This window comes from Phalangium opilio, unplaced genomic scaffold (assembly GCF_054372755.1).
Source record: "Phalangium opilio isolate 3A_F unplaced genomic scaffold, DU_Popi_V2 ptg000013l_1, whole genome shotgun sequence".
In the NCBI taxonomy this organism is placed as follows: domain Eukaryota; kingdom Metazoa; phylum Arthropoda; class Arachnida; order Opiliones; family Phalangiidae; genus Phalangium; species Phalangium opilio.
In genome coordinates this window covers 8715829-8770723 of record NW_028324148.1, presented here as the reverse complement: position 1 = coordinate 8770723, position 54895 = coordinate 8715829, and the positions used below count along the sequence as shown (strand labels likewise).

The window sequence follows — 54895 nt, the reverse complement described above, 5'->3', positions numbered from 1 at the left end:
TTAGGCCTATCTTTGTCAGAGAATTTGGTGTATCATGAACGCTGGAAATCTAAAGGGACTGGTAAACGAGGTGGATTCTTCTCTATAGCACGTTTGCTTTGAATAAAAAAAAATAAATAAAAAAAACGGGCACGGCCAAGGTCGTTTAAATATTTTTTTTCAATAGGTTTATGTAGAATCACAAAAGACCGAGTGGCCTTGAGTGTTCCCAATTTCACAGCCCCCATCCCGTCCCCCGATGCAATGATAGAGAGGACTCGGTTTGTACAGTGGAAGGCGGGCGTTATCCGGTCCCTTTTGAGATCCAGCGTTCATGGGTGTACGTTGATTGTTGATATTCGATTATCGCCTTAGTTTTCCGTTGAGACAATAGTATTTTTAAAACATGAAGAGGCTGGCGCCATCTACACTAAATTCCAACAACTAAGAAATCAAGTGTTACAGAGAGACAAAGTCTGTCTTATAAATTATATAATATTTTTACTTATCACTCCTACACATAAATGTTCATAAATAAATTCTACGAAAGTTAGATGGCGTCAAGGTCCTAATTTATACTTAAGAAAATTTAATCGTTAACGAATCTACTAATCAATTCTAGTCTATGAAATCCACTCTGCAGTCTTTCATCAAAACCATAATTCGTGTAAACGTTGTGCCTTTCACTGTACTAAACGCGTAATAGATAAAAAACTAAAGTTTAGCCTACATCGGCGTACATTGAATATGGGAGTGATTAGTCCCTCGCGAGAATTTCTCAATTATGAATTTTCAAAAAGATTATTTTATTATTATTTAGTTTTGGTTTGCACAAAATCTAAGACCCTGTATACTTATGAAAATGATAACCTTGTGACTCTAAAAGAGGTCATTATATCCGCTTTTATTGTATGTAATTCATCTTCAAGGCAACAGATATATCATTATATATACAAATAGAGATACATATACAGGGTGGGTTAGTTAATTCAGGACTATAGTTTTTAAAAGAAATCGTTTTTTATTTCCCCTGCTCATCTGAGGATATTCAAAATTTCTATCCTCATGAATATGATGAAAATTCTACACCTTCAAATCAGTTGTAATAGGGGAAATCACTACATATATATCATCTATTGGATCTCTTCAAATAGCTAGACCACCTTAAATATTGTAAGATGAAGGAAGCAATTTTTCTAATGATATATTACCTTAATGATAGCGCACAATTAAAGGCGTGTTTTCCCGTGCTTATACTTAACGCTTGCGCATGCGTAGAATTGTGCTTCCCAAGTCACTGAAGAATATCCAGGCGTTCGAATGATGGCCTTCGGAATTTGGCGAACTTAAAATTTTACTAAGCTATATTTATAAACTAATTTAAAAATACAAACATATTTATTAAGTTAAACCGTTCTGTTTTGTCTTTTATGAAATATTTTATATCCTGTGTTGTTTAAAGAAACGCTCCAACAACATATGCGACCACTCGCTTAGAGAGAATGCGATATTTGAACTTCAAGAGATAAATACGTGGGCATAAGCCTTTTGCCTAATGGAGTTTCTCACATTATTATTATAGTCTTACTGATTTTTTTCTATGTTTTTTATGTAGACCCAAAAGAAATTCAACCCTAGTCTTTAAAAATGAATTTAGAGATCAATATATAAGAAGGTTAAGCAGTTATGGTGTGTATTAAATTACAGATTCATGAGTGTGACATAACGTTATGATGGGAATTCTTGTCTTACGAGAGCTATTTTTAGACTCATCGAATGATGTACAGCTACTATGAGGCTATTAGTTTGACCTGGCCTGTAATAGGAGTTGTAGTAGTTTTATAGTAGTTATTGAAATGAAATGTGGCAGTAATGTTAAGCATTGAAATGAGATGTTGCAGTAAGGTTAATGCGTTAATACGCATTGAAATGAATTGCGGAAGGCTAGGCAACAAAGGTTACGTCTAGCGATGCTCAAAGTTTGCATCGAGGCTATTCCCTCTGACGTTGTTTTGTGTATGGAATTTACGAATTTGTCTATTTGCAGGATTCCAATCAGAACATGTGCCATCTTGACAGGCTTTCACTAGACTGCAATGAGTCGGACTGAATAGCTGACCTTTTTAATTGGAGTTCTATGACAATGTTTTCAATTCGTTTTTCCTCTTCAAAAGACCGGTGTTTTCTCTAAACGAAAATCTGACCGGTTTTAAAGCATAGCGCCACAAGACCAATCATTATTATATCAATAAAGCGCAATAACATTTAACAAGCATTGTGTCGACAAAGGTTTGATTCTCGATTATTAATTAACGCCATTTAAATCGTCACTATTATTACTCGTGACCTACTCATCCGAATGCGATTCGGTGAAAACTTTTCAATTATGAATCGACCCCAAGGAATCCGAAAATCGCATTTATGACCGCGAGAATTCAAAATTGTGAAAGTTGTTAATTTTGAAACTACCGGTTTGCAGTATAAGTTTGCAATGGACAACAGTGAAATGGATGAAATGTGAAAGAGAAATGCAAAACTAATATAACACACTTTATTTCAGGGCGCTAGCTTGCATAGTTTTCGACAAATCGTAAAATATGTGAGACAACTGCAACGCTCAAGCCTTTTTTAACAGACTGTCTAGCATACTTTGTTACAAAGCGTCCACGAAGCAGGGGCTAAACAAGAGAGAATACACCAAGAGGAACTTATGAAGTTAAATTAAATAAAAATATTTAGGAGTAACCGCTTCTACTCCTCTTGATATATTTTCACTTGGTGCAGTGTTTACTCTCTTCACTATATACTGACATTACTCTAAAAAATAATTAAAAATAATAGAAACATTTAAACAATGGTGAACTAAAATAACGTAAATTGTTTGCAAGAGTATTTGAAATATTTTATTCTCTAACATCTTTTTATTGCTTTGTTTTAAATTAAACTAGCTTAACATAAAGGACGAAACAAAATTTGTGAAATTGTACTGTGTAAAATCTCGCTAATACAACACCTGTATCATTATTTTACACATTAATCATTATTTTACACATTAAACTTATTTATTTATTTATTTTTTCAAATCTCGCCTTGATCTTAAAATGACTTACTTTATGTTGTTCCCAAGAATTTCAATGGGTTAAGATTTTGAAAGCAAGGCTTGTCTTTCCCGATGAATTGAAGAAATCGTACGCACACTATAACGCTTTCTAGTTTACCCTAACCAGAAGTGGTATGAGACTAGAAGTGAAGGGCTCTAGCATTGATAGTAGATCCTGGCACTAGTGAACAAATTTGAGGATTTTATGCCGCTTCCATCGCGGAGAGAAAAAAATTGGTCGAGTTCCAAAAACATTTCTTACCCCCTTCCCCTCAACCTAAAGCGGCGAAACACGGACCCGGCTTTTGAATCTAGTTCGGCCGTCTACCACCGCGAGCGTCTCACGTTTTGGAGGGGAAATTTCAGAAACCGCCACTAGAGGGCCAACCGTTTGTGTTTTATCAAGTCTTTTCACTAATGCCGAGTGAAGAATTTGGTTAGCTCAATACTTCTAGTATCATACCACTTCTGCCCTAACGTATATACAGGTATATTCGTTATCAATTATACTAATTTAATTCGTTATCACTCTCGAGAAAAACCATATTTTCCCATTGTTTGTATTTCAACACGTGCAAGTTTTCTAGGGCCTTTCCATCGCTTTTCAATGATTTGAGGTACACGTATGCGTAGGATTCGCCCTAGAAATCGTTAATACGTAGCTGTAAATGTTTTCAGAAATAGATAAAGCAAAGTAGTGGTGTACAATGAACAATATAAAAGTGAACACTCAGTGATTTCCACAACAAAACTATTTCGTTGAAGGTATACTACACTTTATAATCGCCAGTCCGATGGTGCTTAAAATGACTCTTTCCTAAGGTCAGAGTTAAGGACAAGTAACTTCACCCTTTTATAATAATAACTTCACTTAATAAACATCTAAAAGAGTATCGAATTTTATATTGATCAGTTATTTAATATGCCATTAACATTCAATCGAAAATAGATTTAGTAGACATATATGCAAATTTACCAGTCTTGTTCGTAAAGTATTGTTCAAATGGAAGAAAAATGAATTAAAGTTTCCTTGTATTTGTCATCTAAAAAGTTACCTAATAGGAATAAGTATGACCTTTCCCCTTAAAAGGTTTTTGGATAATAAAGGTAAAAGTAAGTTCCGGGAAACTTAAAACCGTACTATTCAACTTGTTTATATCTATTAAACTTACCTTAACTTTGTCAATGGTTACTGAGAGCTTGTCGTGAAGTGACGTTGTTGAAACGTCATAGATTCTCGTAAATTGAAGCCTTTTGAGGCGCTATAAAAGGCTAATTACAGACTAACTAGGAAAAAGCACTGCAAAACCGAGTGTAGTCAATTCTCTTGACGTTCTCGAATTATCTTATATATATATTGTTGATGAGGAGGGTACGCGCCCTAGCACCGATGCCAAAGGCATATTGTGCATCCTCGTAATCAGGCCTTGAATAGGCCTGTAGCTGCAGCGTAGCGAAGAATTCGCTCCACCGTGAGAGAGGAGACCCTCGAGGGTTCCAGGGTGTGTGAATCAAAATATTCTAATCTAAGCGAGGCGAAGTAGTCGCACTCGCAAAGTACGTGGGCGGATGTTTCTTCCATCTCCTGACACGACCTACAGAGAGGGTCGTCGGCAAAACCCATCAGATGGAGGTGCCTATTAAGCCGGCAATGCCCGGTCAAAAGACCGGTGGCCAGCCTAATATCCCATCTGCCGAGCGAAATTAGGTCCCTAGCACGAGACCTGCAGGGACCATTGACAAACAACTTTGTCTGTCTCTGGCCCTCCATGCTGTGCCAGAGCTGATTTTGTATGACAGTCAACCTGTCATGCAGACACCGTTTGACGTGCCTGTAGGGGATGGGGACGGCCGGCTCCGGCCCCAAGAGCTTGGCCTCCGCACCCCTTTTCGCAAATCTATCGGCTTGCTCATTGCCATAATATCCGCTATGCCCTGGCACCCAGTACAGCAGAACCCTGTTGCAGGATGCCAGTCGCGCTAGCAGGTCGAGGCAGCTACGCACCAGTTGAGAAGAAATCTGACACTGGTTCAGAGCGTTCAGGGCAGCCTGACTGTCAGAATAAATTCTCACAGTCCGTCCGGTATACCCTTTGTTAATACAGTAATCTGCGCAATAACAGATCGCGGCAATTTCAGCCTGGAACACACTAGCGAAGGTGCCCAGGCAAGCAGAAAAGCCGACCCTTGTGGTTTGACAGTAATAGCCGGCGCCAGCGCCGGAATCAGTCTTGGAGCCATCGGTGAACCAAATGGTTTCACCCCCAGTGCCAAGAGGCAGCAGGTTAGTCCACTCTGCCCGACTGGGGAAGTGGATGCTGAATGGCTTAGTGAAATCAAAACTGGTAACGGTTTTGTCAGAGCACATCGTAAGCGACGGCTCAAGTGCGGCGTACTCCCGAAAGAGCTTCGTATGGCTGTAATCCCAAAGTCTTGGAACCCAACAGCCACTAATGTTGAGCCTGTAGGCTCCCATGACAGCCTCCTCCTCAATGAAGAGATGAAGAGGAAGCATGTCAAGGAGCACCTCCAGGGAAGCAGTTGGGGTCGATCTCATGGCCCCCGTAACACCAATGCAGGCAAGCCTTTGAAGCTTGCGCAGGGCAGCCTGCACCGTCTTAAGCCGGACCCTTGTCCACCAGACAAGTGCCCCGTAAGATAGTATGGGTCTGATGATCCCAGTATAGAGCCAGTGTACAGCCTTGGGGTTGAGGCCCCAAGTCTGGCCGACAGAGCTCCTGGTCCTCCAGAAGAGCATCTTGGCCTTCTTAATACACCGATCAAGATGCGGCTTCCATGTGAGTCTACAATCAAAAGTCACCCCCAGGTATTTCACCTCGGAGGACTTTGTCAGGACCTGGCCAAAGAAAGAGATATCATTGAACAGATCCTTAGTATTCTTCCTCGTAAAAGGAACAAGGACAGTTTTATCAGGATTAACGGTGAGGTTAACCGCCTGACACCATTGCTCCACGCTAGAGAGAGCAGATCTCATAAGCGCGGTAACAGTATCCGGGAACTTCCCCGTAAAGACTATCGCTACATCGTCCGCATACCCGAAGCAGCAACAGCCCCCAGCACCCCCGAGCCTCCCCAGGAGCTCGTCCACCACCAGGCACCACAACAGGGGGGAGAGCACTCCACCCTGAGGGCAGCCCCTGCTGGTAGTCACCCCTAGAGAGTCCCCAAGGAGGGACGCCGCCACCTCGCGGTCGGTAAGCATGGACTTGATCCAGCGGCCAAGAGTGGCGCTGATACCAAATCTCTCAACAGCTTCAGTAATAACCGAGCTAGAGACCTTGTCAAAGGCCCCCTCGATATCGAGGAAGACAGCCAGTGAAATTTCCTGAAACTCGAATGCCCTATCCAGGCAATTCGTAAGGCCGTGAAGGGCCGTCTCAGTGGATTTGCCTTTTTGGTAGGCAAATTGTGAAGAAGAGAGAGGAGTTACCGAAAGTACCTCGTCTCTGATGTACCTGTCCACCAACTTCTCCAGAATTTTGAGGAAGAAGGAGGTCAGGCATATGGGTCTAAATGCTTTCGCCTCGAGATAGGAAGCCTTCCCGGGCTTGGGAATAAAGATGACCCTAGAGCGTTTCCAGTCACGAGGTATGTGACCGAGAGCAATGCAAAGTCTGTAGATCTTGCATAGCGGAGAGGCGATGTGGTCTAAGCCCTCCTGCAAAAGCAGAGGGAAGACCCCATCGGGTCCCGGAGACTTGTAGGGCTCAAAACAGTTGACAGCCCACCGAAGCTTGGGAATCGTGACAACCTGTCTGGCTACAAGCCAGTCTTCCCTCTTAGCCCTGTGCAGGACAGGGTAGAGAGAGTCAGGGTTTGTTGGATTAATAAAAGTAGAATCAGGAAAATGGACCTCCAGCATATGCTTGAGAGTCTCAGCCCCAGATTTAGTGTACACACCCTCCCGTAGCTTAATAGCATTAAGTCGATGTGTGCTGTCGTGCGCTAGAATCTTCATGACCCTAGCCGTGGCAGGGACATTGGAGATTTGCTCACAGAAGGTCCGCCAGGAGTCCTTCTTAGCAGCTCTAATGGCCCTGTTGTAGGCGTTAAGGGACTGCCTGTATCCAGCCCAGTCACCCGTGCGCTTGGCTTTGTTAAAGAGCCTGCGCGTGTATTTACGAAGCCGGCTGAGATCCGCGTTCCACCAAGGGACAAGCCTCGAGCGGTTGACGGTCTTGAGTGGGCAGTTCCGGTGGAACGACTCCATGATGGAGCACTGTAAATCACCAGCAGCCCGATCAAGATCCTTAGGTGAAGTAAGTTTAAGAGTGTGACCCCCTCCGTAGCGTAGGATTAGGTCTTCCCTATAGCCGGCCCAATTAGTCCGTTTTGGGTTGCGTATCTCCGTCCCCGCCGGGACAGAAGTAATCGCGACAGTAAAGCAGATGTGCCTATGATCCGACAGAGACGGTTCATTTGACACATGCCAGTTAGACACGGAAGACACGAGGTTTTCTGTGGCTAGCGTGAGGTCAATGACCTCCCTTCTATTAGAAGTAACAAAAGTAGGTTCATTGTTTTGATTAAGAATATAGAGTTTACAACCAACTAAATATTCTAGTAAATCATCACCCCTCTTGTTGCAGTCAGAGCTGCCCCACGTGATGTGATGAGCATTGGCATCGCAGCCAATGATTAGTTTGTCCCCTCTCTTTTCACATTGATTGACCAAATTGATCACCTCAATTGTCGGGAGAGAGTCCGCGTCGTGGGCAAAGTATGCGGAGGCAGCCGTGATAGTCAACTTGGCATGCCCAGTGGCCAGGACTAGATTCACGGCCGCCGTGTCCTGGGACGTGTACAGCGGTAGAGAGATACAACAAAGATCCCTCCGAACCAAAATACACGCCCTAGGTCTAGCAGCAGTTTGGTCATAGAATAGTGACCCCGCCGCGTCAAGACCGAGGATTTTGCCATGGCAAATCCACGGTTCTTGTATGAGGGCCAGATCAAGACCCTCTATAGCAAACCTCCTGCAGAGTACCGCAGAGGCCGCCTTACTATGGTGCAAGTTGATTTGAATTGCACGTAGCGTCCCCATGGTCCCTAAGAGAGGGGTTCAGAAGGGACCTAGCTACACCTCATCGGTCCCGAGAGGGCTAATGGCACCTCCCCCCCCGACAGGCGAGCTCCCAGTCCCAAGATCCTCCCCCTCACCAGGACCACTAGAACGCTCATCGGCTGAACCCCGAAGGGTCCCATCCGATTCTTCCAGTAGGGTGGACTCATCCATGGAAGAACAGACTTCCGAATGAGCCACCCCTCCCTCCCTCTCTGTGCCTAGAGCGACACCAGAGAGCTCCTCCGCGAGATCCCCCATCTCGCTAGTCCCACCCCCCGCCGCAGACTCGGCTACAGTGGTTTTAGTGGTTTCCGTGTTCTGAAGGAGTTTGAAGGAACCCTTGTCCACTCCAGTATAGCCCACGAAACCAGCATTCTTAATGGCTTCCAATGAGGAGCCATCAATTAGCAGTACCCAGTACCGTACGGCCCTGTCCACGTACGTCCGGATACATTTCCAGCGTTCAGTGGCAAAACCTGCATTAAGGACCTTTAGGCGCCGAAACAGCACCGCCGGCTCCTTGGTGATCTGGTCCTTGGTGCGGAACATTACCTTAAACGGCTTAGGGAGTTCGCTAGCTCTCATTACTGAGAGCACCGCATCCCCCACCACCGAGTAGGCTAAGTTGTCCTTCAACCATTGCCCAGTGAACGAATCCTCACAGGAGTATACTAGGGCCCCGGTCGTCAGGCTAAAGTTCGCAAGGCGCGGTAGAGGGCTCCCCGAAGGTATCCCATCCAGCGCCCTTAGAATTGCCTTCTGAATTGGGCCCACGTCTTCCTCCGTGATGACCGCCGTCGGATAGCCTTTTTTGACAATGGCCATCTTTTCTGAGCTGGCGGCGTCACTATAGGACTTAGCCTTTTTCGACGCCGCCTGCGAGGTACTTGGTGAGGGAGTCGAATCCTCCGCTCTGGGCCTCTTCATTGGGTTGTCACGAGCCATCGCACCCCCAGCGGCGGTGGAGACCGTTTCAGACCCCGATTTGACCTTTTGCCGAGCAATCCGTCGTTTGAGACGACGACGCAAGGTACTTTTCGAGGGCTTGCCAGACACACGCACCGATAAATCGGCACGAGTATCGCTGGATACAAGCCCTTGTGAAGTGGTATCAGTGTGGGTTCTGCCTTGAGCAGACCCCTGCACCGTAGGTTTGGTAGTGATAGAGTTGTTTTGAGTAAATTTATCCATGGGAATCCCACGAGTAAGGGGGCAAGTAAAAGGTCACCACCCGGTAGTCCCCCACCCGGGTGGAAGGCTAGATACAACGGGGTGTCGCCCGGTGCCCCGAGGGGATCGTTAGCGATACCGAAGTTTTACTTCCCCAGTACCATGCAGCCCTCGGCACGATGCCTCAACACCTTGGCTTGGGAAGGGCGCGTATCCGCTTAGCCCACACAACGTAGTGGTTAACCAGCTCTCACCACCGAGGAGGTGTGATACTCCGCATCGATGAGGACCCAAGCTAGCGTGTGTGAAGTTAAAAACGCGAGCGGGAAGCCAAAGCAAGGGGGGAAAAAGATACACCCCATCTAGCTTGCGTCCCCAACTTCGAGAGCCCTCGAATTATCTTACAATAAGTCTCTAGAATTATGAAGCATAAGTATTTTCATACTTAGGAAACATATCTTATAAACCTATGACTTAGCATAACCTAGAGTCACTACAACAATAGTTTTAACAAATATAAGTTGGTTTTTTTTGTGGACAACCCCCAATACTGCCAAAGGATGACGTCACTAAACTAAATTATAGGCCTCAAATACAGGAAATAAAAAGTTTCAACTTCATGTTTTATTGTATGCAAATGAGAAGGTACAAAGGGAATATTGGGGAATGAAACAAAATGCTTTAACGAACAGTCCTACGATTAGCCTTAGAACTTAGGCCTCAAATAACAACCTCTAATCTGTTTGGTATAAACACCTTAACGAATCTGATCGATGTGTTTACCATGGTGGTGGAGGCACTCTTCAAGACGACTGTCCAGGTCTTGCAATACATTTGCAAGCATTTGAGGAGTGATTCATCTAATTGCGGCTAAAATTCTGTCCTTGAAGTAGAGCTCGGCATTTTCGATCAATTATCCACTTTATTTTATCTTTATCCATACCCGAAAATTATCCACAGAACTTACATGTTAAATCGTATTATAATCCACAAATTTGTTTATAAATAATCGGTTATCCACCAACTTGTGGATAATTGATCGAAAATGCCGAGCTCTACCTTGAAGTCTCATCTAGTTATTGGCTCTGTTTTTTTAAACTTGGCCCTTAACATAACCCCATGTCGGTTTACGGTACCATCCCTGTGAAATGTAGCCTCGTCAGAAAATAGTACCTTTCTCAAAAATAATGTATCGGCTTCAATATATAGTTCACGCATGGTAATACAAGGGTCTTGTTGTCTTAGGTAATCCTCGTCCGTTAAGGCTTGATTGAGGTGGATATGAAAGGGCAGATAGTAATGCCCTTGTAAAATGGCAAGAGCTGTAGAATAGCTCAGTCCAACTTCTCGTGCAACCGCTTTTTTACAAGTATGGGTATTGTCATCAAAACGTCCTAGGATGTCCACTAATCTATCAAAACTACCGACTATACGGTCTCTTCTACGTTCACGGTTTTTCACTACGAAACTACCAAAATATCGAAGGTAGTCGCTATAATTCTGTAATGGTACTTCGCACCGGATGTAGTCGGTCTGGAAAGCGTTCGGCATAAAGCACTGTCACTTGTCGAACGTTACCGCGACATTCACTCAAAATAAGCATGTCCAATTTTACTTGGTGGGAATAAGCTGACATTTTGCTAAGACACAAGAAAAACTACTGTATTTTGATCTTAGCTTCTCTCATCATTATATGAGAACAGATGTGGAGTGGCGAGAGGATATTCATTGATATTCTCCGGCTTAATCAAAGCACCTGACATTCATCTAGCAGATACATCCCCATCTCTTTTATTCAAAACAATTATGCGTTTTGCTTGCTGCACTGTTGAGATTTGTTACTAAAATTTAAAACTTTTCTTAAGCATTTTGCTTTAAAACTTTTACAAGGAGTTGCTGAATTGGTAACTGCACTCATTGAAATCGTTACTTCATCGCACTATGCTTTAATTTCGAATCATATGGTCTCGCGTCACTTCATTTACTTGAATTAAAAACAAAGGCTTGTCCCTTACTATTATGTTATTTTAAAACAAATTCCGAAAACCATTGTATACTAAAAATTGTGTTCTAGATAAATATTCTTGGCGAAAAAATGGGGAGAAGCTTTGGTTTTAAAACGTACATATATCGAAGGAACATCAATTGAAAATTTGGTGAAATTATTTGTTGCAAGGTTGAAATAAGAATGTGTAAAAATTGGTAAAAGCATATGTATATTTATTGAAAATAAGTACAAGTTTGTATTGATTATAATGTGAACGATATCATATATATTTGAATATTTGCCAAAGCTATTTCTTTCAAAATTGATATAAGGTTTTGTATACACAAGTTGTAAATGTAACTGCATGCTTTTATTGTAAGCTCTATTGGGGTGCACCTGTAAAGTTTATTAACAAAATGTTAAAGCAATAAGAAATATTGAAAAGAGTATCAATTCTTCAGTAAGTTTTTTAGAATATATTACGAACACATAAGCATCATTTAGAAACTGATGATTTTATAACAATTCTACGTTTTGTTTATTATGTTACGAGAGGCTGTTCACTCGGATAAATTAAGTGCACCGTCCCAAATGATTACTTAATCTCGGCTAAATTCTTGCAATACTGTTGAAACCTCGACGTACTCAGCATAATCTAGTCCTACTATAGTCTGTCAAACGAAAGAAGAGCCCTGAGAAATTCATCCAAATTGATGTCGCCACCATCGACCCCATAGTACTTTATTAACTTGTTTTGTTTTGTCAATAGTCGGCTGTAATATAGTCTGCTATAAACAAACCAATGCATTTTGCAATACATCAATATTTAATATGTTTATGTTTCATGGCTTTTTACGATCATCGAGTATTAAAGAATATAAAACAAAATTAACGACAAGACACCAGTTTTATCTTTGTTGAACTAGCATTGCAATATATTTTAATGACATAATAGCAGACTATATTACAGACGACTATTGACAAAACAAAACAAGTTGATAAAGTACTATGGGGTCGATGGTGGCGACACCAATTTGGACAAATTTCTCAGGGCTCTTCTTTCGTTTGACAGACTATAGGCGTGGTCTGCCATGTAAACATCATAATTTCCGAATCATTTATTCCGCGTAATATTGACGAAATCCCAATATTCTTCTCATACGATTACGTAATAGGTGCGTACTCGATTAACGAGGTTACTTTCAGAACGCGAAGGCCGACTGGGAACGTCAGCCAATAACAAAAACACACGCCACTCACCGGTAGGTTGTGGTAGCGCCTATAGAAATATCTCTAGTATATTCTGTATAGGTAAACTTAAAAGTGATCAGCTCCTCGGGGTTTGTATATCTTGTGATAATTTTTAAGGCGAGAACAAAGAGTCTTCTCTAAATAATTAATAGTATAAAAATCTAATCTAATCTAATATAATATATATAATGGGGCAATTCTCTAATCTAATATAATATATATAATGGGGCAATTCTCTTAGCTAATATAATATATATATAATGGGGCAATTCTCTAATATAATATATATATAATGGGGCAATTCTCTAATATAATATATATATATAATGGGGCAATTCTCTAGTATAATATATATATAAAGCGGAAATTCTCTAATATAATATATATATAAAGCGGCAATTCTCTAATATAATATATATATATATATAATGGGGCAATTCTCTTATATAATATATATATATATATAAAGCGGCAATTCTCTAATATAATATATATATATATATATAATGGGGCAATTCTCTAAGCTAATATAACATATATATAATGGGGCAATTCTCTAAGCTAATATAATATATATAATGGGGCAGTTCTCTAATCTAATATAATATATAATGGGGCAATTCTCTTAGCTAATATAATATATATATAATGGGGCAATTCTCTAATATAATATATATATAATGGGGCAATTCTCTAATATAATATATATATATAATGGGGCAATTCTCTAATATAATATATATATATATAAAGCGGCAATTCTCTAATATAATATATATATATATATATAATGGGGCAATTCTCTAATATAATATATATATATATAAAGCGGCAATTCTCTAATATAATATATATATATATATAATGGGGCAATTCTCTAAGCTAATATAACATATATATAATGGGGCAATTCTCTAAGCTAATATAATATATATAATGGGGCAATTCTCTAATCTAATATAATATATATATAATGGGGCAATTCTCTTAGCTAATATAATATATATATAATGGGGCAATTCTCTAAGCTAATATAATATATATTATGGGGCAATTCTCTAAGCTAATATAATATATATAATGGGGCAATTCTCTAATCTAATATATATATATATGAGGCAATTCTCTAATCTAACGTATATATAATTCTAATTTTTTAATCGAGTTGTTGCAAGTGATGACTATCGTCTAAAGGGTTGGTGTCAACCTCCTACCGTCTATGAGAGCGCGATATCTAAATAGGTGATTAGTCTTAGGTGTCACCAAACCTTTATCGAAAGGCGGCGGAAGTCTCGCGAGTTCCTCTCGTGCTAATAAAAAAACAAGGTGGTAAAATTAAAATTTTACCATCTTTTGTTATGAAGAAAGCGGTAACTTATCGATCAGGTTAACCCCTTTGCTATATTATCGTCATAGATAATATTATATTGCAATTTGCATCGTCTTGTAATGCTACCAAGGGAAGTGTGAATTTTTGATTAACTTGAATGAAGCCAATCCTAACCCCTTGTTACTAAAGACAGTTCCATCCGAAAATCCTTCATTGAATATAATTATAGGTTTTGCGGGCTGCTTTGTTGAGAGTTGTTAATTAATTAAATTTTAACAAAAGATTTAGGGATTGTTAACTACACTTATTGAAATCGTTACTTCATTGCCCTATGGTTTAATTTCGCAACAAATGGTTTTGCTTCGCTTCTTTTACTTGAATTAAAAACCAAGGTTAGTCCCTTAGTATTGCGATATTATTATGCCAAAAAAAAAAACTCCGATAACATTTGTATACTAAAAATAAGGGCGTTTTTGTTTACGTTAATTGCCCAGGGTTACATTCTTTAAATTTTTTTTTAGAACTCGATAAATAGTTAGAACTATCTATTAATTGGGGTTTTAATCAAAAGCTTTTTTCGAAAAGATTTTACCAAAACTTGCCCAATTAAGGATTTAATTCAAGAAAAATACTTCAAAGCACTATGGTTTTCGATATCATTTGTGGTCAAAAAATAGTGCAGTTTTCATTTGAAATCCTTTTAGACCTATGGTTTATCAAGTAATTACCCATTAATTTTCATTACGTCATGACGGCTTTGTCGAACTTTGTGCTTAATAATACTATGATTCCAGCCGACAAGCGCAATATGAAGGGTGTCGTGTAGCTGCAGAATTTTCTTTGCAGACACCATCAAAGTTTCCAATGCAGAATATTCATCAACAACATGTAGTATCAAATGATAGAAACTAATGAATCTTCCTTTATGAATTTTAGGACGACATAGAGGGGTGTTTAATTAACTCGACGACCAGTGTAAGCGTTGAGAGTATTATTCCATAAAAGTGAATCAAGAAAACTGAAGAAAGAAATCCAAGACTCGTTGCTTTTGGTCCATTGATATAATTGTCTTTTTCCGTATGAAGTACTTTTCGAAGTGCAAACAAATATAACTTCTGTCTAAGTGCGTTTAGACGAGTTTCACTAAATCTACAGATGCTTTAATAAAACAGTGATATTTAAATTAAATTAGAGGTCATAAAAGCAATAAATGTTTAGCACTTTCTAGTAAACAATATCTCTGAATATTATTTATAATTGACATTATTAAACGAAATTCACGAACGCTTTTAAAGCACCCTTTGCGTTGACATTGTGCAATTTATTAAGGTGTACAGAGACTCTCATAGTGTTTAGTCTCTAAATCATTTGTTTATATGTGAGCGATGACAAAAGGGCTTTTTATGCCTCCTTCAAATTAATATACAGAGCACCTTATGACGTCACATGCCAAAAAAAGGTAAAGATCTTACAGATATTTAAGGTTTTCAAGGACATTTGAGGGTAGTTTCTTGTTGAAAAGGAAATGTGCTGCTGACGTTTCGAATTCCGTTGTTCCAATGTGAATTACCCTTTCTGATGTATTCAAGTGATTGTAAAGCATCTTAATGGCAAAGGCAATATATTTAATTTCGTTAATCAAAACGCCCTTTCCTTTAAGAATAATGTCAATGAGGTTCTTTTGGTTCCAATTTTCCAAATAATATCCATTTAAAGCCATTCTACTTCGAAGCTGCTTGTACGAGGTGTCAGATCTCTGCATTTAATTAAGATATAATTTGCTTATTAAATTGAAATATTAGATGATGCTTTGTTGATTTATGACCTGCACTTACTTTAACCATTTGCTGTAGCTTTCCACCATCTTGGATGATCGGCACAATATTAGGATTTCTTATTAAATCGTCAATAGTGTTGAGATACTCTCTTTTCGAAATCAAAGCTTCGCTTTTCACCGAACCATTGTGTGATTGTATGAGAATAAACGTAGCTAGAATCCACGATCCAACCAAAATCCTAGATGGTAGTCTTCGACCCAAAATAGCAAGATTGCCTGCAATTAGGATGTTACAGTTAAATGCCTTATGTGAATATCTTATCTTTGGACTTTGTTGGAAGGAGAGAGATTTAAGTGCATGAACAAAATGATAGGCATGTGTAGAGGAAGTTAACCGCATTTCTCATGTTACTTATAATTTCCTAAACGCACTTAATAGTCGGGGCCGAGTATACCAGGTTAAAGATTATCATCAACTATGTAGTTTGATTTGGACAACCTTTACAATTTATATTGAAAAAAAAAATTAAAACACTTAACAGTTTAATAAGAGACTCGATGAAAAGAGCCACATCATCCGAAACAAACTGCTACAACATATTCTCTCATTCTTCAAACGGGTGGTACTTGAGATGAAAAGTGAAGTGACGGATACAAAAACAAGAGCTAGTAAAGTATATATGTAAACAGTAGAATTCATTCCTAGTAGGCTGATAGATGTTGAAGACAAGTCGTTGTTGATACGAGATATTGTACTAATGATACTGTGTCCTGATATTGATATTGCTGGTGAGACGTCAAACGTCATGACGTCACTTGGATGGGGGAAATAGGATTGAATAAATGTATCCAATATCTGTAAGTTTAAAAAAATTATTTTCCCATTCTTTAAATCTCAAAATGTTTCACTTGACCAATCTCAACGTAATCAGACCATATTCTTCGTTCGTTTTGTCTATTTTATCCAGATTTAAAACAATGAATGCTAAATCCTAATATCCCATTCTGCAACATTTCAAAGAATAACGGCAACAGGCATAAGTATTTTGGGCAAGGTAATGTAAAAAAAATGTTCGCTGGTGCGGTGTTTCGTTTTGTGTATTCCATAGGCCTGTGCGAGTCCAGTTTTTTGGGCTTCGAGTCGAGTCTCGAGTCCTAAAAAAGCTCTTATAGAATCTCGAGTCGAGTCTTTTAACTGGTACCGAGTCCTCGAGTCCTAAAGTCAGCTTCAAAACTACGTCTCAAGCCCAGTGTCGAGTCCTGATAAATTATATCAAGTCCCAGTCGAGTCCTAATAAATTGTTTCATGTCAAAATCAATCCTAAATATTTTCATATCTTTTATTTTTAACTCTTCATTTGTTCAAATATCACAGCTTGGATATAAAAAATAACAAACTTCAATAAACATGTTCTAGCTGACTTCAAATTTTTGTCCAATCACCTGTCTTCACTAAAATCTAAATCGGTAAAACCCCCACTAGATACCGCGCTCTACTTGGAATTCCGAGTGACCGAGTTCAGGCGAAATACATGGATGAAGGATGAGCGTGAGGAAATTGGTTTTCACGCTAGAAGGTAGGCTACTCCCTATCTCCGAAGGCAGCTTATTCGATATATACTTTGTTGCAGCTTCGGTTGTCAACACGGGAAAGCTAGGCCTCTATGTAATGTATATTTGTGCGTGCTGACAAGAGACGAAAGAAGAATAAATTCTTTATTCAAAGTAAATATTTTTGGACTTGATATGGTGTTAAGCCTCGGTTCGAGTCCGCCTCGAGTCCAGTAGTGAGGATTTTTGAGGACTCTAAATTATTCTCAAGTCCTAAAATTTCGATTTTCAAGGCTCGAGTCGTGTACTCGCACAGGCCTGGTATTTCACGTGACTTTTTTCGCGACCGGGGTTTTTTGAAGAAGAAGAAGCAATTAAATCTTAATGATCTACGAGTTGAGGTTCGTATTGGCCCAAGTTTAGCTCCAAAACGCTAAAGATAAGCAAAACCTCGGAGGAGACTCTATTCCCCCTACTGAAATTACTTGACGTTTGGATCTGGTCTCTAAATCAATGATAAATCTGGAAAAGATTAGTTTGTAAATGCCACGGGACACCGAGATAAACGTCCAAGAAATCTAGCCTAATTCCATTTCATTTAGACGAAAACCCTGTAAAAATGCTTAACACTTCTCGCACCAATGTATTACGTATGATGGCTGAAAAATCCAAGCTCCCTCCTGGTAAAGCTCAGAGAGACAACGGTCGAAAAGACCGAGCCTTGAGCCGAACCGAACATCCCTTGCCCTTTACTTTTGTACATTAGTTGATTATAGTTGATTTTCAAGTAAACTCAGTTTTACTTTACTACTATTTCTCGTCATTTTTACCCTTGACAATACTGAAGACGCTTTGCAAATGTATATACCTAACTTCAAACGCCCATCTCAAGTATTTCACTTTCTTGAGCCAGGGCCGTCGAGAGACTACGCGGGCCCCGGGAAAGGTAATGGTTCGGGTCCTTGAAAAACTTCTCCAAATCATTGGGAGGGAAAATATCTGTGTGCACAGTGGCGGGTCCGCACACCGAACACTCTTATCTCGTAGCAACTTAAGCACTTTCAAGCTCAGGTGTCTTCGTTTTGGTTAAAGGTAAAAGTCTAAAATTTCATTAACTAACAGTACTTACTGGGCCTACCTTTACTGCCAAATTTCAAGTGTGTACCTAATATGTTTTACAAAATATCTCAACTCAAATTTTCATTATTACACTCACTGACCGATCATGAAAATTCTAAGGTACTTCCAGAAGTAGAGCTTCGCATTTTCTATTCATTATCCACAAATTGGTGGATAACCGATTATTTATAAACATAGTTGTGATTATAATACGATTTAACATGCAGCTTCTGTGGATAAATTTCAAGTATGGATACAGATGAGATAACGTGGATAATGGATAGATAATGCCTAGCTTTATCTGGATGAGGTGGAAACTTAAAATTTAGTTTTAATAAATACTGAAATTTCTTTGAAATGAATTTTAGTTCTCACTTTAAAACTACCTATGATAATAATAAAGTGAGATTCTAACAAAAACAGTAAGATTTAAAAAATATGCCAAGCTTCGCTGATCACCTGAACAGGATCTTCCCGATGGACCGAATTCCCATTCGACCAAAATGCGCCAAATAAGATACGAAACTAGCGGAATTTCTAATGAACTGTTTCGACGTACAGGTTATTTTGCATTACCCATAAAGTTATATAATAATAATAATATCACAAACTTTTTCTGCAAGATGTTAATTTACCCTTATTTTATTATAAATTTATCTTTTGTGCATCATTTATAATAATATAAATGAAAATGTTACGGATTATGGCTTATTTCACCGATTCCTTATATTAAGATAAGCCTTCAAATCGTTTGAAAATGTAACTCCTTGGTACTCCGTTATTATCAGAGAGAAGTTAGCAATGAACACTTTCGTTAAGTGCAGTCTTTTGTGGTTATTTTCCACTTTTCGAAAACTGCCCAAGGTGCAGGAGTTCGGTTGAATGGCACCTCCCAATTTAAATTATTTAAAACTTGGCTATAAAGGGGATCTCAGAACATTTTACATTGTAGCAGGTCCAAAGCAAAACTTATCATATTTTTAAATGTTAGTTATACAGGTAACTAGTTTAGAAGTTCATTTAACTGAAAATTATGATACTCTTTTGGGTTCTTTAATTTGAACTCATTAAATATATATATATGAAGTTACAAGCATCCCATTTATGAGCGACTGCGAGACGCTGTCTTCACTTTTTGTTGTGTTGTTAATTATTAAACTACTTGCCTAAACCCATATAATTTTGAAGTTGAATAAATCATAATACATGACTTTCACTTCTAATATACGTACGTCAAGCTTCATTGCATTATACATATTTCCTGGAACGTTATTGTAGATCGTCTGATTCAATCTTTTAAGACTACCATATACGTCTTCAATACTTAAAAATTTGCATCTGAAAAATCGGGAACGTTTAAACTTTCAGCAATTACCTTTCACCAGGTGTTCATAATAACCAGCCCTCGGGGGGGAGGGGAGTACGAAACTGGTTAAAAAGCCCGCAACAACAAATTTTCACCGTATAGCTCAGCGGATTTATACACCGCTTAACTCCCAAAGAATAAGTTACCCCAATTTTTAGCGCCCACGCGCATTAACTTCCACACTTTCGCTTAGCACTATTTTTATCTTGTGATTTTTGGAGCGAAATGGCCCGCATCTGTGTCTGTCGGTGGAAATTAAGCCTTGGCTAAGAAATTTTTCGATGGTTTCTATTTCCTACAAAACATTTAAACGATCGTCATTAATGTTTCGTTGTGATATGTGTGAGTGAGAATTCCGTGGTTAAATTGAAACGGTATGGACAAATTTATTCCCAGTATTGTTAATATAATAATTCCATCGTGTTTCTACGTCCACCATAGGCGCTATTTTTCTTAACGACGGAGATCCTAGGCAACGGAAGTTTTGGAACAAAAACCAAGGAGCATAGATACCACTACAATCTACTGTAAAGTTTTGGGTCCATCAACAGGCTAGTCCTTGCTATGCGCAACGACAAAATCTTGTTGTTCGCGATTTTTACCATTAGTTCTATGGCCAGTTTCGTACTCTCCCCCCCCCGAATGAACTCCTGCTTTCACGTATCTGGTAAATTCTTACGTTATGTTTTCCATATAATGAAAAAGCATTTTCGCCAACATAATCTCATCCGTATCGAGTACACTGTACCGCGGTTTTTTGAAAAGAGTATTGGCTTTATCCTATTAAGTTTGAATTATGAAAATCGTTTACAAGTCTCTTAGAACATGTACGCGTACAGCAAGACGGGGGAAAACCACTAAGAAAATTTTGTACACCCGATTTCAGATATCAAATGACTTCAGTTGAATTATCATAGGCTTCATTTGACTTCAAGAGATTTTTCAAGTTCTTCATTTGACTTCAAGAGATTCGTAACGGACTTCATCAACTTCAAAAGATTTCAAAGGGACTTCGTATGACTTCAAGAGACTTCCGAGAGACTTCAAGAGATTTCCAAGGGACTTCGCATGACTTCCGAGATTTCAACCAAATTTAGAGATTTATGGACTTCAATCGTGATTTCAAAAATTTTGTACACCTGATTTCACACGTGGTTTCCCCTCACATTAAGTGAATCACTAAGACATTATTCATCTCCAATGGGGCATTTACATTGTCTTATGAAAAAAGGTAGTTTCCAACCTACTTTTGGATAAAATTAAAAGCGCTAGGTGGCAAGGTCACACAATAGGTGTAGGCATGGATGCACTAATACAAAAACAAATATGGCCTTTACGTCTAGGAAAATACTTCTCTCGTTGCAGAAACAAATGGTTTTCATTCATCTTTACTACCATTGAATATTAAGTAATTGAAAGAAATATTAACGGAAGAAAACGAAACAATAATAATATTGAAGAAAACGAAATAGTGATAACTAGGGATGAACCGATACTCGGGGTTTCCCGATAGTATCGGATCCGTTGGTTTAATATGACACTAAACCGATACTCGTTTAAAATGCGTTAGTTGATGCTACATGACATTTTTAGTTCTTTCGGTAATGTATTGATGATGATAATACCTTATTACTATGAATGTCAATCGTGATGATTTCTCACACTTGCACGGGAGTCGGCTGACAACTCGTTTGCCCAACTAGTTTTGGAAAACTCTTTATTGCTAGTTCGAAGCGATTTCAACAGCCTCGGTTCACACCTTAAGACGCGTCTGCTTGCGCTGTCTGCTTATCTTTTCGTTGGTGCTGTCTGCTAAGGCCGGTGAAAATACACTTAATACTAGTCTCATCCCACGTGAAATACCCCTGAAAACGAGAAATTAGCTTCCAAAGCCGCTTTAAGTTGGTTCGCGAAGCAACTTCAAGAAACCGCGTTTGTAATTAGCTTCTCGAGTATCAGTTTTGTTCACACTTAACTTTGGAAGCGATTTGAATCGCTTCGAACCGGTTTCCCATGTAAGTGTGAACGTGGCTTAAGTTTAGCTTATCTAATAACTAATAAGCGAAAATAGCTATAAAACTGTTGATTAAAATAAAAAGAAATATTTTATATCACCATAGTTTGAAATGACAAAAAAAAAACTAAAAGTTTCGCAAATATTTTTTAAGTTTTGAATTAATTTAATTTTTTACTTCCAATACTTCAATGATAAATCACTAACAGTTACTAGAAGTATAAGGGTAAAAGGGCCTCTAAGCAAATACAAGTTAAAAAAGACAAGCCGTGATATTATTTTAGAAGCACCTCTAAACACTGTACTTAGTAGTATAATTCATGAAATTACTCTGCAATTATTTCCTAGTGTTTTTAATACATATGTAAATGGCACTGTCATCCTAAAAATATCGGTATCGGTTGAAGTATCGGGTTTTGGATCAAAGTGAGTAAATATCGGTATCGGTTCATGTTTACACCGGTATCGATCGGTAACGGTTCATGTTTGCACCGGTATCGATCGGTATCGGGTTAAGCCATGGTATAGAGCTATTTCAGTGTGTGTAGTGTTGAGTGTAGGGCGGACATTTTGTGAAGGTTTTCTCTATGGGCAAATAGCATTGGTGACGTAGCCATTACCCCGTCTGAAATTGCTCTATAGGCCATCTCTGTTTTTGTTGAGAGTTAAATCGTGTAATAATTGTGGGCTGTAACGAAAGTCTTGTTACCCTTTCATTACGTAGAAATTAAGTTTATGCTGAAATATAAAATCTTCTTGTTGGAATCTTTAAGAGACCATAGACCGGAAGTTCATGAGATATGTCCCGTGAGTTTGTCACTGGTTACTGAGAGCTTGCCATGACGTGACGTTGGTGAAACGTCATAGATTCTCATAAAACGACGCCTGGTGAGGCGCTGTCGCAGACTAAATAGGTAGGAGGACCGCAAAACCGAGTGTAGTCTTGAACTAGCTTTCAGTAAGTCTTTGGCATTACGAAGAATCGGTAGTGTTATACTTATGGAACATATCTTATAAACTTATGCCCATACTAATAATTAGGGAAGGGATTTTGTTAAACCGCCCGCTACTCCGCGATTCATTGGTTAATCACATATGTAGGACTACAGTCGACCCCTAGGTCTACTCGTTCAGACAACGCCGAGAGATCTTGTTTACATTTGGGGTACGTTCAGTAACCCTCTTTGATGACAGCGCTTACTAAGCGATGCCAGATTTTTCCCACTGTACGCTTTTTCGTGTTTCCGGTTTTGACGTCATGATGCTCAGCGCTTGCCCATCAAAAAAACCATCTAATCGATATGGTTTTTTTGATGGCGTGACGTAGCGCTTGACTGTTGAACATTTGACAGACGAAAAGTTGGCGCGAGATTTAAAAATTAAATTCCAATAATGCTATTGCTACAGTAATTGTATTAGTTTGCTTTACAAAACTACTTCTACCATTCAAATAGACATAATTTTCTAAAACAATTTCATTATTTGCGAGCTCGTTAATAATTCAATAGACCCATTTGCGCTTCGTAACGTTTTGAGGGCCGTAAGACGTTTCCCCAACTCCATTTTTGAAAACAGCGCTAACTTCAAAATGTTACTTTTCCGTACAACAACCTTTTACGTCACTGTGACGTCTTGAGCCCATCAACCAAACATCAAGAAAACAGCGATTTCCTTGAGATTTTCGTTACTGAACGTACCCTTGGGTTCGGCGCACATGGGTTACTAGCAACCTCAATGTCGCTTGGCTTCTAAGTTCAAATACATGATGTAGGATATCAGTAGTGACGGTTTTAATTCAAGCTCATAGATCCAGTAAACGACTTCTTAAAGGTCCCAAGAAGAATTATTATTATTATTGTATTATAAGAATTAAGATTATTTGAATAATGCTTTTGTTTTGGTTGGAAACCGGCGAGGACCAAATTAGAGGTTCCGCGAAATTTTACTGTAAAACTGACTCTTCAATTCCTTGGGTAGAAAATTCTCTCTGAAAGAAAGCCACGGGTTTGAACCCGGGCCACGTAACTTATGTGTTGCTGCTTTTGCAAACAAACCCTGCCAGACATAGACAAACGAAGCTAGGGTCCTTGTTAATTATTTATAATTATACCCCGGAAGACCCTATGCATTTTTCGGCACACGATATGCGAATTCCGCTGATCACTATAATGCATGCTGTACACATACGGATTTATAAGAGTTTTAAAAACTTTCAAACATAACTTTTTTTTTTGAGAGAGAGACTCACCCAGAACATTCTTATCCCCAATGAGGTAGAATTAACCAAGCTAGTTTGCCACATTTTCCAAAGATATCCAGTGATACGACCCAGAGAGTAAGAGCAAGTTGAGCGTAATTAAAATTATATTCTTGACTGGCTCCTTTTTGGAGGAAATATACTGTATAGATTAATCAATTTTGGCTGGGAAAAGTGTGACCTAGCCATATGGAAGCCTAGAATTCCGTAGGCATTACACGTAGAAGTGAAAGAACAAGACGGCCCAAGGGCTCGTATTAGTAGCCACATCGTACGAGTGAATAGCCCCTCTATAACCTACCCTAATGAGTGGATAACCGCTCTATACTTTACCCTAATGAGTGAATCTTTTACAATGCTTAAATGATTTACCGTGCATAAAATCAGAGTGAATAGCCCCTCGATGCCCTACTCTAAACAGTGATAAAATTTAATCGTATAAATTTACTTATGCCGTAATTCTAATATTCCGGCGAATCGATGAACAGATAGTTTTAGTGATAATCTCCTCGATTAGTTTACAACATAGACTTATGCCGATGCACACTTATCGCATCTTATAAATTTCTAACAAAGACTTATGCCCAGAAACTTTTGAAAGAGAAAGTTTAATTATAGTGATTGCCCATTTTAATGATTATCCCCTCGAATTACCATTAGCAATGCTAAAATGATCAATGTTTTATTCCATGCTGTATTAAAGTGGTTAGGTAATTGGCTAAGTATAGATCGGAATGGCATGTTACTTTCAATGCGTGCAGTGTCCTTGCCAGGGTTTTGGTAAAATTAGCGCTGAAAACGTTATTTTTATCCCTAGAGAGAATAACAGAAAAATGAAAGTGACTTAATTTCGAAATGGTTTGTTTGCGAAAGATATAAATTTTAAATGGAGCCTTATTTTCTCGAATCGATAGTCCATAAACTAACTTTATACACTGCAGGGCTAACACAAAGTTTTCAAAATGAAACTCCCAGACCATATTACAGGCTTTCCCTTACAATAAACTTCCCTGCCCATTTTGCTAAAAATTGCAAAACGCATATACATATCCATTTTTATATGAAAATTAATTGGAAAGCGTTACCATTATCTGAAAATCTTTCAAGGTTTAATATGACATATTCATTTGGACTAGGGTTCTTAATGTCGATAGAAAATAATTATGGGAATTGATAACGTTATATTGCTTTTGCGATTTCGATTTCCATTGAGTTTGATTCGAAAATATTTTGCCTTGATTATTCAGGCTCATTTTAGAATTTTTACGATTTTCCAGGTCGTGTAGGATTCCTGTATCGTGAGGTAAAATAAAACTAGGCAACCCTATACATGGCCAGCCATTATTATGATTGCTCTCTGGAGATACAAATTCACTCTAAAACTATCCAAAGCTCTTTTATGTGAAATAAAAGCCCAATAAATTTGGTAAGCTGTATTTGCAGCTGGTAAATGTACGCGAACCAGCGGCGCAACCATTTGCGGCGATACCGGCACGTGCACAAAATCTCAAGGGAAAATTACGTGGTTTTGGATAATGATATAACTAGGCCCGTGCGAGAACACGATAAATTTTCCGAGAATCGAGACCAAGGTTTAAGATTATCGACCTTAAAAATGTGGGCGGTGAGATTCTAGATTAGGTTAAAGGACAGGAATTACCATCTAACTGAATGTTGAAACGCTTCAGTAAATTATTAAGGATTTTTATTGGTAAGATTCGTATCCTTTTTGCAAGCACACATTTGATTGGCTCTTAAGATGTTTTAAATTTTACTTCCACTTTTGGGTAAAAGATTGAAACGAAAAATCATTCTTGATGTTTTTTTTTTTTTACTTTTACTTTTGGTCTGGTTTTATAAATGCGATTGCCAGTGTACTACCGATCCCTTAGAATAAAAACTTAAATTTAATATTTTTGTAGAAGTATTATAATATATACACTGCACACAAATAAAACTATCAGGTGCTGTACAATGGTCCTAAATAGTATTAAATACAAACTCAACTTATATATTTGGTCCAATAATTTGGGAAAAAGGCAGCAACTAATGATTAGGGAAAATATTTTGGAGAAGTTGAAAACTAATCATTAAGGATACTAGTTTTTGGAAAAGATAAAAACTAGTTATTTGGGCATTTTTCTTGGAAATGTGGCCACATATTAGTAAATAAGTTAGGCGAAGGCGTTTTGGCATATTTATTTTTCGTTCACTTTCCTCTCCTGTTCTAAAGTCTGTCAAACGAAAGAAGAGCCCTGAGAAAATTGTCCAAATTGGTGTCTCCACCATCGACCCCATAGTACTTAAACAACTTGTTTTGTTTTGTCAATAGTCGTCTGTAATATAGTCTGCTATAAACAGATAGGCTTAATCGCAATAGAACCAATACATTTTGCAATATATATTTAATATGTTTATGTTTCATGGTTTTTTACGATCATTGAGTATTAAAGAATATAAAACAAAATTAACGACAAGACCCCTGTGTTATCTTTATTGAACTAGCATTGCAATATATTTTAAAGACATTATTTAAAGTATTTGTCCATAAGTCTAAGTAGTTCAGCATCAAAGCGTCTTCAGTCCACGTCTTCATCAGAGTCTTCGCTGTCTTCTTGCATATTAATTATAAGAGGTTCAATTGTGGTTTCGATGATGGGATCTTTTTCCCAATACTCTTGCATTATATTTTCGACGTGCTCTATTGCCTTACGCGAATTCTCTGGTATCACACGTTCAATGGCCCTCAATGTTGCATCTTTGACCGTCGAGAGTTTGAAACCAGAATTCTGCTTCGCAACGTCGTTCTTCACTTGTGCCCATATTAGTTCAATCGGGTTAAACTGGCAATGGTACGGTGGAATCTTCACTACCGTGTGACCACTACTTTTAGCAAGCTCGTCAATTTCGTACTTCAGGGTTCTGGACTTGTGACGCTTTATTATTTCATAAAGTTCCGCTTTGAGTAAGGTTTTATCATAAGGAATATCGTGGTCATCCAGCCATTTCTGCATGTCGCCTTTACGGGTTGCTGTGGTAGGTGCTTTGTCCACAATAACTGAATGATATGATGCGTTGTCCATGAAGATGGTCGCATTGTTTATGTTGGGAAGAAGTTGCTCGATAAACCACTCTTTGAAACATTTAGCGTTCATGTCTTCATGGTAATCGGCAAGCCCCGATTTAGATGGAAAGATCAGTAGTCCATTATCTACAAAACCTTTCGAGGAACCCGCGTGAAGAACAATAAGTCTCTTTCCTTTACCAAAACGGACCTTTGGACCAGATACTGCTTCGGACTGCCAACATTTCGATACTGTAAGGTATTCATTCACCCACGTCTCGTCTATGAAAATAACATTGTTCTTCACACCATCGTTTTTATTTTTTAAGACAATGGCACCTCGATTGACATATTTTTATTAACAATTCACTTTGTTTTTTTGGTCAATCGACATTGTTCGTTCATTGACTAGATAAAGAAATGAAAAAAAAAAACATGTGGTTGACCTATTGATTTTATGATATATGTTCAATTAGAAACGTGATTGTTTAGCATTAATATATGAGAGGTTACTGCTACTAGTTACTTCAACATGTCGAAAATGTGTAAAGGCTCAACTATCCGTAGTCAAGGTCGAATTATTGTCTCTAATGTAGGACGTTATTTTGAAAGAGAGCGCAACGAAAATCGTGTTCTTTATCCTGTTGAGCAAGTAGTAGCTCGCACTGCAGAAGCATTTGAAGTAAGTGTAACCTCAATTAAAAGGATTCGAAAAGAGGTTAAAGACGCGGAAGAGAAAAGACACGCATACGCCCAGTGGCGGGTTTAACGGTAAGCGGACTAAGCGGCCGCTTGGGGCCCCGGGATGCCATGGGGCCCTGAATTGAGCAGAATTATTTTTTTTCCATTAATAATATTTTTTTTCAAAGTAAAAAATGGAAGAGACTAATAGTTTTAAAAGGAAATAAATGACGAATATTTTCCCTTTCAGTATTTACCAAGAAGGGATTTATATAAGACCCAAGTCGCGAGATTTTACGCTTCTGCTCTTACGCCGGTGTCAGTGGGCAAGTAAGCCCACCCCTTTCATGCCCGTCATTTCTCTGCGCTTTCCCATTTGATCCCATGGGGATAGGTTATACGGACGCGAATGATTCCGACTAGAGAAAAAGCAAACCTCGAGCAAAGAAAACAGAAAATGGAGGCTGCCCGCGGTGCCGAAACCAAAGAGGAGAGAGAGAGTGAGATAGAAACGCGCTTTATAAAATCCGCCGAAAAATGGGAAAATAGGGGGGTAGTAAAAACATTTTTCGGTACGTTTAGTTTTAGGACGCACATCCTTTGCGCAAGGGGTATTGACCTCCTCGCCTTATCTCTGTCATCCACTACGTTAACTATGCGCGAGAAAGCTGCGCTCAGGCGCCGCGGTGTACCGTATATTTAACCCCGTTTTCACCACGCATGGATCACGGCTGCCTATACCGATTCTCTCTCCGCCTTTCTCTCCTCTTTGCTGTAACTTTACGACGGTTGCCTTTAATTGTCATGAACAAGTAAGTTAAAGGTTTTGAACTTATCTTGATGGATTTTGAATATGTGTCTCTATGTGAAAATCGTTCGTTCTGTAATTGTTTCTAAATCGAATCAAGTGTACTATACACCAATGATTTCGTGAGTTCCAAAAACCAAACCAAGGCTTAACGAAAAGGTAAAAGAAATAGATGGTGGAAAACATGTAGCGTTTTTCTTTGCGGTAAAAACGAGCTGCTCCGAGACGGCGGCGCTGTTGCAACCATAAGAGTGTAGATGGATTTTAAGACTCCTGAAAAACGTGTAGAGTGGTCGAAAGGACCAAAAACCCCACTTCACGAAGGTCGCGGGGTTTTGGAGATTAAAACGTTCTCTCTTATGGAATGGAAAGTTTTCTGAGTCACGTTTTCTGAGTCACGCTCTCCCCATACCCCTTTTTTGTATTGAAGCTAGTTTTTATTTTTGAAGAAAGAAAGGCAGAAGAAAAAGAAGAGCGCGAGTGGAAGGATGTACTTCCTCACGAAACATTAAAATTTTCATTTTTAAACTTAAAGAAGTGTATTCGTGATTATTTCGGAACTAATATTACAACAGGCGCGTCTTACAATGACCCAGTCGCTCACTTCCGGATTGATCCCAACCGCTTCGAGTCTAGAGACGGAGCGCCTGAAGACGTCACAAAACCGCTCTGAAAAAACTTTTGTCTTTCATTCGGAGCAACCACATTCGGTCATCCGAGCTAGAGCGATGACGTAACACGTAAATTTGAAGCTATCTCGGATCGCTCTCAGGTGACCCAAAAAAACGATATAAGACAAAATTCTAAGTCCAGGCTCCTTTTCCACCCCCCACCCATTAAGGGGGGATTGTCGACTATCACGCGCGCACCGGACGCTATTTTAGGCCTTCTTATATAAATTCCATCTTACAACTACTATTTAATTTTAATATCTTGAGTTTGGGGGCCCCAAAATGGTTACCGCTTGGGGCCTCCACTTGACTTAAGCCGCCACTGCATACGCCGAGGTTGCCCAGAGCCCCGGCAAATCTAGAAGCCGCCAATCACCTGTGAAGCCGCAATTTCATAGAAGCTAGAAGCGTGAAAAAAACGCGCGAGAGCGAGAAAATGCCGCTAGAACTCAATCTTGCTTCTAGCTTTGGCATTTTCATTTACGCTGGAAGCATATACTAGAAGCCAGAAAATGACAAACTAGAGCGAGAAAATGACGCTAGCTCCGATCTGTCTGAGACAGATATTTCTAGCGTCCCGCTTAGCGAGAAGCGAGATGCTGCTGCCACGTGATGCATTTTTAACGAATCATAAGGACATAAACAAAGTGGGGTTTTCTTGACGTGGCCTAATTGTAAATTTAAAATCATTCAGTGTTATTTCTTGGATGTTTCTCTATGCAGATTGGTCTTATAATTAGGAGAGGAACAGATAAAAACTCACTTGATTTTCCACTTCATCATCCCTTTAAAAGAAAAGGTTTAACACGAAAGAGAAATAAATAAAAAGATTTAAGAAGGAGACAATTATTAGTTGCATAATAATTAGAGAAGGTATATCGACCGAAAGTCGAAAGATTATAGAAATAGGGAGATCAACGAAACGTTGTGGGAGGAAGTTGCTTACCAAAATAATCAGGCCTATAAATTTCGTCTTGGCCTACTGTTGTCGTTGCTTTTGCCTTGAAACGTTGTTACTTCAGAGGAGAGTCTTAAGATCAATTGTAGTACTAACCACTTTTAGTTTTTGACGGTAGAGGGCGCAAAGGTTAAAAACTTCAAGTTTACCGTCTTCAATGAAAACGCGTCAGCGAGAAATGAATTGCGAGAACGAGCTGTGTTTTTCTAGCGCGAGAGTTTGAAACCGTTACAGCAACACGCTACTCGCCAAGCGGGAAGCGAGAACGCAATTTCTAGCTTCTATGAAAATGCGGCTTGACTGAGCTAGACAGCTTTCAGCTTGTAGCTATAAGACGCAGACTACACCAATTCTACATAGAAAAAGACCTCCCGAGGCTAGATAAATTACTAGAAGCCTTAAGACACGTGGACGAAGTTAGAAAAGAACCGATTTTCAGCGGTAGCCGTGAGTCATTACGACAAGTACTTAAACGTCAACTTGGCTTCGAATATAAAAAGGCCGATAGTCGCCAGCATCTTATGGAAAGAAACGATGTCGTGGCTTGCCGTCGTCAATTTCTTAAAATAGTAAGACATATTGATTTGAAGGACAATGTTATTTTCATAGACGAGACGTGGGTCAACGAAAACCATACGGTATCGAAATGTTGGCAGTCCGAAGCAGTATCTGGTCCAAAGGTCCCTTCTGGTAAAGGAAAGAGACTTATTGTTCTTCACGCGGGTTCCTCGAAAGGTTTTGTAGACAATGGACTACTGATCTTTCCATCTAAATCGGGGCTTGCCGACTACCATGAAGACATGAACGCTAAATGTTTCAAAGAGTGGTTTATCGAGCAACTTCTTCCCAACATAAACAATGCGACCATCTTCATGGACAACGCGTCATATCATTAAGTTATTGTGGACAAAACCAACCACAGCAACCCGTAAAGGCGACATGCAGAAATGGCTGCGTCACAAGTCCAGAACCCTGAAGTACGAAATTGACGAGCTTGCTAAAAGTAGAGGTCACACGGTAGTGAGGATTCCACCGTACCATAGACCTAAAAATAAAATAAACAAGCTGGCCATAAATATACGCCCGTTAAGGGGCAGATTGAAAATGAAGCAAGCGCCATCTAGTGAACAGAAATACAATCTCAAAGGTGACATTTTTTCATTGGCTGAAAACATTCTGACACTAATATTCTGCCTCTGCGCATTTCTAAGCGAACCAATAAGATCACCCCTCATTCGTGAAAGCCCGGTTTAGAAACTCGTAAGGCCGTTGTAAATTTTGAATGAATTTATTTTTAGGTGTATTGCCAGTTTAACCCGATTGAACTAATATGGGCACAAGTGAAGAACGACGTTGCGAAGTAGAATTCTGGTTTCAAACTCTCGACGGTCAAAGATGCAACATTGAGGGCCATTGAACGTGTGATACCAGAGAATTCGCGTAAGGCAATAGAGCACGTCGAAAATATAATGCAAGAGTATTGGGAAAAAGATCCCATCATCGAAACCACAATTGAACCTCTTATAATTAATATGCAAGAAGACAGCGAAGACTCTGATGAAGACGTGGAATGAAGACGCTTTGATGCTGAACTACTTAGACTTATGTACAATATTGCAATGCTAGTTCAATAAAGATAACACAGGTGTCTTGTCGTTAATTTTGTTTTATATTCTTTAATACTCAATGATCGTAAAAAACCATGAAACATAAACATATTAAATATATATTGCAAAATGTATTGGTTCTATTGCGATTAAGCCTATCTATATTATAGACGACTATTGACAAAACAAAACAAGTTGATTAAGTACTATGGGGTCGATGGTGGTGACACCAATTTGGACAAATTTCTCAGGGCTCTTCTTTCGTTTGACAGACTTTAGCTGGAAAAGATGTTTAATCTCCCCGAATCTGCTTGGTGCTATTAACAAACCTAAAAAATTGATATGAAGAATCAAAGCTATCAGAGGATGGCACCTAGAACACCTAAAAAAATATGTGTGTTTCCACAAAATGGAATTCCAACCCCACAATAAGTTTTGCCACTTTTTCCTATATGCTTTGAATTCCAATTCATTCCAACGGTGGTTATATCTTAAATTTCATTGACAGGGCCGGATTAAGGGGGGCGAGGGGGCACTGGCCCCCGGGCGCAACGCTTGTTGGGGGCGCATTGAGTTTAACTATTCCCCCTTGGGGACATTTGCTGTTCCGTTTTTTCCGACTTATGGGGACGCACACTATCTCGGCCCCCGGGTGCAAAATTGCTTAATCCGGCCCTGTTCATTGATATCGGTGTTCAATTTATTCGAGGGGGTAGACGCTCTAGATCTCTGTGTACACCTGAGTTCAGCTTTGACAGTGCATCGAGTTCAAATCCTTCGGAACTCAGAGTTCAGCTTTGACAGTACATTGAGTTCAAGTCATATTGTACAACTGAGTTCTTAAGTGTCTTCCACCTCGAATTTATTAGAGCGCGGCATTATCTATCCATTATCCACAAATTGGTGGATAACCGATTATTTATAAACAAAGTTGTGGATTATAATACGATTTAAGATGTAAGTTATGTGGATAATTTTCGATTATGGATAAAGAAAAAATAACGTGGATAATGGATAGATAATGCCGAGCTCTACAATTTATCCAGTACAATGTTGAACTACTTTAGTAAAAATATTGTATTTTGTTTTCAGAAATTTCGTTATAAGACTTTGCGAAATAAGCCAGAAACCATACATGTTTTGGGACGAAGTACGTTAAAAATTTCAGGCGACGTGTAGATTCGACATTTTAGTTACATTTCATAAAAACGTTTAAGATTAGATATAATTAAATCTCGTTCCTGTTTCGGTGTACGTAATAACGTAGAGCTCAAATCAATTTCAATAAAGATGCGCTTTACCATTACCAAGAGTTTAAAACTAAATTTTATCCAAGTTATTTTCATTTCGAAAAAATTGTAACAGTTTGTTCGGAACCCGAACAGGAAATAAAAAAAAGTATCTCAACTTTTAGAAATGGATGACAAAGTAAGCAAACGGAATGACTAATATTTCAATTAAGTGATCAATTATTCTGTTACACTTTTTAATTTCATTGTAGACCGTACTTATCTTTTTGGTTTCCATTTTCCCCATATCTTGTTTTTTGTCCCTAAGAAAATTTGTCCACTTATGTTTGAATAATTCAAACCGAAGACGACCAAAATTACCAATTGTTATCACAAAAGTCTTCTCAAGTACTTTCGACATTGTCTGGAATTTGATATCAATATTATTCTATGAAGTTAAATTTCGGTATTTATAATAAAAACGCTTGCATCTCCACACCAAACTCAAAATTAAAATTAGGGTCCCCTACTATTAAAGCCTTATAGGTACAAATATCAATATAGTTGATTTTCAACTGCATTCCAATCATTTGTCTGTCATTCCTCATACATGTAATGAATTTTCTTCACTACCAGTCACCTAAAAAAAATTCCAAAAACAACCACCGAAATATATACTTGTTTCCACAAGGGCGGTTTGCACATTTTGCCGACAGAAGGAGATTGTATCAATGGGGTGTGCGAATACCACTTTTTGGGTATCGAACCAGCTACCGAATACCAAGAAATTTTCCTTGTCAAATACCAATCGAAAAGGTTTTCCTTCAGTAATTTCTTCCTCAAAATATTCTATAAAAGAGCGTCATCGATAAAACACGATTGTAAAATTGTCTGTCTTTTGCCGGTTTTTACCTCTCCGAGCGACGTATGTGTTTGTTCTTATCCATAGCTAAGATTCGAAACCTTTATATACTACCGATTTGAGTAGGGCGAAACAATAGGCAAATCCTTCATTTCAAACGACGTCAATATTAGTCAAGTCTCTCAAGAATGTTTTATTGTTCTTTTTCAAACTTATGTAGCGCGCAATGAGGTGAAAAACGAAGAAAACATAATATTGATTATATTTATTTTATTTTTAAGATAATCTTGTTTTTCAACTCAAAATTAGTACAGAAAGAGTTAAAACCAGTCTATGCATTTTTCTTTGTGTGCGCGAAGGTGTTACACTAGTGCGCCGCGTTATAGAATTTCGACTTGTGATGAAATGATGTGTAAAGAAATGCTACTGCGTTGATTTCGTGTTTTTGAAATAAAAACGATGAAAACGATTCGAAATGCATTCGAAAAGGAATGCAAAAACTGACAGTACGATTCCATAAAGGTACACGGTGAAAATCGGCGATAGAAATCTCAGGCTCAATACTTTCGCGTCTTGTAATTGTTCTTTTTCCGTATCAAGATTTTTTCGGTTATGAAAGAATGCCTTTCTCTTCCTGGGTTCAAATTGTCGCGTTTCCACTATTCGTCCAATTCTGTCAATGGTTATTAAAAATAATGGTTAGACGGGATTTACTATTGTTAAGCTGACGGTCTACTAGACCTAATTCTATATTTTTCCAAGTAACAATAGAGCCATTTCAATTCAGGGGTATGAAGAGTTTTTGGGGCAGGGTTTTTCCAGTCCCCGCCTAGGCGCATTATTGTGCGCGAAATTTAGCACAGAGATCTTCAGTGGCCCGCACGCAGGGAGGGTGAAAACCGGCTCCGTTTATTGGCGGGCCCGACGGTGACGTTTCCCCCCTTCAACTGATATAGCTCTATAGATGATTTCGCAAACATTGTTAGTACCCTCCACCTCGATTTAGTGTTTGTGCTTACGTCACTACTACGTCGTAGGTTTATTGCAGGGAAAATATAATTCAGGTTGAAAATTCGACATTTTCAAGACTAGGGTCAAAGAAATAAACTGTCTGCTTCTTCAAATTTTACAGTGAATATGGATTTAGCAGCTTAATGGTTTTTTCTGTTTAATAAAATAATACTGATGTTTATTCCGTAACTAAAGTAATAAAACAATTAATAAACACGTTTATAAGTAGCATAGCCTATCTAATTGTATTAGACGACATATAACTATCTCCCTGTAGAAATAGGCCTACGACCAACCAAAGCCTATATTTTTACAGTATTAGGACTTGTGTGACGTCTCAAGAAACATTTGCACGTGACCAGCCCGACTTTGCGAAATCCCCCATTATATTAAAATTAGGAATGTGCTAGCCTTGATTTTTGGCTTTGAATTGAAAAATTCCAGAATAGAGTACTCGAGCCTCTAACACTTGTCGAAATTATTTATTCGAATAATTAACAAACCTTAAAATTTCTATTCGAGACTTCATTCCTACTCAACATCAAGTTAAACTATAAGGGAAGAGCAAACTATTACAGAGACCAAAAATACATGTTGCTTAGCGAGCTGGCCAAGAAGTCAAGGTATAAGAAAGTGGCAAAGCTAGAACTACATTCTAGTTTGTCCCTCCACAAAGCTACTAAATAATATTTGGTGCCTTGTCTTTTGGCGAGCTTTACTCTCTGCGCTTGCGAATTTTCCTTTAAAATAAACTCTAGGAAAACTCGAAAGATATTGAAATTTGACATTGAGTCTTATTCGAGCCTGGGCAGAGCCTTTTTTAAGGCTCGATATCACCTTCGAGTCTTTAATATTTTGGATCCGAGCCTCGAGTCGAGTACTCGCACAAGCCTAGTTAAAACCAAACGTCCTGGGCTTACACATAGTTAAGATTTTCAATGACATTTGCCGGCAGTTTCTTGTTGAATATAATGTACAGATTATTCATCTCATAAACGCTTTCTCCTACGTGTAATAACCTTTTATGTTTAGTCAGTTCCGCATCAAATAGCTCAATTACGCTGTCAATGAGCTGGGTTTCGCTAAATACCAAAGCCGTTCCTTTATAAAATTTCTCATAAAACTGTGCGTCGGGACGCGAAATATAGTGCCCATTTAAAGCCATTCTCTCTCGAAGCTTGGTGTACCTTGAATCTGATGCCTGAAATATATTAATGAAACAAATGTGCTATTAATATTTCTCGTAGTTTCATGGTTTTGGTATTCTAAATGAACAAACCTCTATCGTCTGCTTAAACCTTCCAAAATGCATATAAGGATTCATTTTGGGTTTTTTCAGCAAATCTTCTATGGATTCAACAGGATCTGAGTGTGAAATGACCATTTCTAACTTCATGGAACTATAATAGCACCATATCAGGACAAACGACGCCACAGTCCAGGATCCAAGCAAAATTCTCGTTGGCAATCTCCGTCCCAAAATAGATAAATCAGCTAAAGTCACGATATTAAAGTCAGTCATTTAAAACATAGATACATATGGTCAGTAGCCCTATCTTGGAACTCTTTCTCAAGCTCTTTAGAAAGTCAGATTTTTCAGTATCAAATAAGTTACTGAAGTTAAAAAGCAGACTATTACAATAAGTTTGAACTATTGCCGATCGATTGCACCCATTTTCAGATTGCTAAGACGCGTACTTTTCCTGCAAAATGGGTTTAAAAAAAGGTCGATTTCAGCCCTAACTTGAACGGTCCGTCCTAAATTGGAACGCCCCCGTCCTAAATTGGAACACCCCGTCCCAATTTGGAACACCTTAATTTAAATACGAAAATATCTGAGTTTTTGCAACTAAAAATAAGCAAATATAATTTGTTAGCGATGCTACGACCATCTAGCGACCAACGCTTGCCATTTTATACCTGTACATATATTTTAAAGGGCACTGAGTGTCATCTGCTTAAAGCTTCAAAAATTGGCGCGCTGTCAGTTCATTACGGTTAAACATTGTAAATTAAATGCACTCTAACGGTATTTCGAATGAAATAATTACCAAGTAAGATCAAAGTAACCTACACTGTTATGTTTTTGTGGCGTAATTGTGTCGAATCTACATTTTACATCTAGTGAGTCATGATACGGTGTTTGGAAGTATAGTTAAACCCAATATCACTCGCCAAACATGCTAAATCAGCATCTTAATCTACGCTTACGGGACCAAAATTATTAAACAGGTAATGAATCAACGCATCTTCTAAGGTCTTTTTACTCGTGCGGGGGAGAATCCCCCCTCGCACGAGTATTGGTCCCGGTTTTTCAAGGTCTCTCTAGCGTAGCTTTGGCAATGCATGGCGACAGGAATACCATGTGTTCGGGGGTTTTCATCCCCGTCACTCCGATTTCGAGTTTTTTTCAAGTAAACACTTATTTGGTGACTCCACCAGAACGAACTCTAGTCGAAGCCACAAAAAAGGATAAATAGACTCCGCCTCCTCCAAAGCCCGAGATGGTGCCTTGGTTTAAGGAGGTGGCGAGCGGTGCTTTATGCATGGTGCAGGTGGATAGCTTAATTCTTTAGAAGGAGTTGTCTGCTGCGAGTTCTGCTGTTTATATTTATTAGACTCTCTCACAACTGGAGGTATGGCGTCTAGTAAAGAAATTTTCATCTAATGCTCGCTTTTTTAGCCCCTATTGTTTCACTTTTTTATTATCTTACATATCCCCCACGAGTGTCCTTTCTGCTGGGGCAGCTTGTTTGTTGTCCTTTAGTGAGTAAAACCATGGATGAAGGATGCGCGTGCAAAACTTTCGACGCTCTACAGGATGTGCAACTCCCTATACTAAAAAGTAGACAAGTCGATACTAGCGCCGCGTGGCTACCAGCGCTGGAAACCCTCGTGGGAAAAATAAAAAATACAGGACATAAGAAAAAAAGCAACGGTTTTGCTTCTAGCAGACGACACTAAGGAAAAAAACGATGGTAGCACGAGGTGGTAGCTCGTGGTTTTTTCTCGTGTCCAGTATTTTTTATTTTTCCCGCGAAGGTTTCCAGCGCTGGTAGCCAGGCGGCGCTAGTATCGACTTGTCTACTTTTTAGTATAGGGAGTTGCACATCCTGTTGAGCGTCGAAAGTTTTGCACGCGCATCCTTCATCCATGGTAAAACATTAGTTATGGATGTAAAAAGATAGTGTAAATTTCCGTGTTTCGGGGTGTTCCATTTTAGGCAAATGATGACATATTTTCAATTCGAGTTTTCTCAATAATGTTTACGCCTAACCTGGCGTTTAAAGTGTTTAATTTGAAGAGAAAGATCCGCAGTTTTCAATGGAATCGTTTTCGTAAGCCTATGTTTTTCCCATTGGCCCTAAAAGCTTATTTCCCTAGACCCATGGGAGAACTTTCCCTTCATTTTGGAAAAAATAAATTATGCAAAATATGAGGTTGTCTAATTACGCTTGTATCTTCTCTGGAATTTATGATAGAGTTTTGAGGCCGTGTTTTATGGATAGAGGGAAGTTCATTCTTCCAAATGAGCCCTTAAAATATTCATTTGAAGCTCTCAAACTTAAGTTATAACGATTTTAAGAAAAGTGTTCCAAATTAGAGCTGTTCCAAATTAGGGCAGCTGACCCTAGACACTAATATTTAAAAACAAAGTTCCATTTCAAATGCAGTTTCAATTATTTTACGCAGCCTTTATTTGTTTTTGCGCAGTAGGTATAATACCTTGTTGTGTCTGCGCAGTTCTAGTATCAATTTCTAGCATGGCGAGGTTGTGGACTGCGCATCATTGGCCTAGAGCAACTGACACCGGTAAGCTTATCAAACTCTCCACTACTATTTTGGGTCAAAAGGTTATTTTCTACGAGCACGAATCCATTATAAATGAGTGTCTAGTAGCGGTTCTTTTCTATTTGTAATGTATGTTAGTCGAGTGAATAAACGAGGGTTAAACTAATAACATTAACTGATTTTATTGTGGGTTTATCTCTCTGGTATTTACATGCGGCCTCGTACTAGAGAGCCGGGAACGAGAATGTCTTTCGTTTCTCTCCTAAGCGGAGTTCAGCGCCCGTAGAGCATGGCGCGCTCTAGCGGGAGTAGTGGGCGGCGGGAGTTATGAATGTGAATGTTACACTATTAGAGGAGCGTCTCTTCGCGGCAGCCTTGCTGGATACAGAAACCATGAATGTCTACAATGAATTCTTCTTTGATCTCTTCCCTTGACCTGACTCGACCAAGGGCTGCGTTTAGCAATCATCAAAGGGAAAAATAATTTTTCCTCTGTTGTGTTGATTTTCGCAACATATTTAAACAGCTGGCGAAGCACCAAGGCTTAACTAACTTCATTGAAATTTATTTAGCTTCAGAAATGAATGGACTAAAACTCTGTTGAAAGCAAATTTGATGATTGTTATTTATAATAATTTCCTCGTAATTTGGACAATTACGAGACGATCAAATTAACAATACCGATGTTACATAGCCCTACTGTAGACACGTACCTACGCATTATAAGCTTATGGTAGTGTTAAACAGCTTCTTGATTAACTCTTAGTAAAACTTGAATAGTACTTAACAATTTAAAACAAGATGGAGCAGGAATATCCAAACGGTCCGAAAAGTGTTTGAGAAATTAATCTTGCGCATTTGCAACCCGGATCTTCGAGAAATGCAATGGTAAGTGACAGATACCACCACAATGGCCACTAAGGTACTAAGATATATGACTGAATCCAGTAGTAGAAGTTTCATGGGTTCACTTGTTGAAGAATCTTCATGACGAGGTACTGTACTGAGTATGATTTGGCCAGATTGATATAAAGGAGGGGGTATATGATAAAGTTTTGGAGTAAATGGTTTCGGGATAATGTAAAACACTTCTGTATCGAATATCTGAAAAAGAAAAGTTTGGACTAACTTTTTGGACGACAATTTTATTTTTTTTAACAGAATCGCACTGATAGAAAAATGGGTATCAATTGCACTGCACTCTTTCTCTACGCAAACATGACGTGTGAAATTTTCAGGAATACATTGATTTCTTCTACTTGTAATCAATAACCAGCCGTGTATGGGCCTTTGTGCTTGAACTAAAGGAAAGGACGATTATAAACTGTTCTGTAAATATATTAGCCTTGTCTGTAGGTCAAAATAGTTTTTTTTAGTACCCAAACTCGTATGTTTATTTATCGCAGCAATTACCTCGAATGACCACTTCACGACACGCAGTGTACATGTAATATACTGACAACAATAAAAACTATTTTTACCTAAACTCATTGCGTTACCTTGCGGGCTTAAACACTACAAAAACCATCATCCCTGACGTCATGCATATTGTACTTGAACCACATATAACCAAAAGAGGATTATGCTTCACACATAAATTACGTAAGTGCCACTTTTCCATAGCTTTGGCCTTGGATATCATGACATAAAACTAAGCAGACGAACAAGAAAGCTTGTAACCAATCACAAGCCCCAAACCGTGGATAACATCTTTAATGCCAGACCAATCGGCGACGGCTATTACTATTTTCTTGTATGGGACCTCGAGTCGAGCTCGCCGACGACATAACCAGGAAGTTCGGAAGGCAAATTTGCTGTATCGTTCGTTAGTCGTTATATTATATTCAACGTTTAAAAGCTCTAGTTTCGAAAATTTTCGAGACATTAAATAAGTCTTCAACTAAATATTATAAGAAATTTTTAATTTCAACAGAAAAATAGCTCTGCGGAAAACTACACTAAGCGTTATCCCGAATTCCCAATTCCCGAGCCGCCGGCGGCTGAGCTCGCCGTAGCCGCGAGAACATAAAAAATTCCTCATATAAAAACAGATACACGACGTCTTAAATAGTCCAAGCAAAATACCCAGATTGATAAGATCTTCGTGCCTTACTCCCAAATAATCTTCGGTATTGTGAATAGTTTTAACTAAAGAATATTTTAGACACTCTACTCAGTCTATATAGTAGTTCCCTTATTTATGTACCAAGTAAATTGGTTCTTAAGGTGGAAGGATCGCAAGGATCCAAAGGAGCCGTGTTCCCGAATTATGTTCCTCCGCGTCTGGTGTCACTGAAGTAGCTAGCGACCTATGCGTGTCGAACTCAAATGCAAACAAGTTCTCTTTGCGTATTCTGATCGAGGAAATCTAGAGTCAACGGTTGACGTATAAATGTGAAATGACCAATGAAACGCGAGCACTTCACCTTTCATTCAGGGCATATGAGTGCTTAAAGATTCCTATATAGTAGAAGAAATCTACATATTCGTATTACGACAAATAGACTATTCCATTATAGTCTGTCAAACGAAAGAAGAGCCCTGAGAAATTTGTCCAAATTGGTGTCGCTACCATCGACCCCATAGTACTTTATCAACTTGTTTTGTTTTGTCAATAGTCGTCTGTAATATAGTCTGCTATAAACAGATAGGCTTAATCGCAATAGAACCAATACATTTTGCAATATATGACAAGTACTTTAACTTATGTCATTAAATTATATTGCAATGCTAGTTCAACAAAGATAAAACTGGCGTCTTGTCGTTAATTTTGTTTTATATTCTTTAATACTCGATGATCGTAAAAAACCATGAAACATAAACATATTAAATATATATTGCAAAATGTATTGGTTCTATTGCGATTAAGCCTATCTGTTTATAGCAGACTATATTACAGACGACTATTGACAAAATAAAACAAGTTGGTAAATTACTATGGGGTCGATGGTGGCGACACCAACTTGGACAAATTTCTCAGGGCTCTTCTTTCGTTTGACAGACTATAATGTCATAAGAGAAGCCTTCTTGGATTATTTCTCTCTCGTCAAGGAACAATCAAAAGAGGCTAGGTTAGTCGACTAGACTCCCGAGTGTAGTGAAAGCGCGCTCCCCCTGAAATTGCCTCTTGGTGCGAAGGAAAGAAACTAAGAGGGCGACCAACCGTACTGTATGTATTTATAGGAATGGTCCATGAAAGTTGTGGCAGCTACGTGTGTGATTAAACTTTGTGAAGCTATAAGTTAATAAAAGCGTGTTTCCAAGTGAATTACTATTTCACGCGACCACTACTTCGATTCATTAATAACAGTAATAAGATCTATACGTACATCTAATTGAATCGCAGTAAACTTATTGATCACTTCTATTTTAGAAACAGGTTTGTGCAATCGCTTCAGGGCACTCACTGTGTCGTTGTAACTTACAAATTTCCATCTATATTATGTTGTGAAAAGTTTTTAAAATGCGGGTGTCCAAATTTAACATTCTGAAGAGTAAATCTCGATTGGAGTCGTCATTAAATTTGGGGAGAATTCTTTTGATTATTGAACTTGAAAACTCAATACATTAAACTTGAAAACTCAATAAATAATTATCTCATAATGGAATCAGGAATTCACGCAATTTTAGAAGCAGGAATAGAGATAATTTTGGCACGCGTCAAAGTCCACGACCCATTTCCCGGGAAAGGGGTGGGGTACTGAAGAAGGGGCCGGTCATAGCGACAGAAGTAAAAAGGAACTACGTATTTTTCGCCGTCCCCGTCAGCAACGTCATCAAAACGTAGTTTAAGTGAGCCTATAAGATAATTCAAAATTTTCAATAACGTGTTGAAGGGGGAGGGGGCTCTATACTGGGATATGAGTCATACTTAAGTAAAGTCTAACCATTCTCTATTCCTGCTTATTATATGGATCCCTGATGGAATATAAGTTAAAAATATTAATGATAAACAAGAAAAAATTATTTCTATGTCAATTGAAGCTCAAATCGACTATTTCCATAACAGGACTCCCACGTGTGAGTAGCAAGAAAGTATAAACCTTACGTGACACTTTTCGTATAAGCAAACAAAATAAGTGTTACGAAAATCAGATTTTCGGCGTATGGATCAAAGACTTGATTTTTTCTGGAGTTTTCCATTAAAAAGTTCAGACGTGTCTGCGGAATACCATATATTATACAGCCTCCCATTTTCAAAATAATCTTCTCATAAGTACCATATCCATGCCGATCCTCAGGCAGGTATGGTTGGCCGGAAGTGTTTCGCACATTTTCTGACGTTGTACTCTACTATACTAAAAACAAAATAAAACTGATAAATAGTAATATGCAGTGCGGGTTCTCGATTGCGCATGTTTTCTTTTGAAAAGTGCAATTTCAAAGTAGAGCTCGGCATTATCTATCAATTATCCACTTCATTTTATCTTTATCCATACCCGAAAATTATCCACAGAACTTACATTTTAAATCGTATTATAATCCACAAATTTGTTTATAAATAATCGGTTATCCACCAATTTGTGGATAATTGATCGAAAATGCCGAGCTCTATTTCAAAGTAAGGATGTTCTGGTTCGTGAAACTGAATGGTCATGTTCACTTTTGTTTGATGACATTTATGGGATTGAAATTGTTTGGCTTTTAGCTTTTGTATTATGAACGGCGCGATTGGGAACTATACTACTTGATGGCACCTTTTTACCTCTTCGAGTGGCGATGACGTTACGGAGTGGTATTACACTGAACGTGTCTATGTGTTTGTCTGTCACCTCGTTTGCAGTTGCCAAATCGGAGCAAACTTGTTCACAGAAAATCAGAAAATTGTACTTCATTTCTTTATCTATCTAACTTAAAAGCCGCTCATTAAGTAGCCATTCTATTTTCATCCTCTGGCTATTACTTATTGTCTACTAACACCACCATATATTGGTCTTTCGTCAATACCACAACACCGATCAGCAACATTGGCTTCTACTCCGTCATCATGGTTTGGGTTAAGATACGCGGCGAGCGGATAGATTTATGAGAAACGTTTAGCCTCCCAATGGCCGGGCTTCTACCAAAGGTTCACGCAATTGCGTATTTTTTTATCTCTTACGGTGAATCAATCGCCTTACATACCTTAAATTTACAAAAATTCTGAATAAGGTATTCGCTAGAAGTCAAACGTTACCAATAGCTATGTTTAAAATGATTTTAGGAATAAAATCTCTAAAATCAATTTAACTAGAATTAAGGTAAAATACTGACGATAGAAATAATTAATATCATTATATTTATTTAATTACTTAAGAAACATCTTAAGTGGGTAGATAGCCATCGCCTCGACTCGGAGAGGTATATTTTGGCTTCCCAGCTTGTATTATTTATAATTAATGCAAATTTGTGTGCAGCACTTGAAGGTGAGTAAAGGGTTGAAGAAATTTTTACAATTCTTCAATACGCCTATTTAAAATATTGTGGCTCATTCTCTTAGAAAATCAATCAAAACCATTCTACAAAGTTAAAGCATAGGTATTCTAAAACTCATTGTAAAGTCAATCAAGTGCGTCTGAACATATCCCTGGCTCCTACTTCATTATCATCGATAGGATTAAGATTCACGCGGTGAAAGGCTAGGGTTACGAGAAAGATCTAGGCTCAGAAAGGCAGGGCTTCCATCAAAGTTCCTCTTATTTGCGCTCTTCTTACACTTGAGGAATTTACACCGATCCATGAAGTGAAGCAAGTTTGCAATACAATGTCAGCAATTGATAAACTTACCGTTGGCGTTACCTAACTTAACCGGCAGCGTTCATCGGAGAGCTGGAAAAAATCTTTGGAAATACTTTCGAAATGATTGGGATACGTGCTAAACTGTTACACTGCTCGAGAGCCTCTGTTAAAAATTGCTAACGTTCAATTTCGCGAAAAGCCAAACTTTAAACATTTGTTCCAATGTTAATAGCATTTATTTCATCCTTCTAAAGGTTAATGCTCATATTTTAAGCGATTTTATTGCAGACAAATATTTCAACAATCATGATAAATACAGTTTCGCGTGTTATAAATACATGATCGCTTTGGTCTACTCGTTTTCAATCCATAAAAAAGATGCTTTTCAATTTGGCGAGAACTATTACCGAGGAAAAGTAAAATTTTAGTTAAAACCATAATCAATAAGTTATTTGGTAAAACAATAAGCAAATATATACGACTTTTCGGAACATTAACTGTGTTTTTAAAATATTTCAAGCGTATACGAAATGCAAAATACATTTATGGCCTCCCTTTTGGAAATGCCAAGTAGATTAAGACTTGATTACGTGTTATATTTTTGTTTGAATCTCACTTATTTTTGTAGACTTCGCATATTCCAGCGTAGGTGATCCGTTTTCATCAGACGAAAATCTTGAGCGAAGGTTCAGTCAATCGGAAATTTAGAGTGTTCAATGGGTGAATGTTTACAATTACCCTGGAACTGGGTCTTAAAGCATATGTAGCATAAAGGAAACGTCAGCTTCCCATTGATCCTGGCTGGTAAAACCGGGTGATTTAGGTTTTGACTGGGTAATACGTCACATTTCAGGAGACCATCAAACGAAAAGATGTCAGAAATGTTTTCCAATATGATCTCGGGGTGACCAATCGGGATCTTTGCCGTTTTGTTTATAAAAAGATAAAAAGTTGTAAAATCCACGTAATGAATACTTTCAGTGCCTGTTGTTTTTTGGTACTTTTTAGCTAAGCAACGTCCTCTGAAGAACGCGTCACGGGGGGTGTAATCTATTAGTTATTTTGAATTTCAGAAATAAAGTGTTATATCGTCTGAAAGATTTGGACGACAAGCATATAACCGGGTGGTTTTACTCTGATTAGCTTATTCGAACTGTAGAACCCACTACTTCCCAGGTAGCAAATTAACGTTGATTTAGAGTAGATTTTTGGTGCCAATGTTTTGAAAACGTTTCACGTGTACTTCACACGTAAGAAAAACGTTTATTTTTGGTACATAAGTTACCTCAAGATGTTTAGGATTTTCTTAACGTCAATAACACGTTTTTACAAAGTGATAACTAAAGCGCTTATTTCAGGTCTACATGTTGCGTTTGCAACACGTTTGGGAATGGTGTTCAATTGGCCGTTAGTTTAGCGTTATTACTGTATGTTTTGGCAACGTTGTTATCACGTTTATAGAAAGTGATAACTAAAGCGTTTATTTCAAGTCTACATGTTACGTTCGTAACACGTTTGAGAATAGTGTTCAATTGACAGTTAGTTTAGCGTTATTACTGTATGTTTTGGCAACGGTGTTAAAACGTTTATACAAGAGCGTTTATTTCAGGACTATATGTTACGTTCGTAACACGTTTGAGAATAGTGTTCAATTGACCGTTAATTTAGCGTTATTATACTGTATATTTGGGCAACGTTGTTAAAACGATTATACAAAGTGATAACTAATACGTTTATTTTAGGTTAAAATCACGTTTCGAATTGGTGTTAAGTAAACTGTTAGTTTTGCGTTTTTGATTGAAGTTTCGAGAAAGTTGTGTAAACACATTTATACAAAAGCTTTATTTTCAAGTCTTTATAAGAAGTTCGTTCACAACACGTGTGAAAATGGTTTTAAATGACCCTTAATTTTGCATTATTACTGTACGTTTCGGAAACGTTGATATTTCGTACATGTCTTGCGTCATAAAAAGCTATAATGAATCGTTATCACCTCTCCGAGTTTCGATGACGTCACGGAGGTATTTTACTGGATGTGTCTCTGTCCTCGCGTTCGCAGGTTAAAAATACCACGTACACACCAATCAGTTCTTATTGGCTTCAAACACCACCATGAGCTGGTCTTTCGTCTATACCGCATAGACATCAAACTGCAAAATTAGCTTGTCGTTAGGGTTAAAATGTACGAGGCGAGCGTCTATGGTTACGAGAAACGTCTCGCCCCCGATGGCAGGGCTTTCATCAAAGGTTCACGCAATTGCATTTTTTCTTATTCGCCTATCTAAGAATCAATCTCCTTATATACCCTTTTACAAAAGTTCTTAAAAGGGTGTTCACTTGAAGTCAAACATTAAAAATAGCTATGTTTAAAATGATTTTAGGAATAAAGTTGCTTAAATCGACTTAACTATAATTAAGGTAAAATAGTGACGATTAAAATAATTTATATCATTCATATAACCCTAGTTATCTAAGAAAAACCTCTTTCAGCGGAAAGACATCCGTCAAATATATATAGAACGAGTAATGAAGTTGGAACTCTACGCATTTCATAGTTAATATGAAGCGAGTAATTAAGACATTTTCCCATTGAAATACTAATCATGGGAACTCTATTCAAAGTTAGTAAGGGACTTATGACATTGTTGAGAAGTCGATTTAGGATAGAGACGGTTGGTTTTTTTTTAATCAACAACGAAATCCCTAGTAGGAATTAGAGCTTATTTAAAAAACTGTTGACATGTAATGCATAGGCCTGAGCTATAAATTTTTATAATTATAAGAAGTTTTCAGTTTCTACTCCTCGGTTAATACTCCCTTATTGCTTTTTTCCCTTGTATTGGCGTGAATAGGACTCTTTCAAAACTGTAATTTTTTCGTTTTTGCTAAATATAAAATGAAAATATGGTAAATATGTTTCGGCATTACGATTCTTTTAGTTGTTGTATAGCTATAATGCTATGTTTCGTTTCAAAACTCCAAGAAAATCGTTTAATTTTAATATTTCAAAAGCCTTGTTATCATTTGATTTAGCTATACTACATTTATACATAACAACTGAAAACTAGGCTTTGTATTAGTCCTGTCATTGCTGTAATATTGGTTTGGATTGCATCTATAAATGAAAATGCCGAAGCTAATACTGGCAATGTTTCGGTTCCACTTTGAGAACACGAGTTAAATAATTAGACACGTGCTATTAACTAATTACCCACGTTCAACTAACGTTTTGCACACGTTCAATTAACATATTACAAACGTCTAATTAAATAAATTTACACATTCAATTAACTTATTATAAACGTTTAATTAACTTATTTCGCACGTTCAATTATTGTCTTTAACATTTTTAATTAACGTCTTATCACACGTAAAATTAAACTATTTCGCACGCTTAAATATCTTATTAGACGCCTTCAGTTAACGAATTTCACACTTGAAATGGCTTATTAAACGCATTCAATTTATTTAAAACACAGGTTCAATTAACTTATTAAACACGTGTAATTTACTTGTTAAACACGTGTAATTTACTTATTAAACACGTGTAATTTACTTATTTAACACGTGTAATTTACTTATTTAACACGTGTAATTTACTTATTAAACACGTGTAATTTACTTATTAAACACGTTATACCAACGTTATACACAGGTTCAACTAACTTATAAAACACATTAAACAAATGTTTGTGCACGTTCGATTAAGTTGTTACACTCGTTCAATTAACTTTTGAAACGCGTTAGATTAACTTATTACACACGTTCAAATAACCCGAAACATAAACCTAATTGGAACCGTTTAACGCACGATTTATCCACGTTAACCTACTTTATAATACACGTTTTTAAAACGAGAAATAAACGAGATTTCTCATGTATTTGCGACAAAATAAACACGTGTGTAAACACCGTGTTTCAAGGTGACATGATCACCGTTTTAAAAACGTTAATACACACGTTTATTCAATGCTACGTTTAAACGTTGTGTCAACGTGAATTTGCTACCTGGGTTCAGCACGAAGCTTCGTATTTGGGAGTTAGACTAACACTTGTAAGTCAAGCTTCTTGAGAGAATACGACACGTGTCGGCTATAACACTCTATAGCTGCCGACTCTCACCTGTCAGCTGGAGGTGACAACACTCCTTCACTTGTCTCCCAAAGTAAACCACATTTCCTTCAAGATATACTGAACCCTGATTAGTATTATCCTTACCAAGGGTCCATATAGGGACCCAATTGCATTGAAACCATTACAAACGAGATAAAAATACGAATCTTGTTTGTAAGCGGCGTCGAGCTTGTATTTTCTTATTTGGATTTTTGGTAGGAGTATTACAAATAGAAAGCTCGTCAACAATGACACGAAAGCTTCAGAAAAAAGATTGACTGAAAACGCGACTTAACTGTGTATTTTCATTACAATATTTAATTCAAATAAATTCCTATCATTTTCTTGTCAGTAGCATATATCGCTCACTAACGTCTGAGTAAGGGAACAGAACTGAAGTCCTGCATTCAATTCGTCATGTCCTTTATAGTCAAGAAATTCACGATCAAATTTTCCGGTGAGATAGCATTTAGAGTAAATACGAGTAATATTGTTAAGAACAAGACATTGTTTTTTACTTTCATTGTTATTAATAATGAGTTCAAAATTTTAGGTTAATCCAAAACTCGAAAACTTAAGTAAAAAGTAATTAGTTTCAATTGCAAAGCAAAAAAAAGTGAAGGAATTTCAAAGAGAACAGTCTAAAAAGAATCTCGAGAAATAATTCCATTGTTGTCGAGTATTTTTAATTTAAAATGATGTGAAAATTTGAAAATGCATTCGACCAGAGTTGCAAAAACTGACATTACGATTCCATAAAAGTACACGGTGAAAATAGGCGATAGGAATCTCAGGCTCAATCTCTTCGCGACTTGTAATTGCTCTTTTTCTGTGTGAATAACTTTTCGATAATGAAAGTATACCTTTCTATTTCTGGGTTCCAACTTTGTTTATAAATAACCGGTTATCCTCCAATTTTTGGATAATGGATAGAAAATGCCGAGCTCTAGGATAGACTGAAGCCAAGTTCAATTTTCGAAGTTTTTGTGAACTGTGACAAAATTCCGGAAATAGCGAACACGTATGCTCTTATTAGCAAAATGTGAACGCGATCACCTAGGTTGTAACAACAGCTACACTTACAGAGAGATACGGTCGAAACAGAACCTTTCTGTACCATATATGTCATTTGGACAATTAAAAATTCATGATTTTCAATACTGGAAACTGTGGCACTAAGTGCACACCATGAAAACTACTTCCGTAGTCAAACAAGCCAATAAGCCCAAATAAAAGAATTAAAATTATCACGTGATATCACGTGACGAAATATATTTCATACTTTTGGCTTCGATTTTGATCGCTGTTTTAATAATACAAGTTATCCAAACAAAATTTAGAACGAGAAAAGCATTCGAGAGTAGAATGTCCTGTTAAAACGCGTGCGCGAACCATTCTCCGAAACGATGTACGGATGCTCATGTACTAATTTTGTGGCAGTTACAAAGTTGCGGAATATCATAGTTGAATAGTGTTTACAATTATTTGGCCAAAGAGGGAATAACTAAGAACTTATGCCTAGATGGCAGATCATTTAAAACAATGACAAAAATGAGCTGTGTGTGAACTACAGTACGTGAATTTGTATAGTAAAATATGCAAGTGATATATATATATTTCAACTGAATTCAGAGTTTTCTGATAAACCCGCGAGAAAAACCAATTAACGGTTTAAACGCTAGAAGCGTTCCGAAAGATATTCAGATCAGAAAACGAGTCTCCGTTTTATTAAAAGTCAAAAACGTGTTCTACTGTATTCTGTTTCGGCTTCGAAATTCAAATGAAGTAAATATAATTTCACAAAAGGCCACAATCATCGACAAAGACAGTCCAAATATAATGATCATAAAAACTCTAGACAGAAATCCAAGTGATAGGGGTCCACTCTCCTGAACCTGAGATATTTCGGTGAACATACTTTTCCTGAAACTCCAAGCTTCTTTTCTAGCTCCTGGTTCGGATTGTGCCGTCTCCACGAACCTCAAAATCCTGAAATATTATAAAAATTTCACTTATATATTTATATGCTCTTTGAAAACGTTTGATTTGTGTTCTTGGTGAATAAATTGCGAACCATAAAAACGTTTTGTAGTATTGAAAAAATATAAATTTTATAACGTGGCCATTTAGTTTTGAACCATTTTTTTTTTCGTTTTATCCAATTTCGACTGAAATCGATTTCATCAATCCCATTTTTATCAAATCGGATTCATCTCACCATAATATGCACCGTCAAAGGCATTATCCTTAAAATTAACTTCCCGACAACCCCTTCCCAGCATAATTATTTAAGTTTTCATCCCCATAGGAAATTTACGCCGATAATGCTAACTGCTTATGGATATTATTGATTAAAGTTCTATATTGAATGATAAATTCCTCTGGATTCCTTTTTAAAGATTTGAATAAACTAATTAAAACTATTATCGGTCGAGATCATCTAAATTACTAGGGTATGCTGTGAAGCCTTATGGCGTAAAAAACTTCTTACAAAATCATTTGGGGTCAAAATTTATCAGGACGAAAAGTCAAGCGTGACAATAAGACCTATCCAAGTAATATATTTGACAACAATAAAATAGTCTTCGGTCGTAAAAGAATATCTTTTCGGAATTATATACACTATAGTGAACACATACAATTCTAAATATATTTAATGTAACAATGTAATGTCTATTAATGTAACAATGTAATGTCTATTACCTAAATTTCATTACAACACGAACGAGTGTAATGATTTAAATAAATGCTGCTCAAAAGCATTAATCGGAATCCCGACTCAACCTTTGACATTTACCTCTTACAAAGCCCAACCCAATCTGAAATGACCTAACCCGTCAGTAAGACAATATCCGGAATCTATTTCATCGAAAGCGATTTTCAAACCACAAGGAACTCCTATAAAAGATAAGTTTCGTTTTACATAAAGTTTTTACGGAATTCCTGTTTTGACGACCGCTATTATGAGAAACCCTTATAAGGTGCCCTTCTTTCTTAGAAGTGTTTTCCATTGTTTAATATACTCAGACTTCTCTAGCTTCGAGATCATCGAATTTACATAAATAAAAAATGTACGCAACTTTTCAGTTTCAACTCACAAGTAATCCAGCTGTTCTAGAACGTTGCGAGGAAGCCGTTTGTTGAAAAAATAGTGTATCCATGTGCTTTCATAACGCTGTTTCCCAATGTATATTTTTCGGTTTAGTTTTTCACTTCTTTCTTTAACATCATGTTGCCCCATTATGAATGATAATTTTCCACTTTCGACAAACAGAGCTCCGTGTCCCTTGATGAAGTTTTCAAGAACGTCATTGGTATAACTGAGGAATACAATTCCGTTTTTTTCCATTCGATTTGAAAGACGGGAATATTCCGTACTTCTATTTTCCTTCAAAATAAGAGCAGTAAGAATAAAAGTAATTTTTATGGAATTACAGTGTTAAAAGTGTAGACTTAAAAAGGGCCTGTGATGTATTGTAATTACGAATATGAATATAACAGAAATGTTTTGACCAATAATAAAGGCGAGGAAAGGAGTTTTGATAGAGGAAATACGTGGAAAAGTGATATTACGCAACTTGACAACCTAAAAATGGACTAACTACGTCAGATAATCTAAGGAATATGCATAATTCATTGAAAACTTGACACAGATTCTACTTCCTCTCGAAATGAGAAGAATGTAACCGAAAGTAGAAATGTTTTCGAAGCAGGGGTCACTAAGATTATTCTCTAAAGTTAAAATGCAAACTTACTATTATTGCATTATTCAATTTATGTCCATTTTGAATCATGGGTTCAAGCTGATGGTGCGCTAAGATGTCATCGATATTATCGATAAATTTGGAGTTTTCTATTAGCATTTCGCTCTTGAGCAGTGAAGAGTAACATTTTAAGAAAACGAACGAAAAAAATAACCAACTACATTGTAAAACGACGGACAGTTTTCCGAAGTTCATAGAAACTGTAAAGAATTATACAGTTAGGATTTCTCCCTTAGAGTAAGTTGATTCAAGCTGATATATATCACCACTAATATAGGTCTTAACCAGCGCAATTTAAATCGGAACTAATTCTTACCACGCGAATCTCAGGTTTTTCAAACATGAAATATCAAAATCGCGCTATTATGTCACCAGTTTAATCTATGTGAAAAACATCTCCAACTTTTTTACAAAGCAGACTATAAAAATAAATAGATTTTTCTACTTGGAATCCTTAAGAGGCCATAGACCCCATACTAATTACTGATTGAATGTAAAGGTATGAGCTTTAAACTTTGTTTAACAGCCCGCGCCTCCCTCCTTGCGTTTCATTGGCTGTTCACATGTATAGGAACAAAAAGAAATAAAGAAAACCACAGGAAAAAATTCACCTAATCAAACAACAAAATAAAGCCTCTCGCAACGACTCTATAACTCATAAGCTTATACAAAATACTTCTCTTGTCAATATATATGAAGCCATTAAAAAGAAAAAATAATAGTAAAAAAGTAGCTCAAACAAAAAAGTTAAACATTTACTTAATGCGAACCTCAAATTTAACTCCAAAAATTAAAATTTAAAAAATATCTACATCCTATCGCAAAGAAAATGTGTTTACACAGAAGTTTATGACTTCTTATCCTGGGAAGTATTGGACTCTAACCATGTCCGGAACCATCTCTGTTAGCCAACTTCTTATTAGGTCCGATCACCGCGCCACGTACGGCGTTTCCCTCATTTTGAGCTAACAGGCTGATTTGCGCGCCCGTAGCGGGCAAGTAACGAAACTTTAAGGTGTGTCCTGTGGTTTGAGATAACGAATCAGAAACGGTGACAAGAACAGCTGTTAATAGAGTTTGCTAGAAATTCCGGTCAAACTAGTGTGGGGTCCTAGGCCCACGGATTGTAATGGATTTTCATGGAGTTCTAGACAGACGGCTTTTCAACGATTGGCGCTGAAGAAGTTTTGAACACGCCCCACAGTTTGAGTGCCACAGCCTATCGGCGTGGGATTTTTTCAGTAGATTAGATAGTTTTCAAAGTGGGGAGGAAACTTTCGACCCTCTTTTACGATATTGATAGGCAATTTTGACTAGCAGGGATGAATACTATATAAAGCCTTAGTGTCCAATACTTCCCAGGATAAGAAGTCATTAACTTCTGGTTTACATTAGGGTTTGGCGCTCATAGGTCGCGGGAATCGCTATGCTAATATCACGTGGTTTCTAAGTTTCAATACATGGTGCATGACGTCAGAGGTGACGATTTCTACACCACCTCCCATTTAAGTCAAGCAGAAAGACCCAGAAAATGGCCTGTGAAAGATTCCAAGTAGAAAAATATATGTGTTCCTGGTAAAACGTCTTTTTAGCCGTATCGAAAACAATGAGATATTAGCTTGGCCAGGTGTGTAGAGGAAGAAGATGTTTAGTTCGTTACTTTTAAGTAGTACTTCTCAGAAACACCTAGCTAGCTCCTAGCTGTACTGACAAAATTTTTCTTTTCACCGAGATTCATATGATTGACCTTCGGCTCGTACCTCAAATACGGAGGCTTATTAAGAAGGGATTGAAGAGATGCAAAAAGTGGGGGTGTGCAGGTGGTGAATTTTTGATATCGAATTGGGTTTATGGTAATAAAAAATTTGCTTTTCAGATATCGGGAGGAGCACGGAGCACCCGATATTTTTTCGGGTATGTGGGTAATTAGGCTTAGCCGAAAACTGGTTCTAAATACTTAACAGTTTTCGAAGAAAGAAGACGTGAACTCCCAAAGTGTTTCGTAGAAAAATCTCAATCGTGAACGAACTTTCGTTTTGACGCTCCCTTCAAGAAAAGAGGCGAACGCCACTGCGACTACAGACGCAATCACAAAGAGCCAAACAGTTGTATCGAAGCCTTGTATCGTTAAACGAGCAACATCGAGGTTGTTGACGACATTCACGGTCGTCATTATGCAAAAATCAAAAACAGTAATGGGGGATGATACATGATATAGTGCAAGGTCCATCGGATCGACGTAATAATTTATCACAGCAGCGTCAGTTATCTATAATATAAAAGTTTATTATATTTGTGAGTTATATGCATTGTGCTGATATCTCGATTTGAAATACGTCATTTGTTCACGCCAAGTTAAATTTATGACCTCTGTCAATTTCCCGATAAAGCACTAACTCTGTTTTAGGAGAAATATCCCAATATGCAACCTCCACCCACCCGATTTTGCTTCCCTTGACTCATTCGTTGACGCAGTTTAATTGAAACTTAAAAGATTTCTGAAATCAAGACTATCACTATCATTCAAGGGGTTTTGAGCCCTATAGCTGAAAGACTACAAATATAGGAAAATCAAATAACTAGTTTTCATCTATTTTCGTATCATAGCTTACAGCTAAAGTAAACTACAG

At 37.8% G+C, this 54895-nt stretch overlaps 5 protein-coding genes across 6 annotated transcripts; 2 read left to right on the top strand and 3 right to left on the bottom strand.

The window, feature by feature from the left end:
* Positions 1-15041: 15041 nt before the first annotated feature.
* LOC149708828 (uncharacterized) lies at positions 15042-16532 on the bottom strand. Its single transcript, XM_089862902.1, has 3 exons — positions 16221-16532; positions 15739-15956; positions 15042-15659 (listed from the first exon to the last, which is right to left on the bottom strand). Exons 1-3 carry the CDS (start codon positions 16486-16488, stop codon positions 15372-15374), a joined length of 774 nt encoding a protein of 257 aa, XP_089719028.1. The 5' UTR covers positions 16489-16532; the 3' UTR covers positions 15042-15371.
* On the top strand, positions 16412-17696 carry LOC149708827 (uncharacterized). Its single transcript, XM_089862915.1, has 4 exons — positions 16412-16538; positions 16649-16735; positions 17164-17257; positions 17312-17696. The coding sequence occupies exons 2-4, from the start codon at positions 16663-16665 to the stop codon at positions 17466-17468; spliced, it is 324 nt and encodes a 107-aa protein (XP_089719041.1). The 5' UTR covers positions 16412-16538; positions 16649-16662; the 3' UTR covers positions 17469-17696.
* Positions 17697-30690: 12994 nt separating this feature from the next.
* On the top strand, positions 30691-31065 carry LOC149708826 (uncharacterized). Its single transcript, XM_089863875.1, has one exon. It carries the CDS (start codon positions 30691-30693, stop codon positions 31063-31065), a length of 375 nt encoding a protein of 124 aa, XP_089720001.1.
* A 3122-nt stretch (positions 31066-34187) lies between these two features.
* LOC149708825 (uncharacterized) lies at positions 34188-39891 on the bottom strand. Of its 2 annotated transcripts, none has more exons than XM_089862885.1 (4): positions 39459-39891; positions 36158-36372; positions 35799-36079; positions 34188-34540 (listed from the first exon to the last, which is right to left on the bottom strand). In XM_089862885.1, the coding sequence occupies exons 1-4, from the start codon at positions 39631-39633 to the stop codon at positions 34291-34293; spliced, it is 921 nt and encodes a 306-aa protein (XP_089719011.1). In that variant the 5' UTR covers positions 39634-39891; the 3' UTR covers positions 34188-34290. The 2 variants fall into 2 exon arrangements, with proteins under 2 accessions (XP_089719011.1, XP_089719018.1); XM_089862892.1 differs by lacking the exon at positions 39459-39891 and adding an exon at positions 36953-37121.
* A 9715-nt stretch (positions 39892-49606) lies between these two features.
* Positions 49607-52388, bottom strand: LOC149708824 (uncharacterized). The gene is made up of 3 exons (XM_089862874.1): positions 52257-52388; positions 51600-51889; positions 49607-50490 (listed from the first exon to the last, which is right to left on the bottom strand). The coding sequence occupies exons 1-3, from the start codon at positions 52362-52364 to the stop codon at positions 50250-50252; spliced, it is 639 nt and encodes a 212-aa protein (XP_089719000.1). The 5' UTR covers positions 52365-52388; the 3' UTR covers positions 49607-50249.
* Between the last annotated feature and the right edge of the window lie 2507 nt (positions 52389-54895).

Bases quoted from the DNA above. Each gene is read 5' to 3' on its own strand.
- LOC149708828 (XM_089862902.1), bottom strand. From the start codon at position 16,488: ATGACGTTTGACGTCTCACCAGCAATATCAATATCAGGACACAGTATC. The intron at 15,957-16,220 runs GTTAAGTGTTTT...TCCTAATTGCAG, and splicing joins ATCGAGTCTCTTATTAAACT to GCAATCTTGCTATTTTGGGT. The intron at 15,660-15,738 runs GTAAGTGCAGGT...AATTAAATGCAG, and splicing joins AGCTACAGCAAATGGTTAAA to AGATCTGACACCTCGTACAA.
- LOC149708827 (XM_089862915.1), top strand. From the start codon at position 16,663: ATGCTAAATCCTAATATCCCATTCTGCAACATTTCAAAGAATAACGGC. The intron at 16,736-17,163 runs GTAATGTAAAAA...AACCCCCACTAG, and splicing joins GCATAAGTATTTTGGGCAAG to ATACCGCGCTCTACTTGGAA. The intron at 17,258-17,311 runs GTAGGCTACTCC...ACTTTGTTGCAG, and splicing joins ATTGGTTTTCACGCTAGAAG to CTTCGGTTGTCAACACGGGA.
- LOC149708826 (XM_089863875.1), top strand. From the start codon at position 30,691: ATGGAAAGAAACGATGTCGTGGCTTGCCGTCGTCAATTTCTTAAAATA.
- LOC149708825 (XM_089862885.1), bottom strand. From the start codon at position 39,633: ATGAAACTTCTACTACTGGATTCAGTCATATATCTTAGTACCTTAGTG. The intron at 36,080-36,157 runs GTTTGTTCATTT...AATATATTTCAG, and splicing joins GGTTTAAGCAGACGATAGAG to GCATCAGATTCAAGGTACAC. The intron at 34,541-35,798 runs GTAAGCCCAGGA...AACCATTGACAG, and splicing joins ATTGAAAATCTTAACTATGT to AATTGGACGAATAGTGGAAA.
- LOC149708824 (XM_089862874.1), bottom strand. From the start codon at position 52,364: ATGCTAATAGAAAACTCCAAATTTATCGATAATATCGATGACATCTTA. The intron at 51,890-52,256 runs GTAAGTTTGCAT...CTTATTTTGAAG, and splicing joins AATTGAATAATGCAATAATA to GAAAATAGAAGTACGGAATA. The intron at 50,491-51,599 runs GTGAGTTGAAAC...ATAATATTTCAG, and splicing joins CTAGAACAGCTGGATTACTT to GATTTTGAGGTTCGTGGAGA.